General features: G+C 34.2%; 1 long non-coding RNA gene across 1 annotated transcript; it reads right to left on the bottom strand.

Moving 5' to 3' along the window:
- Nucleotides 1–1,373: 1,373 nt before the first annotated feature.
- LOC148947587 (uncharacterized) lies at nt 1,374–24,980 on the bottom strand. Its single transcript, XR_016142298.1, has 4 exons — nt 24,877–24,980; nt 11,366–11,607; nt 5,239–5,324; nt 1,374–1,409 (listed from the first exon to the last, which is right to left on the bottom strand). It is a non-coding gene; the product is annotated as an uncharacterized LOC148947587 (long non-coding RNA).
- Between the last annotated feature and the right edge of the window lie 47,109 nt (nt 24,981–72,089).

Below are 72,089 nucleotides of genomic sequence, written 5' to 3' on the forward strand. Positions count from 1 at the left end.
AAATATATATGAACGATTATTTAAATGAGTAAGTAGATCTGACTATAATAAATTAAGGTTAAAATTTCATGTGTGTGCAAAGAATATAGAAAAGGAAGCTAGAACTTCCAATTTTCAGCCAAAATGACAAACCTCGAACGTTCATGTGACCCCCTCTTCTATAAAAAAAACTTATAAGCCCCGGTGTACAACTTACAACCCCTGTTCCCAATCTCTGGGGGTCGTGTAAACCTTCGAAGTATTTTTGTATGATCTATGTATTATTTTGAAAAAAATTACTATCAAAATTATCATCACATAAATTTGGAGACAATAGGGCTTGAGCAGGGGGGGGGGGGAGCTGCCTTCTGATCACTTTTGCATCCAGAAAAGGCACTATAACTTTCCAGATAGAAAACATATTTTTGAGGAGGACACTCCCCCACAGCCCTCAGGGCAAGGGTTTTAAGTTACGCTTTGGGGAAAAATAAGGTTTTTGAAAGACGGCGTTGTTGCAGAAACTTCAAAAAAAGCTCATTCGATTGGAAATTCAAAGGGCTCATGCCCTTTTTAATTGGCGAAAGTGAATGGACGGCCCCTAGCCCCCCCCCCCCAACCCCATTATTTCCCCAAACACACCGACTGATTGACGGTATTTCAAACAATAGGCTATACGAAAAATGTGGTTCAATACAGCTCTCTAGGGCTATAATGAAAGATAGGTTGAGGTGGTTAGGGCACGTTTTGCGGATGAAGGATGACAGATTGCCGAAGGCCCGGGCTCACCCTGGATCCGCCAGTGGTCCCCACTATTCATTTTTTAGCAGAAAGACTTACTCGCTACTCTCGATCAAATTGATAAATTAATTTTAAAAAGTCAAAAACTGAAGAAAAACAAACAAACAAGGAATAAGGGCAGAAAAAATCTCGGGGACCCAGACCCCCTGGATCCACCAGTGGTCAGTATCCACTACCTACTTTTTAGCGGAAGGATAGACAAGTAGCATCTCGTTACTCATGGGGCAAATCAAATGGTGTATCTATCTTTCAGCTACTGAATTTTTCAACTCTTCTAAAAATTAACCGGAATTCTTTGGGAGGAGGTTAATGTAAAGACTGTTATGTAAAAGAAAATCAGCCTTCTTAATATTAGTGAACGGAATAACAAACCCCACAAGTTCTGCCTGACAGAAAGAGACTTGATGGAAGAAGCGAAAAGCGGTCAGGAGATTCCTAAAGATATAGGTTTCATACGTACTGTTGATTTGAACTTCGGCAATGCTTTGACTTTGACTGATGGTTTGATATTTCGCGGAGATCGACTCCTGGTAGTTCCAGCCCCCACTGCAACAAAACCTGATGAACTTGGCTTTGGATTATTAAAGTCAGAAACAACCACCAGAGATCTTCACCGGCTACAACTTCTTTGGCTAGAAGAGATTAGAAAAAAAAAAAAAATATAACAAATACCAATTTAGGAAACACACAGGCTGATCTTTTCTTTTGTTAATTTTACTCGGACTCAATGGAATAGGAAAAAAAAAAACTTTAAGTAGTAAAAAGAGAGAGCAAAAAGCAAATTTGCACCGAAAAGGGAGATAATCAAGAAAAAAAAATATAACTGTATCAAAGAGAAAGAAATAAAACGAAAAAACATAGAAAATCTCAAACTTAAAAATTGTAACATAACTAGCTAAATTTCAAATTTTAAACCGAAAAACCAACAGGATGTTTTTCACTATATCTCGTAATTTCTGGCTCCCTTATTCCTAAAACTTGATTTAAAAGACAGTATTAGAGGAAAAAAAAAGTTCAACCTTTAATACTAATTCAATAATGACAAACAAGATTTTTCCATGTGAGCTTCATGTGTCATATTGAGAATTAAGGCGAACAGAAATTATTTCGTGTGTGAGTGGGATGCCACCTCCTTATTCTCTTTACAGTAAAACTTAAATAGCACTTAAACGAATATACACTATTCCGTATATAAAGGGGAATGCCCCTATCTCATTTTTATGCGGTATAATCAAATGTTATAGAATCGATAACGCTATATAGGAGCTAAGTATGCTTATGTTATAGAATCAATTCTTATGCTATATAAATTTTTTGGTCACTTAAAAAGGGCACTACAACTTTTAAATTCTGTTCGAGTGAGCCCTCTCTCGATATTCTAGGACCACAGGGTCTATAAAATCACCTCTGGGGAAACTAAACAAACAACAAACAAATAAACACGCAACGGTGATCTTTCTTCCGGTAAAAACTCCGAAATTTTGCAAATAGGAGCTTGAAACCTAGACAATAAGGATTTCTGATACGCTGAATCTGACAAAGTTACTTTCATTGAGATCACTTGACTTTCAGGGGGTTGTTTCCCTCTTTTATCGAAAATGAGGAAAATTTTCTCAGGCTTGTTGCCTTTGATCGGTAACAATAATTTAATAAAGTTTATATATTGAAATCAGCAGAAAATGTCAATCGTTTTGATATATCTATTTGCGTAAAAAATAAATTTATTGAACAAAAGAAGCATACCTTACTTGGAGTATACCTTACTCCAAGTATAATGAAAACAAGAGATTCGATCGTATGAAATGTAAATAGCTTCCTCAAGTGCAATAGATGAGGAAACGATGAAACAGAAATGCTACTTCAAAGTAAAAAAAAAAGAAATTAGTAGGAGTAATATAAGCAAATAATAATTCTTACCGTCTGACGTCTTAAGCCCACACGATACCTCAAAGAATTATCCCCTCTCGTCAATTATAGACGAGAGAGAAAGTGTGGGCAATCTATTTAAAGTTGATTGGGTTATCTTGCCATTCTCTGCGGAGCTTGGACAAGAGATGCAAACAAACAACACAAAACTGCAAGCTGAAACTTCAAAACTGCAAAACTGCAACTCCCCGTAAATCTCAGAAAACCATTCAAATTCCCCCAATTTAATACCAGAGACAGAGATATTTAGTTTCAATGAAACTTACATCGGCAGAAAGATCGAGTTTCCCTTTTTGATTAACTACGTAAAGAGTTGTCTTTTTAAAGTTCAGGAAAGGGCAGTCCCTTAAAACGTTCTAGCATACTAGCATAGATGCTCAAAAACAGCTAAAAGTCCACTCAAAGGACTTATCATTTGAGGGATTTTGCCGCTTCGGGAGTTCCTTTTGGTGTTGTTTTGATTGACCAACTCGCCGACAATAAGAAAATAAATTTCAATGTCTTTTCAGTCAAACTTCATAGCCAAACCCTGAGCTCTCGACAGCTTTTGATGATAGCATTTGTTGATGGACCTTCTATCGTTAAGAGGATTAGCCGATGCCGAAGCGACGCATCGCATCACCTTACAAAAACATCTGAAGAGGCTTAGATCGTATAATAGCTACGGTTTCCTTCAGACAACATTTTGATTCATAGAGTACATGCGGTTTCCTTCATACAAGACACGCCTGAATGCCCATAAAGCTAAGATGTAATCTAATCTAAATTCTGTAATCTAATTTCAAGCAATTTTTTTCTTTGGAGAACATCAGTCTTCAACTTCAGTCAGTTGATGCAAGTCAGCATGATTCGTAGAATTTAATGACGCATCAATAAGATGGCATAACCACATGTTTTTGGTGTGTTGGGTGTCAAAAGATCCTATTTCGATCAATGTAAATTCTAAAGTAGGGCTAAAATGCTGATTAGCAAAATTGTTGACTTATTACTGTAATAACCGATTTTCATTTTGGATTCTGTACATAAGATTATTCTTCCATTCAATCTGTAATGTTTTTCATTAACAAACTAAATTTCATATTGATGGACGTCTGATGTGTAGACTAACTCACTTGACTTGAAACTAGAAGACAAATAACCATTTGACGTATATAAGTTCTAATATTACACTAACTAGACAAGATAGACGAAAAAGAAACAATCATAGAAAAGAAAATTCCAGAGAGTAAAAATTTTTCAGCCATTCAGTAGTTAAAATTTTTTCCTCGTTCGAACCTTCTTTTTCTTTTCTAAGATTTTGCGTTTTTTTTTTGTCAATAATCATTTAATGCATAACTGATGATAAACAATATGTCAAATAGTGTGTTAACTGCCATAATACAGAGATATATTGCAGAAGCAAATTTTCCATATGGAAGAATTCAAACTTTTCAGGAATATGAAAGATTCAATATGTATAAAACAGAAATTTCACAAATAGATACACAGCTAAAAAGGATAAATTAAAGAAAACAAACATTTAAAAACGACTTTTCCCGAATATGAAAAGGAATTTTTTCGATTTAAAGGAAAGTACGAGGGGACCGAACTTCGCTCAGTGAAATGAAAAATATTTTTTAATCTCTCATTTTATTATTTTAAATTTGATTTCATTTTACTTTATTAGATGTAAAAATCAAAACCATTGTCTACCGGTAGTTTTGGCTACCCAATTGACTGGACATATTTCAAACAGTCAGCTGTACAAAAAATTTGGTTTTATACCACTTTCTAGGGGCTATGAAGCGAGAAAGGTTCAAATGGATAGGACATGTCTTACAGATGGAGGATGACAGAGTCTCAAGGATCTTCCTTTTGGGTCATCCATCTAGGGTCAAACAAATGCACGTTGCCCCCAAATTGGACGGAAAAGGTCATAAGAAGGGATTTAAAGTGAACTGGAACTTCTTGGGAGTGTGTAAAGAGAGAAGCTACTAATAGATTGGAATGGAGGAGGAGCATGCGCAGATGTATTGAGCTCATGTGTCTTGGTGCTGCACCAAGTTTTTAGTAGTAGAAGTAGTAGTAGCTTCTACCTACTAAATCCTAAACACCTTTGCAGTATGTATTTACTTGTCAAGAGCCGTATATGCGCAGGATTTTTTTCGTAAGGAAGGCTAATAATAATAATAGTGCAAGGGTTCAACATTCACTCACCATGGTTATCAACTGTCAAATTTGATGTTGACAGCTGTTTTCGGTGGTTGGGTCTCTAATTTTCAGTCAGCAGACGATTTCTGAAAAATATATTAAGGGTGTTTGGGAGGGAGAAACGAATTTTCCAAAAGTCGCGACCTATCTTGATCAATTTTTTCACAATCGAAATTTTTCAAACCTGAAAGTATACAATTTTTCAGGAATAATTATTGTGCCGTTTTCGAAAAACCCATATTTATGTGTATACATACAATTAAGTGTTCGTTTAGCAGTAGGAAGTAAAAAAAAAAAAAATCTAATTCTACTTTTCTTAGCCAAGAAGAAAAATAAATAAAAAACCTTTTGGTTTCACGTCACTATCAGCTGTCTTCTTTGGCGGAAAGCCTTTAGGGACATTTGAGTACGGCTTCTGTACTTCAGACTCTCTGTAAAAGAAGGACAAAAATAGTCAGTATTAATCCCTAGTATTATTAAAGAAGTAATGCATTATAACAATATAATATTTTAATAATTGCCATTATTACTGTTTGGTTATTAGTAAATTTTTGTTATTAATCGTGCAAAGATAAGTCTCTAAATGCTTAAACATTAAATCAGTCCACAAAATAAATTCCCCACTATGTAAAATAATTTTACTATGGGCACAAGAAATGTGACAAAATGGAAGACGCACAAAAAAAAAAAAAAAAAGGTTCTGAGCTGTATAATTTAGTAAAATAGTCATTTAGTTTTTTTTTTCTAAAATAATAAAATGCGAACATATTCAAAAAAACAGGAGAAATTTGTAAAATTATCCGTTATTCATTTAGGAAAAATTGAAAAAAAAAACGAAAAAATTGAAAAAGCAGGAAATTGTAGGAAAGTAGACAATAATCTATTACTATGTTTGAGGTTTCCTCCTCGAAAACTAAGTTTATTTTTCCACATTTTCCACATTCATAAACAAATAAATAAATCAAACAACACTTTCACACTGGATAAAATAAGAATTTTTGCATTTTATTTTTTACCATTGAAATTCCGAATACGGTGAGCAGATGACCAAACCCCAAATTTTACGCGACGGGGGGTGGGGGAGGGGCGAAGGTTTAAATACGACAAAAGTGTTTTTTACTCCCCAACATGAAGGAGTTCCGTATTTAGTGCGTTCTTAACAAAATAGCCCAAATCATGTGCTGAAGGCCAATATTCAGAGGGGATCTTAATCTATATGATTTTACAACAAAAATAAGACATAACAAATAATGATTTTTATATCCATAAAATACCATGCTCATTTGAAATGAGGATTATCCCAGAAAAGAACACAGTTGTCCATTGGAACGGTGCCAACTGTCAACGAGTCTGCGAAGCAAGATTTCGATAGTCTTAAAAGTCAGAGCCTCAGAGGGAGCGCTGCTTTAGATCTAGTGACTAATAAAGTACTTGGCGTAGGTAGGAAAACAAGATTCGACGCATTCATTAAACGATATGATTGTTATGTCTTAAAATTAATTAACAGCACATTTCCTGAAAAATTACCATAAACACATTAGATGCGAACTATATAACTAATTTGGTTTTTTATGCAGGAAAAAAAAATATAAACCTACCAAAATAAAATGTAAATAAAATGCGAACAGAAACTAAATTAAAATTGTCTAAAAAAGTTTTTCAATTAAAATAAAAAACTGTATTTTACGAAAAATGATCAGAAATAAAGTCAAATCATGATTCAAAACTTAAACAAACAAAAATCACTATCAATGAATAAATGAAACGCAAAACGAAATACTGGATACATTATTGCTAATAATTAAAAATAAAATTTTTTGAGAATATTTGCACACAATTTCCGTTACGTTGTTTGCCACATATGTTCTAATGCAGATTATTATTTTTTTTTTTTTTTTTTTTTTTACGGAGAGTTGAAACTGGTCGAAGATTCATAATGTATATTTATAGATACATTTTGATGGATTTTCTAGTGAAATTTTCTAGATCAAAGTGACAAGGAGCACTGAAGGGTAGGAACCCCCAATAATTCGTATCCCTTTTTTCTGACAGATTTCTCTCCTTTTAATTTTATTCAAATGATAGTTTTTCAACAAAAATAGCTAAAAATGAACAGAGACGGGAAAATTAAAACAAAAAACATCTTTTTTGTCGGAATTTAAAAGACACATAAATAATATTACGTAGCAATAGCCCTGGAACTTGCAATTCTTTCGATTTTTCATTAGGTCCTTAGTCAAAACAAGCTTGAAAGTGTATTAAATCTAGGTTAAATAAATCTTTTATTTATCGAAAGTAGGGGGAGATGATATTGTATGACCTTAAAACAGAGTGTAGTTCAGGTGATTATAAGGATTTTTAACTCCATTGATTTTGCACAGCAAATATTAGACTTTATTTGTGGTTTTTTACTTATATGATCTTTGATGTGTTTATTGATTATTACTTATTATTTCCATAAAAATATAAACTATATAGAAATAAAAAAGAACAGCTATGATTGTCTTCAATCACTTTTGACTTGTAAAAAAAAGGTTAAAAACTCTCACTTTGTGATCGAATGAACACCCCCCGAAAATTTTGCGCCTATGAGATAGAGGTGGCGATGAGGAAGGGATAGCCCCGAATCTTCAGAGGAGCCTATTGTTAAGAAACGTATAAAATTCTTCGGTTTAGAAATTACTCAATATATTGCCGAAGTAGCGTTTCTTATTCCCTTTCCAAACGATTATTTTACAACTTATTAAACTAGTTAGCTATCACATTCGTATAAAGTAATCATTCTTTTAACAGAAGCAGCATTCATAAAACGGTGTAATTTTACCGTTTTCGGTACATTTTTTTTTTTGGAAAAATTTTTACAATACAAATTTTCCGATATTTCTTTTTTCTTATTTTTTTCTGACTCAGATATCTGTTCAAGTTTTAGTTTATTGAAAATTATCTTAATTTTACAACAAATTTTTAACCTGCTGTTCAGATGGCACAAAATAATCTCTTGCGGTACAATTATTAGCCGGAGAAATGGTACTGTTTATTTCAAAGAGTTGGCAATGCTAAACAAAAGTATTATTTTACAGTAAATAAATAAAAATATTAAATAATTAACCTAGAACATTCTTAAAACGTTAAGAATATTTATGCACCCATATTATTCATTGGAATAATCTGCCGGTAAAACAATAGTGATCGCGACGAAAAAACAAACAAACTTTAAGCAAAAAGCAAACAGTTCGTGTTTTACTATTGTTATGGCTAATTTTCAACCTGCTGTTCAGATGGTAAAAATTAATCTCTTGTGGTACTATTTTAGTTGGAAAACTGGTTCAGTTTATTCCAAAGCGTTTGACAACGGGGAACAGAAGCATCCTTTGACGGCAAAAAATAAAAAATAATAAGCCTGCTATTCTTACAAAGTTAAAAATATTTTTACGCATACCATTCATTTGAATAATCTGCCGCTAAAACAGTAGCGATTGCAACGAAAAAACAAACAAACTTTAAGACACAAAATAAACAGTTCGTCTTAAAATCATTTATTTTGGAAGCAGCACAAACGTGACCAATATTATGCACAGGGCGCACGATCATTCTTTGGCATTGAAACAACTTCGGCTTGTACTTAATTAACAATGTCTTTTGCGCTTACAGAAGGCACCGAATCGGCATTCAAATTATCAAATTACCATACAAAAACTCGTTACAGTGTATTAGGGCTTATTAAAACAAATCACAGAAACATTGAATAAAAACATTGAATAAACGACAAATTCAACCGGTTTCAAACTGGCACTAATATTTGCAAAAAAAAAAAAATTAAAAAAACTACATTTTCTACCTTAAAAAACTGACATTACTGAATTTTTGCGTCGAACTAGTAAAAGAAAAGACGAATCAAATAAAAATTTACTTGAAAAACAATGAGTTGTATTACTTCACGTATGGATACTGGTCAGGTTAATGTAAGGTCACATAAAATGTAAGATCAAGAATACGGTACTACATTTTATAGTCCGAACCGGCGGTACTGATCTCAGTTTCACAGCCATACAACCAAGCAGGGCAAGGAGGGGGGGGCCCCCAACCGGTGCGGTCGCATACCCGTCCGGTTTACCGTCCCCAGATTTTTACAGCCCCACAATTAGAGCCGGGTTGACTCTGGCTGAGCTTACAAAGTCAAGCCACAGATCCATGTTCCAAACCCCCAGCAACACCAGGATTCGAGTCCCCGTCCTCATGGACAAAGCATTTCAAGCGAAGCACGCTAACCAATTGGCTAGGACAGCTAGGATACTGAAAAGTTGTGCTAGGATAGCTAGGATAATGAAAATGATCCAACATATAAGAACAGCGAATTTAGTTTCTTCAATTCATATCCCTTGTATAATAATGCTAATAAAAAAAAAAAAATGAAACGAAAAAATAAAATAAAAAGGGGTTTATTTCTTATTTTTTTTCGGCCAACCCTCTAGGGCTAAACGGAAAGCAGGTCGTCCCCATGTGGGGTGGGAGGACGTCATAAAGAAAGATTTAAAGGAAAAGGGAACATCGTGGGCGGGTGTAAAAAGGGAGACTTTGAATAGATTGGGGTGGAGGAGGAGCGTGCATATCGGTGTTGGCCTCAGGGGGCTTGATGCTGCGGTGAGTTGGTAGTAGTAATAGTAGTAACTCATCACCTGAAGGCATGGAATTTGGAAGATCATTTACATAAATCAAAAAAATATTGGCCCCAATACAGATCCCTGCAGTACCCATATATGTTCTAACATAAAAATATGAGGCGATTCTTCACAAACTTGGACTTTAAAACTTCTTTCAGATAAACACGATCTCATTAAATCCAGAGCTATTCCACGGATTCCTATATTTTCCAACTTATCAAAAAGAATTGCATGAAAATAGTAATAGGCCTAAAATTTTAGCTACTTTAAGACAAACTGGGAAAAATCCATTTTTTATACAAGAATTAAAAATATATAAAAGCGGCTGAAAAAGTACACCAGCTAATTCTTTAAACAGAGAAGTTGATATACCATTACACCTTGTCAAAAATCCATTTTTCAAACTAGTAACGGCTTTTTGGTACTCCGAGAACAGGATAGGGTATAGAAATATTGTCTTATCTACTTTTTTTGGTAAATATTTTCTATGATTATATGTTCCAGGAGAAATTTGACCCACCAGACCATGTCCAAGTTTTCTAAAATGGTCAGCAAATGCTTCCGCCATCCCTCTCTCATCAGTTATCTTAACTCCTTCATGAATTGTGATGTGGGATGGAATATTTCTTGTGTTAGCGTTATTTACTTTTTCATTTATTATTTTCCATGTTTTCCAAGGTGAATCACATTTACGAAATTCATTTTGATAATATTTTGCTTCTGCTTCTCTGAGAACAAGAGTTAACCGATTTTTATATTTTTTTAAATTGTCAAAATTAATTTCATTTGGCTACTGCAGCTTCACCTTATACAATCTATTTTTTCCATACAATCTAAGTTTTGAAAGTATTCAAACTTCTCTTCTGTTTGTCATTTTGAATTGTCGTAGTAGAAAGACTTTTTAGTTTTTTAAAATCGAACAAGACTGAAAATCGCAATCAGCTAGCCAGTGTCACCCTTTGCACCACAGTTCAGACGAAGTGTGGACTAAAATGAAAAGGCAGCCACAGCCACATAGCTGTTGACAATTCACTTCAGAAGCATTTGAAGTGGGTTAAATCTAACGCGACAGCTTCAAAATGCTAAAGGTGATGACTATTTCCCCTTCAGATTTGAAATGTGAAGCAATGTTTTAAAGTGAATTTAACCTTTACAACCAGAAGCGTTTGAAACGTCTTTTGGTTTGATCGCATTTGGCATAGTTAGCCAATATTATATAATATTAACCCTTTCTATTTTTGTGCCGAACTTACAATTAAAGTAATTTATCTGACAAAAGCCTTATGTGAGCCTCAGAAAGCCTAATTTCTTATCCAAATTCTCTAAACAATTTATGCGTAAACTACTTATTTTCTACTTATATTTGGAACCATCTCTACTTCTAATCTACTTATGTTTTGGGCTGGCCTACTTTTTTTGGACCATGCCGAGTGGAAGCACTTCTTCTATTTTTTTGGAAGCACTCCTTCCAAAACAGCCCCCCCCCCTGCACAGACATATAGCTCTAAAGGCAAGGGCTGGAAGTTAAGGTGGGACGGTGCCTTTTGTTGACATATAGTATTTTCTATTGAGAAGGGTCCGCATGTTTGACCTCCAGTGTCCAAAACGACGAAGGTGATTCATGTTAATCTTTTAGAGAATATTGAGCGGAGTGATCAACTAAATAAAAAAAAACATTTTGCAATATGAATTATCAAAAAGGCGTAACTCAGGATAGCCTGAGTGTATTAATTTAGAACTTTATTTGATTATTTGATTTTGTATATAAACTACTGTTTTAAATTGTTTTAAAACTATTGACTCCTACTTACTCTTCTAAACCATGTAACTTCAGTTAGAGGGGTAGAAGGAACTGAAGACTTGGTGCAATCCCTGGAAGGTTCAGCTAATAGTTCTACGGCGACCGTGGGAGTTGTGGAAGGTTCAGCTGGTATTTCTTCGGCGGGCGTGGGAGTTGTGGAAGGTTCATCTAATATTTCGTCGTCGGGCGTTGGAGTTGGGGGGGCAGATGCAATTTCATTGCCTTCATTGGGAAATTTGAGCTTGAAAAGTTCTGTAAACAAGTAATATTAGCGAAGAAGGATAAATACAACCATATATAGAAATATTCACCCTACAATAAATTTAAATTTAATTTTCAATTATTAAGTTCTGGAATAAAATGATCAGTTTGAGTATATGACTTTTTCTCAGTACTTTTTCAGAACCAAAATGATTAAAAAGTTGCATAGCCCATAACTGATAAATATGGTTCTAGGTATTTACGTTAGGTGTTAGCCTAAGTAAAGAACAATGTTGGCACGATTTATTATTTATTTTTGTGTTGTTTTTTTTAACACTAGGGCACTTCGTATCGAAGGAGTTGTTTTAGAAACTTCGAAAAGGGCTCATTCAATTGAAAATTGGAAGGGCTTGTTCCCTTTTTACCAGCCAAAAGTGATTGGAAGGCAAAACACACCCAATTAAAATTTTGAGATAGCCATTTTGTTCAACATAGTTGAAAGATCTGGAAAAATGTCTTTGAGGAGGACGCTCCACCCAAAGCCCCCAGGACAAGGGTTGTAAGTTGTGCCTTGAAGGAATATAAGATTTGCCTTATATGCCTCCCAATGATAAGGGGGGTCCCCTCAGAGGGACCCCTTCTCACGCCCACCATTTCCCCAAACACATCCAATCAAAATATTGAGATAGCGATTTTTTTTCAACATAGTTGATAGAAAGGGTTTTAATAGAAAGGGTTGTCGTGAAAATTTCAAAAATGGCTCATTCGATTGAAAATTTAAAGGGCTAGTGCCCTTTTTATTAGTAGGAAGTAATTGGAGGGCAACTAACCCCCCTCACACCCACTATTTCCCCAAACACATCCAATCCAAAATTTTGAGATAACCATTTTTTTTTTCAACATAGTTGAAAATTCAGAAAATTAGGTCTTTGTGGATGACAACCCCCACATCCCTCAGGGTAAGAGTGTTAAGTTATACCCTCGGAGCATATAAGGATTTTATATAAAGCGTCGTTATAGAAATTTCAAAAAGGCTCATTCAATTAGAAATTAAAAGTGCTAGTGCCCTTATTAATAGTCGAAAGTGATTGAAGGGCAACTAACACCCTCTCATGCGCACCATTTCCCCAAATACATCTATTCAAAATTTTGAGATAACCATTAAGTTCAACGTAGTTTAAAGGTCTGGAAATTAGGTTTTTGAGGATGACAAGCCCCAAAGAACGGGTTGTAAGTTATGTCCTGGGGGCATGAAGTTTTTTTTTTAAACAAAAAGTTTTGTCGTAGAAGCTTCAAAAAGGGCTCATTCGATTGGAAGTTTAAAGGCCTAGTGCCCTTTTTAATAGTCGAAAGTGATTGGAGGGCAACTAACTCCCCTCGCAAGCCCACCATTTCCCCGACCACAATAACTCAAAATTTTGTCAAAAGCGACTGGATGACAAACCCCCCCCCACAGCCCTCAGGACAAGTGTCAGAAGTTATTCCCTTGGGGCATATGAGATTCATATAGAAAGTTTTGTCATAGAAGCTTCAAGAAGGGCTCATTCGATTGGAAATTGAGAGGACTAGTGTCCTTTTTATTAGTGAAAAGTGATTAGAGGGCAAAAGCCTCCCCCCCGCCCATTATTTCCCCACACACTTCCAATCAAAATTTGAGATAACCATTTTGTTCAACGTATTAGAAAAGTGTGAAAATTATGTTGTTGAGGATAGAAACCCCCCCCCCGTCCTCAGGGCAAGGGTTGTAAGTTATAGTCTAGGGACATATAAGGTTTTTATAGAAAGTGTGGTCATATAAACTTCAGAGAGGACTCATTGGATTGGTAATCAGACACGCCTGTGCCCTTTTTAAGAGTCAAAGTAGACTTCATATCATATAACAAGGCTTTTGGGGTTAAAACAAACCCCTAGATTAGGGGCTAGGGTTGTAAGTTATGCCCAGGGGGTATTTATGGCTTTTATGGAAGGCATAGTTGTTTAACTTTAGAAGAGGCTTAGTCTTTTTTATTTTCACTGAAAAAGACTATGTCAATATAAAACGAACAAAAATTAATTTAAAAAAAATTTCCACGAAATAAGTTTTTTTTAAAAAAATATATGGAAAAAGAACTCAATTAAACCAAAAAGGAACAAAAATAGAATCATATAATCTACCAACAATACACCTACCACAAATTAGTATCAATAAATAAATTAAACCTAAAAAAAACAACAAAAAAAACAGAAATTAATATGAGTAGGGTTCTAAACCCATATGCTTTCTAAAAGCCAGAAAATAATTGGTACTTTACTGAAAAAATTCTTTTTTATGTTTTCATTTTTTTAACTTTAAGAAATCAAAAAATATTTAGGATTTTAAGAAATAAATATTAGCGTATGTATATTAAACTGACAATGGACAATATAACACGACAGTAAAATAAAACAATAATAATTTATAGAGGAATACAATTTAAATTTGAGTAAAGTTGGAACTATCTGCTCTCTGATTTGGCAAACTAGTTTAGAACGTAAGCCAAAGTAGTACTTTCAGATAATCTTTTTCTCTGTCTTTATAATTGTCATTATTCTATTTTCATAACATATTCTTGGAATCACGCTGTTATAGCTATTGGGGCAGATATACCCCTAGGTATACATTTATCTAGCTGTTCACCCAAGAGATGTGCAAGAGATGACTCAGTGCAGCATGTCGCCACTACTGAATAATCTGATTGTTCTGTTTTCTCCATGATTTCAGTATTGATACTGCAAGTCGCCCATGAGATTTTGTATCCTCTTGAATAGAGGATACAAAAAAGAGGATACCACATCCTCAAATACTCCCAAGGCTTCTAATACCCCCTATCTGAGTAGGAAACACATTTTTCAAATGAATTCACCCCACCAAATCCAACTTTAGAGTATAAATACGAATCCAAACTTGATGAATTTGAATCTGTTTATCCAGAGTCTCACTGTTGTTGCGATGCCAGCCACAATAACGGCAGTCTCCAAACTGAAACGGAAAGCTTAGTTTGGTATAGATAATATTAGCGCACCACATGTTATCCATGGAACCCCTTTTCTCATGTCACAAATAGGATTGCTCTTGTAGATATTTTTTCTTTACTTTACATTACCATCGTCATTTTGCAATGGTGATCTCACTCCTATCCCCAAGAAAGGTAAATCTAACGTTCAGAGTTCAACATTTAGGCCTATAACAATCTCAACTACACTCTTTGAACTGCTTTTCGTTGATAGGTTAAAGGAGAAATATAGCATTCCACCATACCAGTTTGGTTTTCAGAATAAAATAGGGTGTGTCGATGCCCTAAGTGTTGCAGCTTAGTGATGTTAGGCGTACATTTGGCTCATTGGTACACGGAGCCACGCTCCTTAATACGGCAAAAAGAAACGTTTACCCCTCTGTTATTCGCACCTTGAGAAACCTATATTCGCGGCTGAAAGTATGCATTAAAACTACAAGTCTATTTAAGTTATCATTTCCCAATTAATCAAATGTAGCACGTGCTCCAAGAAATAGGCTCTCTTGTCCCAGTAGCCTACCCAATGATCTGGATGATTTTGTTTTTGTTTATAAAGGAACACGTCAAGGTCCTATCACATCACCTACTCTTTTTAACAATGGTGCCTTAGACGCTCAATCAAAACACATTGAGGCAGCAACAAACATAACACCTGTCTGTTATTCAGATGATGTAAGATTAATACATCCTATCTAAGGAAACTTCAGCATAATTGCAAGTGAATAGTCTAAATTGGGGTTGGAATTTAACTCGGAAAAATCCGAGGTTCTTCTCTTTAATTGGGGTAATTCAGATCTCACCCTGTCTGTCCATCTAGGACGTTCTTTGTGAAAGCCTGGTAAAAAACGTGTTTATGTTGGTCTAAAAATTGGTCTTTATAAAAATAAAAACATTTATGTTCTTATTTCAAAAAATTAAAAAAAATGTGAAGTTTAATATAAATATTATATCCGAAAAAAAAAACATCACCCAGTTTCAACAAAATAATCCCCACTGAATTATTTAATTCAAAAACAATACCACATTGTCCATACACAGGGCCATCTCGGAAGATCTTCTCACAAACCGATAAACATAAATTCCATCCAGTATATTTCAAATTTACAAAATATTTACTTCATTTACACCCTCCCCTTGGACCCAAAATTCAGCATTAATCCACAAGTATAAAATAGCCGACTCATCAACAGCTCTATCAAAACATATTAGGTTTTCTGATTTTGGCAACGCTATTTGGAAATATACCAAATGCGTAGCTCGTGTGGCAATGCAAATCACTTTGACAAAAATATGAAGTACCAATCAGCTTACTTAAACGATTGAAACATCAAAATCCTTTTCATGCACATGAAACAGAGCTTTCGAAGGAACAGACCTATATATTTGCTCTTGAATGTATGTCCTTGTAAATCTATACTTTCTGTTTCTTCTACCTAGAAATACGAATGTTAATTATTTCTAAGTATATTTAGCATCAGCCCACTTTATTATAATTCTAGCAATACCTGAAACCTAGTAAAGAGCTAAACAAGCATAATAGTGACACACCTTTAATAACTTATACTTTTTCATGAAGTAGTCTCTTAAGGGAGGTTGAGAAGAAAGACGAGTCCATTTTTGAATCGATTTTTTTTTATTAAACTTGAACACCCATTTAATGCTTTAATCTCTCATAGAATTCAGCATCCTTGCTTGTAGGAGTGTTAAAGCTATACTTTAACAGTTAAAGCTTTTACTTTAACTGCAATAGATTAGCAAATCAAGAAAGTTAACAATGTCATTTCCTTGTGTTTAAAAAAAAATCTTAGCAGAAAGCACTCGTATGAAAATTATTGAAGTCAATTATTTAGATTTGGACGCGGATAATTTGCTACATTTGAAAATGATAGCTTTCTTATTCTGTTTGACTTGTTTCTTTGCAAAGAAATCAGGATTAACATTCACAGAGTTACTACCTCCACCAGAAAAAACCTCAGTGTTATACAGTTGCGGATCCAGGATTTTTTTTTGGGGGGGGGGGGGTGACAAATCTGTTTAAACCAAAACAAGTTTGGTGGAGCAATTTAAATTAAACCAAAAGTTCGTTTTTTAATCAAAAAAAACTACTTTAGACTATATTATGGGGGGCACCCCCCTCGGCCCTCCCCTGGATCCACCACTGTTGTTGCATCAGAACATAAGTAATCCTGATTCGTCAGTCAATAATCTAACTGCAAAATTTAAATTAAAAAGTTTAAAAGATAAAACTGGTCAAACTAAAACAAATAAAATAAATATATGGTAAAAAAGAATTAAAAGGGGCACTAAAAAAGAAAAAGGGGGCCAAAACAAGCAAATAAATGCAAAAACCTGGGCAGCACCAATACCCAATAAAAAAAAAGAAGAAACTAGACATGTACACAAGTACCAAAACTCCTTTCCCCAATGGAAATTAAAAAAATAAAACTCAAATAAAATTCTCAAATTTGGAAAGGTTTATTTTCCACAGGGAGGTATTTTCCGGGAGGGGGGGGGGGTTAAATTCCGGCCACCATGGTTCTTAAAAAGGTTTGATGTTTTTGGTTCTCGGCGTGAATGGACTGAGTATTTTGATTATGTGTGATTTATTCTTTTCATTTGTTAATAAACCCATTGAACATTAAGAAACCTCATTTGATTGGAAATTGAAAGTTTTAGTTCACTTTTTACAAGTCAAAAGTGACCAGAGGGCAACTGGCCCCCCCCCTTCGCCAAATGCATCAGATAAAATTTTGAGGGAGACATTTTGTTAAAAATAGTTTAAAGTTCAGATTACAAAAACTCTGGTGTCAACACAACCCCCTAGGACCCGGGGGCAGGCGCGTTGTAAGTTACGCCCTGGGGACGATTATGGTTGTTATGGAAGGGATGCTCGTATAAACTTCAGAGGGTTCATTTGATTTGACATTGAAAGTTGTAATTCACTTTTTAAGAATCAAAAGTGATTGGAGGGTACACAGCCCCCCATACTCCATTTATTTTTTTCTCAGAGGCACTTCATATAGAAAGGGTCGTCATATAAACTTCAAAGGGGGCTTATTTGATTGAAAATGGAGTTTTAGCGCCATTTTAAGAGTCAGAAGTGATTGGAGGGCAACTAGCCCCCCTCCCACACGGCCGGTCCCCCCCATACCACCGATAAAAATTTTTAGGTAGCCATTTTGTTAAAAATAGTTCATAGATCATATATCAAAACTTCGAGGTCGACATAAGCCCCCGGGGTCCAGAGGCAGAAGTTGTAAGTTATGCCCTGGGGGCAAATATTGTTCTTATAGAAGTGATGCTCACAAAAACTTCAGACGGCTCATTTGATAGGAAATTAAAAGTTCTAGTTCACTTTTTTAGATTCAAGAGATTGGAGAGCGATTAGCCCCCTCCCCCCTTTTTCTCCAATTGCATCAGATAAAATTTTGAGATAGACAATTTGTTAAAAATAATTCAAATGTTAGATAAAAAAAAAATTATGTCAACACATACACCAGGGCCCTAGGGGCACATTAAGTTCTTAGGTAAGGGGTGCTTGTATAAACTTCATAGAGGGCTCAATTGATTGAATTTTGAAAGTTGTAAGTCACTTTTTAAGAGACAAAAGTAAAGGCCATATGGCTCCAATATTTTTTTTTCAAAGGCATTTCATATGGAAGGGGTCGTTGCATTAACTTTGGAGGGGGCTTATTTGATTGCAAATCAGGAGTTCTAATGCCCTTTTTAAGAATCAAAAGTGATCAGAGAGCACCAAGCCCCCCACCCCCCCTCCCCAAATGCAAACAATAAAAATTTGAGATAGCCCTCTTGTTAAAATAGTTCTATGATCACATAACAAAAACTCCAGTGTTCACAACCCCCAAAGCCCCGGGGCAGGTGTTGCAAGTTATGCCCTAGGGGTATATATGATTCTTATGGAAGTAATGCTTGTAGAAACTACAGAGGGTTTTATTGATTGAAAATTGAGTTTTAGTTCATTTTTTAAGTCAAAAGATATTGGAGGGTAACTAATCCCCCTCCCCATGCCCTTTTTTCCATAATGCTTTTGATAAAAAAAATTGAGATAGCCATTTTGTTGAAAATAGTTCAAAGTTCATATAACAAAAATTACAGTTTCAACACAACCCCCCAGGGCCCGGGGCAGGAATTTTAAGTTAAGCCCTGGGGGCAAATATGGCTGTTATAGTAGGAAAAATTTATAAACTTCAGAGAGGGCTCATTTGATTGGACATTAAAAGTTCCAGTTCACTTTTTAATAGTTAAAAGAGATCAGAAGGCAGCTACCCCCTCACTTCAATGCCCTGTTTTCCCCAAAATGCATAAGATAAAAGTTTAGAGATACAAATTTTGTTAAAATAGTTCTAAGTTCAGATAACAAAACTTTGGTGTCAACACAGCCCCAAGATCCAGGGGCAGGCATTGCAAGTTATACCCTGGGGGCACTTATGGTTTTTCTCGGGATGATTTTATAAAATTCCAAACGGGCTATGTTTTTTGTACATTTAAAGTGTTAATTAAATTTTTATTTTTAAAACGGAATATAGCCCCCCCCCAACTTGTTTCAACTATGCATAAGCTAGAGTGTTTGAGAGTGCGATTGTGCTAAAATTAGTTTAAAATTAAGATGACAAAACTGTGGTGTCAACACAGTGTCCCAGGTTCTGGGGACAGGCATTGTAAATTATGCCCTGGGGGCAATTATGGCTGTTCTGGAACGGATGCTCATATACACTTCAGAGAGCTCATTTGATTGAAACATGAAAGTTGTAATTCACTATTTAAGAGTCAAAAGTGATTGGAGGATAGCTCGCCCCCCCCCCCAATCCATTTTTTTCAGTGACACTTCATATACAAGGGGTCGATGTATAAACTTCAAAAAGGGCTCATTCAACTGGAAATTGAGTTCTAGTGCCCTTTCTAAAAGTCAAAAGTTATTTTATTTCTATAGGGATTTCAAAAAAGTCAAATTTTTCTGCAAAAAGTGAAGGGCTATGTAAACAAAAGTCAAGCAGAAAGAGACTCAAGCAATAATTCAAAATCAAAACAAACAGATATCATTATCAAAGAAAAATTCAAACTCAAAATGACCAAAAATTATGATAAATAATCAATTAAGGCTAAAAAAAACATATATTACCAAAAACAGGCCAAGGGCTAACACCCCCTAAGTCTGCTAAATTATTGTTTAATTTAAAGCATTTTTTTTTAATTTGTCATATATAAAAAAAAAAGAAAAAAAGAAAATAAAAATATTAAACAATATCACTAAATAATTAATTAAATAACAGATAATGTTTAAAATATAAAAATTGTTTTTTGAAGTTTTTGAACATTTTGATTTAAAAATTTTGTTAGGCCTATAATTGTTTGTGGTAATCTCTGTTAATTTTAAGTTTAATTTAACTCTGTTGATTTTAAACTATTTATTGCAATTTCTGGTCATTTCAGGTCTTTTATTCATTGATAAAGATTTCTAGTATGTTTCATTATTTGTTGTAATCTATGCTTGCATTGTGTTTCCTTTAATACATTGATATATATTAATGTGTGTTTTATGCAGGAAATGTTATTTTGCTTTGTAGCAGATTGTCTCTGTTGTAACTTGGCTCTTTATTTTACTTGGAAAATTTCTTTAAAAAAAGCTTTCTAAAATTCTTTTTTTTTTATTTAAAGTGACAATAAGTTTAAATTTCTTAGTCACTGAAGGAACCAAGCAGCCAAGGCCAATCACAACCCTGAATTGATCAAAAATTTTCTGACAAAACACCAACCAAAAGTTATAAACAAGCTTTACGCAGCCCTATTTTGTCCCCATCTTCAATTTGGCATGATGGTTGCCAACCTGCATCTTAAGTGTGACATGGAGAAACTTCAGAAGATCCAGTGTAGAGCAAAAAAGCTCCCTTTGGTCAAACAATAAATCTCTAATGAGTTTTGACTAGTAAAGCTTGACCTGCCTACCCTGTGGAAAGAGAGATGTCATCCTTGCATTTAAGATGATGGCCAGTGACACCATTAAACCCATTTTTGATTGTGGTGAATACACCAAAACATGAAGAAACACCATAAAATTGCATCAAAAATTTAGAAGAAAGCATGAAAAATTCAACTTCTTCACTGATTGTGTTGTTCCTCAGTGGAACTCACTTGGCAAATCTACCACGTCAGCCAGATCAGTTGACAGATTCAAGATTGGTGTTAACCATGATTGGAGCAGCAAGTCATGGAATACACTGTGGGATGAACCAGTATCATTCAGCAGGGTCTCTTAGGTGTGAACACTAAGTTATGGCAAACAATTGCAAACTGCTACTTGTCACCCTCTACCACCTGGCACACTCATCCTAAGTTGCAGTTGTGCCATGGCCTCAACTTTAAACTGTCCAGGTAATAGCTAGTGAAGACTAGTCATACATCTGGGTGCCACTACTGAATGCGTTTAAATTGCAGAGCTTACACTGTCAGAGCCACCCACCCATTTTAGCCCTCAAACACACCTGGCTGGCAACACATCTTGTGACACCCAAAAATGAAACCAAATTGTCCTGTATGTACTTAATAGATTAAGAAAGATTAAAAAATTAAATAAGATTTAAAATGTAAAGATTATTACAAAATTAAAAGATTTAGAAACAAAAAGATTAAAAAAAGAAAACGAGTAGAATGTATAAATAAATAAATAAAAAATTATACAAGGAAGAAGTATTTAAGAGATGATGTCAACAATCTGGGAGAGGGACAATATTGGGATTATTTTTTTTGTAAGACTACAAATTGTATGGAAAATTATTAAAATAAGCTTTGTACAATAGGCTAAATAGCAACACAAGAGGAAAATAAAGAGTTAGGAATAGAAGCAGAACAAGCAAGGCAGGTTAAGGGGGGAAAACTAATAGCAAAAAGAAAAGTTTGATATTTGTCCAGAGTAAACAACAAAAGCACATGTGATCATATATCCCCTGAAAGGTAATATGGTATGTAATGTAGATCAAGAATGTTGACAAAACAGGGGGTAAATTTTTGTTAATCTTTCTTTGTTGATGATTAAATCATCTGCTTTGTTCTTGTAGTGATCTAATACTTACAAATGTATGCTTTTTCATGTTTGCAAGGTCCCTGGATCCAGAAGGTCCCATTTCCTATCTGAAATTCTACAAAACTTACTGATTATTGAATAATTCTAGATGGACTTTTTATCATCAAATTCAAAACCATAATTTACCTTTTAAGTAGGCCTATTTCTGCAGATTTTGAAAGTCTTAGAAATTTTGCCCAAGTTAGGCTGATGTTTATTTGAATTGATTTAATAGCAAACAAAGAAGCAATATTAACTGCAACAGATTGCAGGAGAATTGATTGACTATAATCTATATAATTTGTGCTCTATATTTGCACATCATGAGGGGGTAAAGTAAAATAATTTACTTCTAAGAACAAAATAAGCAAGTAGGTTATTTATATAAGCAGTTAGGTTAGGAAAATGAAACCTTCAGGAATGGGTCTACAGACTCAAGTATGTCCCAGAAGGGTATTTTGATGTACCTACCTCAATCCCTACTCTCTTTAGAGAGCAGGGACCTTTGACAACATTTAAAAATCTTTGTGTTATGAAAGTGAAACCTTGCAAAGCAGGTCTTCTGCTTAACTGAAGAACAAGAAAACTATTTTTAGCTTTACTACAACTTCACTCAATCCAAATTTATAAGGCTTCAAAGACCTGCAAATTGACCAGCTAGAAATACAATTGAAACTTTTAACAGAGCTAATTTGATTAGAAATTAAAAGTTATAGTGCTCTTTTTAAAAGTCAAAAGACATTAGAGTGCAAGTAGCCCTCCTCCCAAGCCTATTCAATGTTGAAACATCTACTCTAAATTTTGAGACAGCTGTTTTATTCATAAATGTAGAATGCTCTAGTTACTATATAGGGATATTGAGTAGCATGTCAACATCCCAGAACTGCACATATGGCTCACTGTGCTTTAAAACTAGGCTAAATTAAAATGGGTGTATATGTATGACCATTCCATTACGCAAGGAGGCATGTTAAGAAAAAAAAATCATATTTCTTAAAATAATTCTAGTTGACATATTTTGTAGGGGGAGAATTTTTATCGTTACTTCTTTCAGTGTTGTACAATTTCTTTAACAAAATTTTGAAAAATAAACAGATTTGACAGCATTTATCTGTTTTCAAATAATCTATACATATTGACAAATCCTAGGTTAAGGTTAGATTAGCTAGACAGCCCTTAGGTGTTTGTTTAATAAACAATTTTCAAGAAACAAGGGAAATAGTGAGGTTAAAGGTCCCTCCCCTGGAAAGTAAGTTAACTAGGATTAATTTGCATTTTATGAAAGAAGAATTGTTTTCTTAGCATGTCTCTTTATGTAATGGAATGGTCATACATGTAAACCTAAAAAGGGACTGTATGTATTTCCATTTTGCCCTTCTGGTTGATTAAAGGTTATTATTCAGAAGTTGATCTCCATGAATGTGTCTGATATTTTGAAAAATTTGATATATTTTAACAAAAATTTGCACACAGCTTTGATAGAGGCCCAGAGTATCACAGGCAAATTTGAAATTCATTATTTCCAACTTCAAAACATTTTTAGAATAATTTTGAAATCACTTAAAAGTCAATTTAAATACAGTTGATATCAATTTAAAAACAACAAAAAAAGGATAGAAACTTACAATTTGTTAGTAACGTAGAGAACTTACTAGTAAATAAGAGATCATAAGTAGGTTAAAACTGTCGACTCGCTAGACACTACTTTCAGGGTGGGTTGGGCCTTGGAGTTTCGTTTGAAATTCAAATGCTCCTAAAATAACCACTTTCAAAGATATGAGTAGTTTGGTAAACAATAGCTTATCTAGACTTTGTCTTAGGCCAATCTGTCTTTATCTTGGTCCCGGGGGGGGATAGGGTGGACTGTATGGAGAACAACCAAGATGACTGGAAACAAACATCCACCAGATGTCTAAGATACGAGTCAAGTCCATTTGTGATTACCATTTTTTTTAGTTTTAGATTGAGGATGAAAGTCTAGTTTTATATTTGCATATACGGGGGTGGGGGTATATATTCTATGAATAAGCCCATTTTTTAGCACTAAGATCTTACATCTTTCTGCAAAGATTTTTGTTTTATAACTCATCTTTGTTCTAAGATCTAACAGCTGACTGATGTTAATGATTTTGCCATATAGAACAATGATGAGAGAACTTTGATGATCTACTCATCATTGTTCTCAGACCACTGATCAGAGCAGAATTATGAAAAATGTTTAAATAAGATTACAATATATGTAAGATCTAAGTTCAGGATTTCACTTTTAAGTGTTTTCTGTCACAAGATGTAAAATTTTAGAACATAGATTAGTGAAAAAACATCCCCAATACGCAACCCCTTAGAAATTCAAATTTTTCTGACGCCCCTAGGTCCTATTCCTCAGACCATGGGGGGGGGGGGGTAGGGTGCACTGTCTGGGAAACAACCATGATGATTGGAAACAGACAAAAACCATAGGCTATGGCTAATATGGAAGTAAAGTTCATTAGTGACGCAAATGAATGTATAGGCCTATTTGGTTTGGGGATGCCATTCGAGGTAGGCCTATATATTTGCCCATTAGGGGGTGAGGGTATATATTCTATGAATATACACATCCTAAGAAATTCATGGATTTCTTAGAAAAAATGAGAATAGTGAATATAAAGGCTCTCCCCCTGTATAATGCGTTAACTAGGATTATTCTGCATATTATGGAGTAAAAAATGTTTTCTTATGTCCAGCTGGACAACTAGGCTTAATAGGCTATAGGCCTACTGGTTCGTCAATTAAAATATTTGTATTTAGGCTACATACACTGTCAATTTAGCCACCTAGTGGTATCCCATGGAGGCAATTACAAATAGTCCCAATGAATCTAAAAGAAAACTACTCCATCACAGGAGAGGACAAATCATTTAACTAATTGGCCAATATAAAATAATCGACCAAGTTCAATAGACAGGGAATTATCAGGTCCCTGATAATACCTTGCACCAACTCCTTGTCACTAATCTTGTCGTCCATCTTAAGTAGTGACAAGGAGTTGGCGCAAGGTATTTTCTATTAAAGGCATCAAATGGTGTATTCACTTTTTTTTTAACTCAATAATAGGCTAGGATTTGGCAAATAGCCTAGGCTATTTACCAAAAATGAATCTAAAAGAAGACTACTCCATCACAGGGGGGGCAAATCATTTAACTAATTAGCCTATATAAAATACTCTACCAAGTTCAACAGATTGGGAATTTTAAGGTCCCTATTCAGGGACCTTAAAATACCTTGCTCCAACTGCCTCCAACTCCTTGTCACTGCTTAAGATGGCCGGCAGGATAACAATTGGTTGATGATGAAGACAATACACAAGACAGGGTTTCAAACTTTCTGTTCCGTGAATATGTCCACTGAGCACCAGAATATATATCATTTTCAGCCAAATGTTGTCCATATTTTGTACTCTTTGAATAGTTGTAGAAAGCTACTAAATGGATCTTCCATCCTGACTGCTGAAATAAAAGCTATAATTGAGGCTCTTAAGGAAATTCAAGCAAAACCTCTACTATAAAAAAATATGTCGTCTTCTCTGACTCAAAGTCAGTTATATACATTATTTATAAATTTTTATCATCATTAAATAATTAATTTCTAGAACTTTAAAAAACTTTTAAAAAAATGTCTGTCTCTAAACTTTTATTGACTGTGTCCGGATAAATTTTGGGCGTGAAAGACATGTTAATTAGTCTCAAGTGACGTTGTACAATTAAATAAGTCAATTTCAATATACAATCATATGAGCCCCTTTTGAAATTTCTGCAACAACTTTCTATATAAATCTTATATGCCCCCAGGGTATAACTTACACCCTTGAACTGAGGGCTCTGATGGTTTTATTGTCCTACAATACATCATTTCCAGAACTTTGTATTACATTGAAAAAAATGGATGTCTCAAAATTTTGATTGGATGTGTGTGGAAATATCTTTGGTGTGAGAGGGGGGTTAAATAACCTTCAATAACTTTTTAATAATAAAAAGGAACTAGCACTGTAAAATTCAAGTAGAATTATACCGTGTTGATGTTTTTACAACATCACTTTCTAGAAAAACCTTACATGCTCCCAGGGCCTAACTTACAGCCCTTGCCCTGAGGGTTGTGGAGGGGGATGGGTTGTCATCCTTAAAGACCTAATTTCCAAAACTTTCAACTACGATGAATAAAATGGCTATCTAAAAATTTGAATTGGATGTGTTTGGGAACTGGTTGGGCGTGAGAGGGGGGTCAGTTGTCCTCAAATCACTTTAAATATTAAATAAGGCACTAGCCCCTTTAATTTCCGATCGAATGAGCTCTTTTTCAAGTTTCTACGATAAAGATTTCAATAAAAAAATTAAATGCCCCCCAGCATAACTTATAATCTTTCCCTGTAGACTGTGGGGGAGTATCCTGCACAAAGGTATAATTTTAAGAACTTTAAACTGCGTGGAACAAAATGGCTATCTAAAATTTTGATTGGATGTGTTTTGGGAAGGGTAAGCGTAAAAAGGGTGTTAGTTGCCTTTCAATCACTGTCGACTATTAAAAAAGGCACTAGGAAATTCAACTTCCATTCGAATTAGCTTTTTTTAAGTTTCTACGACGACGCGTTCTATAAAAAACCTTTTATCTCCCTAGGACATAACTTACAGCCCTTGACCTAAGGGCTACCGGAGAGTGTCCTCCACAAAAACATAATTTCTATCTGTAAATCTACAGCACTGAACACAATGACTATCTAAAAGCTTTTATTCCTTGTGGTTGGGGAAAAGGAAGAGCGAGAGGGGGGGGATAGCTGCCCTCAACACACTGTTGGCTATTGAAAAGGGCCCGAGACTCTTGAATTTCCAATTGAATGAGCCCTTTTTAAAGTTACAAAAACAAAGATTAAAATAACAACCAATATGCCCCCGGGGCATAACTTATAACCCTTGCCCTGAAGACTGTGGGAGGAGCGTCCTGCTAAAAGGTATAATTTACTGAAATTTAACTTCGTGCAACCAAATTGCTATTTCAAAATTTTGATTGGATGTGTTTGTGGAAATGGTGAACGTGGAAAGGGTGTTAGTTACCTTCGAATCGCTTTTGACCATTGAAATGGGCACTAGCCATTGTAATTTCTAATCGAATGAGCTGTTTTTGAAGTTTCTACGGATGCACTTTATATAAAAACTTTGTTTCAAAGTTAATTTTTGAATTTTTTTATTTGAAATGTATGACATTGAATATTTTTTTAGTCTTATGTCATAGTTTGTCCAGCCGGTGTAACATTCTGTTGATGTTTGATAGTTAATTTTCGAATATTGTCATTGGAAAATATGATATTGAATATTTTTGTTGTTTTGTGTCGTGGTTTATATTGTCAGTGCTAGAGTCTGTTGATGTTTCACTGTTTATTTTATACGTTTTTAGTTTAAGCGTATGACATGGAATATTTTGTAGTGTTGTTTCGCGGTTTACACTTAAAATGCAGGTTGGCAGCCATCATGCCAAACTCAAGATCAGAACAGAATTGGGCTGTGTAAAGCTTCTTGATAACTTTCGGTTGGTGATTTGTCAGAAAATTCTTGATCAAACCAAGGATGTTGTTGGCCTTAGCTGCTTGGTTCATCAGGTACTAATATATTTAAACTTATTATCTATTTGAATATAAAAAAAAGAATTTTAGAAAGCTTTTTTTTAAATAAACTTTACAATGAAAAGTAAAGATCCAAGTTAAAATAGAGACAATTTGATACAAATAAAAATAACATTTAGTGAATAACACAAAAATTAATTTACATAAATCTATTGAAGGAACCACAACACAATAATTTATTTCAGCAAATAATGAAACATACTAGAAATATCTATTAATTAATAAAAGACATGAAATGACCATACCTTGCAATAAATAAATTAAAAATAATAGATTTAAATTAAACTTAAAACTAACAGAGACTACCACAAACAATTATAGGCCTACCGCCACCAAGCTTTCTAAAGGCCAGAGTGTCCTTTGCCCTCCACTTAAAAACAAAATATATTTAAAATGTTTTCTACTTTTAACATATTTGATTTCTAAGTCTCCAAAACTTTAAAAAACGAAAATTATCATATTAGACACAGTCTATATACCTTAATTAATTCTATACTTATATTGTTTAATAGTGTGATTTTCTTTTTTTTTCTTTTTTTATATTGCACATGAAAACGCAATGCTTGAAAGGACAATATACATAAGCGTACAAAGGGGGTGTTAGCCCTTGGCCCGTTTATGGTAATTGTTGTTCCTTTTAGCCTTAATTGAAGTCGTGTATTTAGGAGTTAAGTGTTTTTAGAATGATAATTATGCACAGGATGTTAAGTATAGAGTACAAAAAGGGAAATTGGCGTATGAATTTAATTTTAAAAAATGAGGTTTGAAAGAATAAGGACTGAGCAAAGCACAAATATTGATTCAAGACTAAAACCCTACTGGTTATTCGTTACAGGTGTGAGCCGTGAAGTCATAGAAACAGTGAGGAGCTGGAGGGACTTCAAAGAGATTATTTTAAGAGAGTTGCTAGGGCCCATAAATCTACTCACAATATTGAACAGAAAGGTTATTAAGGACTAAATAGGTTAAGAAGAATTGTAAAGTTTATGATAAAAAATTTAAGAAGTAAAAATAGGATATTGTAAGACGCACATTTTATTGTGTTTTAGGATCAGATCGAGGTCGGGTGGCCACAAGAAATTATGAAAATTATAGATGAAGTAGGGGATTCGTATTTTTGGAACGAAGGTCAGGGATTGAATTTGGATACAGCGGTTGATAAGGTAAAAGAAAGCTTAAATGAGCAAGGTATACAGCAGTGACAGGCTCGGAAGGAGACCTCAGGATCTTTGAGTCATAGTACAGTGAAGGACACGTGAGGGGAGAAATTAATTTTTAGTTGGGGTTGAGAGGGGAAGAAATAATATGGATTTTGAATTTAAGGGGAGGGTCGATTGATATTGGGGAAAAAAAGAGGAAATTTAAGGGCCCTTCCCTTGTCCGATGTGTTGAGAAAATGATGAGAATATTTTTCATTTTTGGGGGAATTGAAAGGAATTGGTGGATCTGAAAAATGAATTTTTTTAGCTAGTGTTGGTAGATAGAAGGTGAGAGAAAGGGATTGTAGGATCACGAGCTAGAATGATATTAAGGAATCTGGCTAAGTATGTTGATGAAGGGCTGATACATCTTGAAAGATGTATCTCTTTATTAATATTTTCGTGGAGATTCATATATAAGTACGTTTTATCTGTTTAATTTGCTTGTGTTTTTTTTTCTAATTTATTAGTGTTTTTTTGTTGGTTTTGTTATTTTTATGTTGTGTTTTGTTTTTTTTCCTATTGCCTCATGTTTTTTTTGAAATACATAAATACATATATTTATAGATTTGCATGTCACTGTTAAAAAAATATAACAATAAAAACAAAATGCAGCTGAGGGGTTATTCTTTGAAAATTGTGTACTACACAACTTGTTTAGTCAAGTCAGTGCCTGCATAAATGGAACTGTGGTGAGCACAAGCAACAATCTTTCAAGCTATACGAATTATATACAATTAATGTTGATGACTTCAGTGTCTTATATGAAGTTGAGAGGTTTGGCTATTGGATATGAATATAATATGGCCACTGAAACCACCAATATAATTGGAATACAATTGAAGATTTGCATTTGGGGGCTAAAGTTTGACTGTTTATCCGAATTTCTTCATAGTTGCTACTGAAACATGGGGTCGTTTTATTAGAATAAGAAGCGTTTTTAAAATTAATAGCCGTTTTAGTGTAAGGAGAAAGATATTGAGGAGGGGGCAACCCTTCACATACAGAATAAATCTACCGTAATTAATATACAAATTTCATTTTTATTTTTCATTTACGGTGAGCAAAATTCAAATTTACATTAGGTGGAAAACGCTCAAACATTAAATTTAAAAAAGTTTTTCTTTTGACTGGAAGTAAGAAGCGACTTTAAAACTGAAAACGAACAACAATTATTATGTATATGAAAGAGACTTTCCCCTCCTCAAAACCGAACTCTTTACGCTAAAGTTTGATTCTTAGTCACAATTCTACTTTAAAAAAAAATAAAAACTTTAGCATAAAGTGCAAAACGCTGAGGAGATGACAGCCCATTCATATACAGACTGACTTCTGTTGCTTTAAGTGTCAATGTCGCTCCTTACTTTCAGTTAAAAAAACTTATTTTTTTTATTTAATTAGGTGCCAGACTTGAATAAAGAATAAAAACAGAGAAAAGAAATAGACAAATATAAATATAGTATCCACACTCAAGCTAATAGAACACATTTATTTTGTTCATATCCAACTGTATTTTGATTTTCATAAAGTAATCCACCTTAAAACCCTCTTATCTTCTTTCTATTCATAGATACGCCTTTCTCTGGAAAAAGTAATTTAAAATAGCAGTCACTCATTCTCAGTGATTCCAAAACTAGAAAGTAAAGCCTAATTTTTCTACATTATTCTGCAGACAATTCAATTAAAAAAAATTCTTTCTTTTTTTTTAACTTACCAACCTTAAGTTCTTATGAACAGAATTGATAACCCAGAAATTTATAACAATAAATAGGCGATGCTTTAGTTTGTAAGCCAACCCTCTATATAATTTTTTTTTGTTATAGGCATGTTTATTCGTGTTTCTGAGAAAAAGAATGGACTAAATTTGCTGCCTAGATGGAATAAATGAAAAAGAATCCAAAAGCCTAGAAGTCCTATTGGAGAAGCAGAGTTCATATGATTTTCAAAGAATTAGAGAGGCTCTTGAATACCAGTTATCATATCATATTTTAGGCTCGACTGCTCTTGAATTGATATTATTTTTCAATGACGAATCTGGTGCCAAAATCATTGCTTGTTGCTATAACCAAATCCAAGTGAAAGAAGAGCCAATTTCAAATTGGATCTTAGAAGTTTCAGCTAGGTTTTGGATTCAATCCTAAAGATTTAACCTTTTTCAAAATTTTAGTTACTTTCAGAGTATATAGTTGAACATTGTAAATACATACATGTATATATGAATATTGGCATGGGTGTAGGCAGCATCTTGTGTAGAGGGGGCAATCCTTTTTCCTATCTGAAATTCTACAAAACTTACTGATTATTGAATAATTTTAGATGGACTTTTTATCATCAAACTCAAAACCCTAATTTACCTTTTAAGTAGGCCTATCCCTGCAGAACTTGAAAGTCTAAGAAATTTTGCCCAAAGTTAGGCTGATGTTTGTTTGAATGATTTAGTTGCAAACAAAGAAGCAATATTAACAGCAACAGATTACAGGAGAATTGATTGACTATAATCTATATAATTTGGGCTATATATTTGCACATCATGAGGGGGTAAAGTAAAATAATTTACTTCTAGGAACAATATAAGCAAGTAGGTTATTATATAAGCAGTTAGGTTAGGAAAATGAAACCTTCAGGAATGGGTCTACAGACTCAAGTATGTCCCAGGAGGGTATTTTGATGTACCTACCTCAATCCCTACTCTCTTTAGAGAGCAGTGACCTTTGACAACATTTAAAAATCTTTGTGGTATGAAAGTGAAACCTTGGAAAGCAGGTCTTCTGCTTAACTGAAGAACAAGAAAACTATTTTAGCTTTACTACAACTTTGCTCAATCCAAATTTATGAGGCTTCAAAGACCTGCAAATAGACCAGCTAGAAATATAATTGAAACTTTTAAGAGAGCTAATTTGATTAGAAATTAAAAGTTATAGTGCTCTTTTTTAGAGTCAAAAGACATTAGGGTGCAAGTAGCCCTCCTCCCAAGCCTATTCAATATTAAAACATCTACTCTAAATTTTGAGACAGCTGTTTTATTCATAAATGTAGAATGTTCTAGTTACTGTGTAGTGATATTGAATAGCATGTCAACATCCCAGAACTGTACATATGGCTCACTGTGCTTTAAAACTAGGCTAAATTAAAATGGGTGTATATGTATGACCATTCCATTACACAAGGAGGCATGTTAAGAAAAAAATTTCATATTTCATAATATGCAAAATAATTCTAGTTGACATATTTTGCAGGGGGAAAATCTTTATCATCACTTCTTTCACTGTTGTACAATTTTTTTAAACAAAATTGTGAAAAATAAACAGATTTGAAAGCATTTATCTGTTCTCAAATAATCTATACATAAAAGTTAAACAATCACTGTCATCTACCAAAATGAAATAAATTGGCAAATATTGACAAATCCTAGGTTAAGGTTAGATTAGCTAGATGGCTCTTAGGTGTTTGTTTAATAAACAATTTTTAAATTGTGTACTACACAATTTGTTTAGTCAAATCGGTGCCTACATAAATGGAACTGTGGTGAGCACAAGCAACAATCTTTCAAACTATACGAATTATATATAATTAATGTTGATGACTTCAGTGTCTTATACGAAATTGAGAGGTTTGGCTATTGGATATGAATATAATATGGCCACTGACACCACCAATATAATTGGAATTCAATTGAAGATTTACATTTGGTTTTTTTGTTGGTTTTGTTATTTTTATGTTCTGTTTTTTGTTTTTTTTTCTATCGCACTTATGCTTTTTTTGAAATAAACACATAAATACATTTATATATTTGAGTGACATTGCTAAAAAAAACTAACAATAAAAACCAAATGCAGATGAGGGGTTATTCTATGAAAATGGTGTACTACTCAATTCGTTTAGTCAAATTGGTGCCTGCATAAATGTAACTGTGGTGAGCACAAGCAAAAACCTTTCAAACTATGATAATTATATACAATTAATGTGGATGACTTCAGTGTCTTTTATGAGATTGAGAGGTTTGGCTATTGGATATGAATATAATATGGCCACTGAAACCACCAATATAATTGGAATACAATTGAAGATTTGCATTTGGGGGCTAAAGTTTGACTGTTTGTCCAAATTTCTTAATAGTTGCTTCTGAAACATTGAGTCGGTTCTTTATAATAATAAGTTTTTTTAAAAGTAATAGAAGTGTTATTGTAAGGAGCAAGATATTTAGGAGGGGGCAACCCTTCCAATAAAGAATAGATCTACCGTAATTAACATTCAAATTTAATTTTAATTTTTCATGTACGGTGAGCCAAATTCAAATTTGCATTAGGTGGAAAACGCTCAAACATTAAATTTAAAAAAAAGTTTTTCTTTTGACTGGAAGTAAGAAGCGACTTTAAAACTGAAAACGAACAACAATTATTATGTATATCAAAGAGACTTTCCCCTCCTCAAAACCATACTCTTTACGCTAAAGTTTTAAAGAGAAATTCAAATTTGCATTAGGTAGAAAACGCTCAAAAATTAAATGTAAAAAAAGTTTTTTTTTTCTGACTGGAAGTAAGAAGTGACATTAAAACTGAAAACCAATAACACTTATTATGCATATGAAAGAGGCTTTCCCCTCCTCAAAAACTCGCTCTTTACGGTAAATTTTCATTCTTAGTCACAATTCTACTTTTTAAAAGGATAAAATTTTTAGCATAAAATGCAAAACACTGAGGAGGTGACAGCCCGTTCATATACAGACTAACTTCTGTTGCTTTAAGTGTCAATGTCGCTCCTTACTTTCAGTTAAAAAAAACTTTTTTTTTTTATTTAATTAGGTGCCAGACTTGAATAAAGAATAAAAACAGAGAAAAGAAATAGACAAATATAAATATAGTATCCACACTCAAGCTAATAGAACACATTTATTTTGTTCATATCCAACTGTATTTTGATTTTCATAAAGTAATCCACCTTAAAACCCTCTTCCCTTCTTTCTATTCATAGATACGCCTTTCTCTGGAAAAAGTAACTTAAAATAGCAGTTAATCATTCTCAGTAATTCCAAAACTAGAATTTCAAGCCTAATTTTTCTATATTATTCTGCAGACATTTGAATTAAAAAATTTCTTTTCTTTTTTTACTTAACAACCCTTAAGTTCTTATGAAAAGAATTGATAACCAGAAATTTTTTAACTATAAATAGGCAATGCTTTAGTTTGTAAGCTATCCCTTTATATTATTTTTTTTGTTATAGGCATGTTTATTCGTGTTTTTGAGAAAAAACAATCGACAAAATGTGCTGGCTAGATGGAATAAATGAAAAACAATCGAAAAGCCTAGAAGTCCTATTGGAGAAGCACAGTTCATATGATTTTCAAAGAATTAGAGAGGCTCTTGAATACCAGTTATCATATCATATTTTAGGCTCGACTGCTCTTGAATTGATATTATTTTTCAATGACGAATCTGGTGCCAAAATCATTGCTTGTTGCTATAACCAAATCCAAGTGAAAGAAGAGCCAATTTCAAATTGAACCTTAGAAGTTCCAGCTAGTTTTTGGATTGAATCCTAAAGATTTAACCTTAAAGCTTTCAAAATTTTAGTTACTTTCAGAGTATATAGTTGAACATTGTAAATACATGCATATATGAATATTGGCATGGGCGCAGGCAGCATCTTGTGCAGAGTGGGGCAGCCACTTCCGTAAGGGAGGGGGGAGGGGTCTTACTAATACTTCCTGAGGCTCTTGGAATATAGGTCTTTAGAAACTAGTCATTCTATATTTCGCTAAAGCTCGGCCTTTAAAATGTTCCATGTTCTATTTTTCCTGCAGCAGTATAATATAAGAGACCCACTATCCAACTTCCAATTTCCATAAAACATAATCACCACAAAAGTGATTTGACACAAATCACATTATGGCTAGATAACAGCTTCTTCTAAGAATTCAATTCAAAAGTTTACAGTTGGGCAAAATTAAATATCAAAATTTGTATAGGGGAGACTGGCCCACGCTTAGCCAAAGCAAACAGTTTTAATATAAAAACCTATGGGGCTTCTGGTGGATTATGAAAATTCTGACAGATGGCAGTGTATGTTTTTAAAATGTCTGACCTTAATTAATACTTTTACCAAAAATATCAGATTGGATCAGGTTTTAAGGTGATTAACTCTGGAATTTTGTTCAATTTTGTCTGAAGGCCTACGTCTAATTACGAATACTAGAAAACTCACGGTGTAAACTCACATTGTATTCTCTTTCTTTTATTATTTGCCTATTTTTGGCAGCTTCAGAGACGTGCTATCTTCACCAGTTTGCTGTTAGTATTTTTTCATCCTGCGGGATAGCGAGCTCTCATGTTCGTCCACAATACCTGGGGTAAATTCTGCCTGCCGTACCAAGGTGTTCAAAAGTGGGCTATGCTTGTAAAGGCTGTGTAAACAGCATATTTAAAGGTTGAAGTCAAGCTCAAAACCCAAGACTGTGTAAATTCTGGCGTTGTTTAATCTGTCAGAACAGTAGGTGAACTGAAGTTCCGTTTTTTCCTGTTAAATATCATTCAAGATAAAATACTTAAAAGTAAAACAGAAGAGAAAAGAAAGAAAGGTGGCTGTGATCCAGAAGAAAATAAAACAGTAATTTTTTCTGTCTCGTTCTATAAGAAGTCAGTTGGATTTTCTAGAAGTGCCAGGGCTGTCCCTAAAGGAACGCTGCAAGAATACATAAAAAAAGTTTAGAAGCTGAATATCCCTCGAAAAAGTCTGGACCTAAGTTTCCTTACACCCTGTTACAACACATGATAAATACTTACAGAGTAACAAGAAAAAGGACTAAAACTTACTTGAAAACGATAGCTGATATGCTTTCAACTGTATTCCCATAGAATCTTAAAACTCTATCCGTAAAAACGCCAGAAAGTACAAGCCCATGACAGACAACTGCTTTCAACTGTCACAGTGTAGGAGCTTTCTTTAACCACCTGAAGCGAGGTCTATATAAACACATGTTCAGACCACAAGGCACATGAAACAAGACATTTGAAAAAGTAGCAACTGAATAACTTAATGTCCACTTTTGGAAAGAGATTGGAGCAAGAGACTTTGCGCTAACTGACGAGACGGATATTGTCTTAAAGACAGAAGTTGAAATAAAACTGCCACCACTGACAGGAAGAACACCAAGATTAGCGGAGTGGCTTAATTTTGGTGTTGATCAGTCAATATATAATTGGAAATTAATACTCTTTAGTTTTTTTTAAACCTCAATGAAATTCATTTTGTAGTTTTTTTATGCTGACCATATTCTTTCTTAATTTTATAGCCGAAAAACAAGCTTTAATGTTCCCCTGGTCACTTTTCGTTTTCTTTTGTCCGGAGGCCAAACGTAAGCCAGAGATGACCGAGCCAGTGTCGGGGTGGCCCCGGTTTGGCACTCTTGACCACTCGGATAGAAAGGCATCCAGGTGGAAAAATGGTGGAGTATTTCTAATTGTCTTCTTCAAGGATGGTATTGAATGCGTTAAATTTGCTTTGGCATGCTCAGCAACTTCTTATCGCTTGAATCAACTCATGTATAATTAAACAAGTCAAAATCAGCCAATCGTGGGCCAGTCTCCTATCTATATATCGGACTGAAAATTAATATTGAAGATCGAAACGTAAATGTTGATATCCCAAACGATGTTTGGAAATTTCTGTTTATTTCCAGATTTTTTAACCATCTACCAGTTAACATTCAACAAAAAATTCCAACATAAGAAAAGTTCTCGCTAATATCTATCGTAAATTTGAAATTCTAGGGGGGGGGGCCGGTGCCCTCCCCCCCCCTTCCCTACGCCCATGGTTGAAAATACTTTTTTGTTGAGGAGAAATTTGTTCCATGTCATCAGTCTTACAAAAACATATGGTTATAACCCTAACGGGTTGGTTTTGATTATAATTGAAAAACACAGCTTTTCCTTCGTTGTTTACTGGTATGCTTGTACATATATTATGGGCTATAGTTCTTTCCTTACTATAACACAGATGTCCCCATTTATATCCCTTTACGTAACCATAGGCTAGTTATCGTTCTTCACTATAATTAAATAAAAAAAAATCAACTGAAAGTAAGGAGCAACATTAAAACTAAAAACGAACAGAAATTATTGCGTATATGAAGGGATTGCCCCCTCCTCAACGCCTCGCTCTTTACCCTAAAGCTTTTTAGTACTTTAAAAAAAGCTTTGTATGGTTATAATTAAACGACCATTGTGTTTCTGGAGTCGTACTTTAAGAATTGGGACAAAATTCAAACTTTAGCGTAAAGAGCGAGGTATTGAGGTAGGGGCAATCCCCTTCATATACATAATAATTTCTGTTCGTTTTAAGTTTTAATGTCGCTCCTTACATTCAGTTGAAAAAGCTGTTTTTTAATTTAATTTCTGATCGTTTTTGAAATAGTGCCAAGAAATCTGGCCCTACCTCCTAAAAGAAATCCCCCTCTCCAGAGAAATATTCTCTAGACAATTCAATCCGGGTGAAAACTTATCCGGGCCAATTACCCTGAATAACTCCACGCGTAAAGTTGAGACGGAAAAAAGAAAGCCAGACATATAAAAAGAATTTTGTATAGGAATTCTGGCAAATTCCCCCATTATTATAATTTCCCCTGGCAAGTTCACCCCCTGGAAACTTCCCTCCCCAATGAAAAATTTCCCTGTAAAAAATTCCTGCAGAACATTTGCCCCCCCTAGCCAAAAATGTATACATACTTCCCAATAACAAATACTATGCATAAACAATGGGGAAGTTTTATAACTTAAAGACCTTACCCCTGGGGCTGTGGGGGGGGGGTAATTTTATATCCAAAGGCATAATTATTGGGCCTTTCAAGTATGATGAACAAAATGGCTATCTCAAAATTATGATCGGACGATTTTGAGAAAAAATGGGCGGGGAGGGGGCCTAGTTGCTCTTCAATCTTTTTGGTCACTTAAAAAGAGCATTAGAAATTTTAATTTCCGTTTGAATGAGCCCTCTCACGATATTCTAGGACAGCTGGGTCGATACGATCCCCCCTGGGAAAAACAAAAGCAAAAAAAAAAAACATGCTTCCGTGGTCTTTCTTCTGGCAAAAATAAAATACAAATTCTATATATTTGCAGATAGGAGCTTGAAACCTCTACAGTAGGGTTTTCGGATACGTTAAATATGATAGTTTGCTTTTCATTAAGATTCTATGACTTTTAAGGGGGGTTTCCCCCTTTTTTCAAAAATCGGACAAATTTTCTCTGGCTCGTAGCCTTTAATGGGTAAGACTAAACTTAATAAAACTTAAATATTTAAAATAAGCATAATAAATCGATTCTTTTGATATATTAATGAAAAAAAAACTTCCACAAAATCAGTTTTTCAAAGAAAAGTAAAGAACTCCATTAAACCAAAAATGAGCAAAAATAAAATCAAATAATCTACCAAGCGTGAAACTCCACAAATCAGCATCGAGAAATTGATTGGATGTGTTTGGGGAAATGGTGGGTGTGAGAGCGGCGTTAGTTGCTCTCTTATCACTTTCAACTATCAAAAAAGGCAGTAGCCCTTTCAATTTCCAATCGAAGGAGCCCTTTTGAAGTTTCTACGACAACGTTTTCAATAGAAGCCTTATATGCCCCCAGGGCATAACTTACAACCCTTGCCCTGAGGGATGGGGGGGGGGGGATGTCTTCCTCAAAGACCTAATTTCCAGAACTTTCAATCACGTTGAAGAAAATTTCTATCTCAAAATTTTGATTGGATGTGTTTGGGGAAATGGTGGGCGTGAGAGGGGGCTTAGTTGTCCTCCAATCACTTTTGAATATTCAAAAGAACACTAGCCGTTTTAAATTTCTAGACGAAATAGTCACTTGTTAATCTTGTAACAAGAAGACTTTAGTTTAAACCTTATCTGCCCCAGGGCATGCTTTGAAAACCTTGCCCTTAGAACTCTGAGCGGGTTTTCTTTCTCTACCAAAGGAATTCCTAAATTTTGAATAACGTTCAACAAAATGGTTGTCTCAAAATTTCGATTGAATGTGTTTGGGAAAATGGTGGGTGTAAGAGGGGAGTTACATGTCCTCCAATCACTTTCGCCGTCTCAATTCCCAATCGAATGATTCCTTTATGAATTTTCTACGACAACACTTTCTACAAAAAACCTTATATGCCCCCGGGGCATAACTTACTAACCTTGCCCTAAGGGATTTTTGGGGGAGGGGGTGTCATCCTCAAAGATCTAATTCCCAGGACTTTCAACTGCGGTGAGCAAAATGGCTATCTCAAAATTTTGATTGGATGCATTTTGGGAAATGGTGGGCGTGGGAGGGGGGTTAGTTACACTCCAATCACTTTCGACTATTAAAAAGGACACTAGTCCTTTCAGTTTCCAATCGAATGAGCCTTTTTTGAAGTTTCTAAGGCAACGCTTCCTATTAAAACCTTATATGCCCCCAGGGCACAACTTAAAACCCTTGCCTTGAGGGCTTAGGGGGAGTGTGCTCCTCAAAAACATAATTTCTATCTGGACATCAAATACGCTGAACAAAATGGCTATCTCAAAATTTTCATTGGATGTGTTTGGGGAAATGGTGGGCGTAAAAGGGATGTTAGTTGCCTTTCAATTCCTTTCGGATATTTTAAAGGGCACAGGCCACTCCAATTTCCAATCGAATGAGCCCTTTTCGAAGTTTCTACGACAAATCCTTTGATACGAAGTGCCCTGGTCTAAAGCAAAAAAACAGTAAATTGTGCCAACATCATTCTTTACTTAGGCAGTGCTATTGCGCTGCCTATGATATATTTGTGTCAAACGCCCGTTTTGCACAGTTTCGGTTACTTTTGAGTCGGGTCGCTCCTTACTTACAGTTCGTTATCACGAACTGTCTGGCTAGCTACTGCTGAAACCCTGATACCAAAACTAATGAAATAAACCGATCTTTTATAGAGGATTTAGGCAAGGCGCTTCCAATGGTGTACTTTTTAGTTCGATCTGACACTATTTTTAGAAGTTATGGGCTGTTTTATTTCTTATTAGGGGTCATGTTCGTCTCTTACTAGACTACCACTACCACTGCAACCCAGATAAATAACATTTAACTACACGTCACGAGTATTGTAAGTCTATTACATTGACAAGTCACTGATACATCTATATCGATCCTTTATGTATCTTTATATAATACTAATGAAACATTCATAATCTCCATTTATAATATATCCTTTATGTAATGATCCTTTATGTAACTCGTTTCTTACTATTACTAGAAATGCTTATAATGAATTAGCTTGCCCCTATATCCACTACTCTTTTCTTACTTATTGGTTTAATATCACGAAGAAGGTTTAACGGCGATTCCCTAAGGCACTCTTGAGGATCAATGAGCTCTATCAAGGCCAGGAGCTCTTAAGTATCAATGAACTCTATCAAGGCCAGGTGCTCTTGAGAATAGATGAACTGTATCAAGGCCAGGTGCTCTTGACAATCAATGAACTCTATCAAGACCACGTGCTCTTGAAAGTCACTATACTCTCTAGTCTTGAGAGTTAGGGGTGTATAAATTTTTTATTTGGATTGGAGTAAAATGTTAGTATAATCATACTAAAGATGACTTCAATAAATATAATTTTGAATACACTGTTCAGAGGCCAATTTGACCAGGTCCAATGAAACAATCAACCGAAAAGATTAAAAATAAATTTTAAGAATCTACTGGGTTTTTCGAAGACGTTAGTATGACAATAGTAGACTTCAATAAATCTGATTTTCTATACACTGCTCAGAAGCCATTTTGTCCAAGTCCAATGAAAGAATCAACCGAAAAGACTAAAAAGAAATTTGGAGAATCTACTGGGTTTTTTGGAAAACTTCCAAATTAACTTAGGTAACGAACTTCTATACTCATATATTTGTAATACGTATATTATGGGGTTCACCCCCTAGTTAATACCTCGCTCTTGACGCTAAAGTTCGAATTTTAATCTAATTCTTTAAAAATAACCCCTTAATCACAAAGGCCATTAATTAGAATAAATAGCTCTTATGACAGTACTAAGAAAACTTTAGCTTAAAGAGCGAGGTATTGACTAGGGGGCGAACCCAATCATATACGTAATAATTTCTGCTCGTTTTAAGTTTTGATGTTGCTCCTTTCTTTAAGTTGAAATACTTGTTATTTTTAAAATTTAATTTCTAATTGTTTTTTTTTTAAATGATGATGGGAAATCCGGCGCCCCCTTCATAGCAATGTCCCTTCCTCCATGAAAAGTTCCTCCATGGAAAGATCCTTTGACTTATCCTGCATTGACTTCAATAAATCTGATTTTGCATACGCTGTTCAGAGTATGCACTGTTCGGTTGATTCTTTCATTGCACTTGGTCTGGTGTACCTCTGAACTCTGTTTATAAAATAAGACTTGTTGAAGTTAACTTTGTTGCGATCATATTAACATCTTCGATAATCCAGCAGTAGATTCTTTGAATTTCTTTTTAATCTTTTCTGTTGATTGTTTCGATGGTCTTAGTAAGTTAGACCTCTAAATAGTGTATGTAAAATCAGATTTATTGAAGTCAACTTTACTATGATCATACTAACATTTTTCAAAAAACCAGTATATTCTCCAAGTTTCTTGTTAGTCTTTTTGGTTGATTGTTTCATTGGACTTGGTCGAATGGGCCTCTGAACAGCGCATACAATACTAAAGCTATTGATGTCATCTTTACTATAATATTGCCATCATCTTTCGGTACCCAAGTAGATTGTCATTATTCCTTTTTAATACTGTAGGCTGATTGTTTTAGTGGACCTGGTGGAATGGGGCTCTGAACAGTGTATGAAAACTCAGATTTATTGACGTCAACTTTACTATGATCATACTAACATTTTCTGAAAACCAAGTAGATTCTCCAAATTTCTTTTTAATCATTTTGGTTGACTGTTTCATTGGACTCGGTCAAAATGTGCTCTGAACAGTGTATGCAAAATCAGAATTATTAAAGTCAACTTTACTGTGTTCATACTAACATTTTCCAAAAACCCAGTAGATCATACTTACATTTTCCGAAAACCCAGTAGATTCTCCAATTTTTTTTAATATTGTCGATTGATTGTTTCATTGGACTTGGTCAAATGGGCCTCTGAATAGTGTATATAAAATCAGGGTTATTGAATTTTACTTTAATATAATCTTGCCAACATTTTCTAAAACCCCAGCTGAGTCAAAGAATTTGTTTTTAATACTTTCGGTTGATTTTTTCGTTAGATTTGGTAGGATGTATCACTGAACAGTGTATGCAAAATCAGATTTTTTGAAATCAATATTAATATGATCATACTAGCATTTCCCGAAAACCCAGAGTCCAAAAATTCAAAGTAAAAAAGAGGGGGAGGGATATTGGGGCCCTTGGGGGTTGGGGCACGGCTGATTAAGGGCTGTTGTATCATTGCATAAAATATATATGACTTTATTGGCTCGTCTAATCCATAACCCCATCACTAGTTGATTTCTCAGGATTGTTCTGGATTTCTAAGGTTTGTTTTGAATTTCTGCATTAAAATTCTATTCTCAGCCCCTTTTAATATAATGCATTTAAAATCCCACTTTATTATTGCTTAATGTAGGATTCCTATAAATATGTTCATCCAACCCAAATAAAAAATCACTTAATGTAGGATTACTATTAAAATGTTCATCCAACCCAAATAAAAATTTTTACAGTACTAACTCGAGGCTAGAGAATACAGTGACTTTCTAGAGCGCGTGGCCTTGATACGGGTCATTGATTCTCAACAGTGCCTGTCCTTGATAGAGTTCATTGATCCTCAAGAATGCCTTCGGGAATCGCCGTTAAACCTTCTTCATGGTATTAAACCAATAAGGAAGAAAAGAGTAGTGGCTATAGGGGCAAGCTAATTCATTATAAGCATTCTACTACTATTACCAGTATGGCACTATACCCCAGACAGTTAACTTTTCAAAAGATATTTGTATTATCTTAAGTTTTAGTTACTATTTGCCGTGGTTTGTCTTCTACTAGCTCGTTTATAATGAGCTATATTGATCCTTCATGTAAAATTAAATGAAAAAAAATTAAATAATTAAATTAAATAAATAGAATTAAATAAAAACTTAAAACGAACAGAAATTATTAGATATATGAGGAGGGTTGCCTCCTCTTCAACAAGTCGCTTTTCACGCTTAAGTTTTTGACACTTTTAAAAAGGTTACTTATTGTGCTAATTAAATGACCCTTGTGTTTCAGGAGTTGTTTTTAAAGAATTGGAACAAAATTTAAACTTTAGCGTAAAGAGCGAGGTGTTGAGGAGGAGGCAAACCCCCATATACCTAATAATTTCTGTTAGGTTTAAGTTTTAATATTGCTCCTTGCTTTCAGTTCAAAAAAACTTGTTTTTCTTATATTTAATTTCTAACTGTTTTTTAAGTAACGCTAGGAAATTTGGCCCCACCTCCACGAAAAAATCCCCCTCCCCAAGGAAATATCCCCTGGAAAATTCAATCCTGGTGAAAAATTACCCCGGAAAATTACATTTAACACCTCCACGCGTAAAATTGAGTTGGTAAGGAGAAAGCAAGACATATAATGAAATTTCGTATAGGAATTCTGGCAAATTCCCCCAGTACACAATTTCCCCTGAAATGTTCACCCCTAGAAACTTCTCTCTCCTTGGAAGGCTCTCCCCATGCAAAGTCCCCCCAGAAGAAAATTTGTCCTCCCCTCCTCACCCGAAAAGGTATGCACACTTCCCAATAACAAATACTATACGTGAACAATAGGCAAATTTTATAACTTAAAAACCTTTCCCCATGAACTGTGGGATTATTTTATCTCTAAAAACATGGCTATTTGGCCTTTCCCCTATCCTGAAAAAGATAGCAATCTCAGAATTTTCATTGGACAATTTTGGAAAAAAACGGCGTGGGAGGAGGCCTCTTTGTCTTCCAATTTATTGGGTCACTTAAAAAGAGCACTAGAAATTTTAATTTCCCTTAGATTGAGACCTCTCCCGGTGTTCTAAACCCACTGGATCTATACGATCACCCCTGGAAAAAACAAACAAAAAAAACCCAAATAAACTCCCATCAGTGATCTTCCTTTTGGCATAAAATACAAAATTCCCTATTTTTGCAGATATGAGCTTCAAACCTCTACAGTAGGATTCTCTGATACGGTTACTCTGATGGTGTAATTTTCATAAGATTCTATGATTTTTAGGGGGTGTTTCCCCCTTTTTTCAAAAATCAGGCACATTTTCTCAGGCTCTTTATCTTTGACAGGTACGATTAAACTTAATGAAACTTACATATTTAAAATGAGCATAAAAATCTAATTCTTTTGATATATTCATTGGTATCTTGTTTTTTAAGCCAATAGACTATCCCCGTTATTCAAGCCAAGGGACGAAAAATTTCTTATATAGAGGTTTCGGTCAAGGCGGTTCTAAGAGTATTCTTCTTGTTTTGATCTGACACTATTTTTAGGAGTTATGGGCTATTACATTTCTTAGTATTGGGCATTATCGTCTCTTGCTAGGTTGCTAACTACCGCTGCAACCCGAATTGGTATTGTTGCTAGATAAAATGCAATTTTCTAAGAAGTATGCCTCCGTATTAAACAGTGCTGTCTAATATTTTGCATCTCATCTGTAAACTGTTTAACTATCGCCAGTACAAAACTTCAAATCTTTTCATTACACGTATAACATTTCCTTTAGATGTTACTATAAAATTTTGCCAAATCTTTTTTAGCCAACTTTTCAACAACATCAGCTCTTTCGAAGAGAATTTTAATTTGTTATTTTGAATATTTTCTATAATCCCGATAATACATTCGTAAAATGATTCTCAATTTACGATGATCAGCTTGCTTTTTTGCCATCTTTTTGTCTTCTGGATGTACTTTTTAACTCTATCTTCATGTTTTTTTTTTCATACAGCCTCACAGATGTCTGAACTTTTTTCTTACAATTTCGTCACCCAGCAAGATAGCAAGATCAGTGTTTTGGAGACTCAGTAATTATTTTTTACTGGATCCCTGAACTGCTTTGGAGCAATAACGAAAATATAAGCTAGAGAAGAAAAAATCTTTCGAAAATTTCAAAGAGCCGTTTGGAGAGCTTCAGAACAGCTTAAAGTCTTAAAAAACCTATGGATTTCAGGTACTATGGAAAAATAACTTTTAAAGTTATTCTGGGGATACTGTTAAAGATGAAAAGGGGCGTGTAGTGTACAAAGACGTTGCTAATAAAGATTTTCTGAACACGGGTGCAAAAAATGCTTGATGAGCCATGTTGCATTTCTTACAAAGGGCATTTTTGGGTTGTGATGCTGGAATACCTACTACGGAAACGTGAGTAGAATGCCTCGTCTGGATTCTAGGAGACATATAGCAATTTCTATGTTATTCTGGACCTTGTATATGCCTTTTCAAAGAGATTCAAAGCTCCCTCACATGGCATTCTGGATTCTAGGAGACATATAGCAATTTCTATGTTATTCTGGACCTTGTATATGCCTTTTCAAAAGAGATTCAAAGCTCTGGTTAGGTGGGTATAATCTGGTTTGGTTCAAGTTTTTCTGACACAATTTACTGGATTATAGGCATGCAAATAGCAGTTAGTTTCAAAACGTGTTTAATCACTTTTCTTGAATTAATTATCTGTATTGTATGTTCAAGAGGTGAAATCAATAAAGAGCTTGGACTAGATTTTCATGGATGGTATGGAAAAATGGCAAATGTTAAATATTCGGGTAAACATACGACTATGGAACGTTACACTATAAATAAGGCTATCGTGTTTTTCCGAACTTTCTAGGGCGGGGGTAACTATTTAGTTTAAATAATTCTAGGAGGAATTGAGTTTTATGGATGGTATGGAAAAATGGTACTTGTTAAATATTCAAGTAAACATACGCCTAAGAAACGCTTCACTATAAATAAGGCCATCGTGTTTTACCGAATTTACTAGGGCAGGGGTAAGTATTTAGATTAAATTATTCTAGGAGGAATTGAGTTTTATTGATGGTATGGAAAATAATTCTAGGAGGAATAGAGTTCTGCGGCTTGTGGTGAAAAAATAGTACTTGTTAAATATTCGGGTAAACATACGACTAAGAAACGCTTCACTATAAATAAGGCTATCGTGTTTTTCCGAACTTTCTACGGCGGGGGTAACTATTTGGTTTAAATAATTCTAGGAGGAATTGAGTTTTATGGATGGTGTGGAAAAATGGTACTTGTTAAATATTCGGGTAAACATACGACTAAGAAACGCTTCACTATAAATAAGGCTATCTTGTTTTACCGAACTTTCTAGGGCGGGGGTAACTATTTAGTTTAAATAATTCTTGGAGGAATTGAGTGTTATGGATGGTAGGGAAAAATGGTACTTATTAAATATTCGGGTAAACATATGACTAAAAAACGCTTCACTATAAGTAAGGCTATCGTGTTTTTCCAATTTTTATAGGCGGTGGTAACTATTTAGTTTAAATAATTACAAGAGGACTTGAGTTTTGTGGATGTTATGGAAAAATGATACTTGTTAAATATTCGGGTAAACATACGACTAAGAAACGCTTCACTATAAATAAGGCTATCGTGTTTTTCCGAGCTTACTAGGGCGGGGCTAACTATTTAGTTTAAATAATTCTAGGAGGAATTGAGTTTTATGGATGTTATGGAAAATTGGTACTTGTTAAATATTCGGGTAAACATACGACTAAGAAATGCTTCGCTATAGATAAGGTTATCGTGTTTTACCGAACTTTCTAGGGCGGGGGTAAGTGTTTAGATTAAATAATTCTAGGAGGAATTGATTTTTGTGGGTGATACGGAAAAATGGTACATGTTAAACATTCGGGTAAACATTCGACTATAAATAAGGCTATTGCGTCTTTCTGAACTTTCTGTTGGAGGCGGGGGTAAGTATTTAGTTTAAATGATTCTAGGAGGAATTGAGTTTTTTGGATGGTGTTGAAAAATGGTACGTGTGGAATATTTGGGTAAACATACGACTAAAAAACGCTTCACTATAAATGAGGCTAATGTGTTTTTCTGAACTTTCTAGGGCGGGGGTAACTATTTAGTTTAAATAATTCTAGGAGGAATTGAGTTTTATGGATGGTATGGAAAAATGGTACTTGTTAAATATTCGGGTAAACATACGACTAAGAAACGCTTCACTATAAATAAGGCAATCGTGTTTTTCCGAGCTTTATAGGGCGGGGGTAACTATTTAGTTTAAATAATTCTAGGAGGACTTGAGTTTTATGGATGGTATAGAAAAATGGTGCTTATTAAATATTCGGGTAAACATACGACTAAGAAATACTTCACTATAAATAAGGCTATCGTGTTTTTCCGAACTTTCTAGGGCGGGGGTATGGTACTTGTTAAATATTCGGGTAAACATACGACTAAGAAACGCTTCACCATAAATTAGGCTATTGTGTTTTTCTTAACTTTCTAGGGCGGGGGTAACTATTTAGTTTAAATAATTCTAGGAGGAATTGAGTTTTTTGTATGGTATGTAGATATGCTACGCGATTAAGATTAAGCTAGACAGACGACTAAAAAACGCTGCACTCTAAATAAGTCAACTGTAATTTTCCGAAATTTATATGGCGGATTTAACTATTCATTTTAAATAATTCTAGTAGGACGTTAGTTTTATGGATGGTATAGAAAAATTGTACTTGTTAAATATTCGGGTAAACATACGACTAAGAAATGCTTCAATATAAATAAGGCTATTGTGGTTTTCCGAACTTTCTAGGGCGAGGGTAAGTATTTAGTTAAAATAATTCTAGGAGGAATTGATTTTTGTGGGTGGTACGGAAAAATGGTACGTGTGAGGCGGGGGTAAGTATTTAGTTGAAATAATTCTAGGAAGAATTGAGTTTTGTGGCTGGTGTGGAAAAATGGTACGTGTTGAATATTTGAGTAAACATACGACTAAGAAACGCTTCACTATAAATAAGGCTATTGTGTTTTTCTTGACCTGCCTACTTAGGTAATAATGGAACATTTAGTATTTTTTCTAATGTATGTGTTTTTCTTTAGAAATTCCCACTGGAGGTTTTATGACTCCTCCCCGCAATGAATTCAGATGGTTTTAGGACTCATCTCACTAGCCATAACTCCATTCAACCTTGAGCGAAGGTATAAAAGTTTGATGAAGTATTTCTCTACTTAACAAGTATATTAATACCCTCCAAGATGATAGGACTGTATGACACCGAATTTATCGGATTAAAAAAATCATCTTCTGGTGTTATATTTGAATGTGCTTTTTTATTATTGTCTATGGATCTCGAAGAAATTGACAGTTATCATTGGATAGTGAACTATAATCTGTTTGAGTATGATAAAAGCTTGTGGAGTACTACATTACGTTATATAAACAGACTGGGATTCTATGATAGAGTGATTACACCACTTAATAATGCTGGTCAGGAACTGAGAAATGTTCAGGAGGAAGTCAGTGAAATTTGCAGCTTTTTTGGGGTTGAAGCACTCTACGTAAAGGGCAATGTGCCTACAGATAAAGTTTTAATTCAAAAGTGTGATCCTAGGATTCCACTTTTCAATCTAGAAGAGTTTAAGTGTCCTAAATTTGAAAGGGGTTATCACCGTCCTGAAGACGAGGTTAGGTTCTTCGCACAGTGGATATCTAAGAACATACCTGATTGTGATAAATCCATAACATATGGTTAAAAAAAACTATTCTATATCATGGGATCATCATTTCTGGATGTTTAAGGGTGAACTCTAAGTACTATTTTTATGTAAGTATGTCGTATCGTTTTTTTTTCTCAAAAAAATATGTTTATAAGCGTAGGCAATAAATATCTCTAAGCTTAACCCGTCTTTAATCTGTAGAATAGTTTTATTCATTTCATTAAATTATGAAGAAATTGTAAGTAAGTAACAAGAGCTTTCTTGAATTCACTTCCTGGACACAATACAGATATTTAATTCAAGAGATCATAATAAAATCGCAAGTAAGTAATAAAGTCTTTATTTTTTTCACCTATTGGATACACAATACTGAAATTTCATTCAAGAAATTATGAAGGAATTGTAAATAGGTAACACACTCATTCTTGAAGTCACCTCTTGTATACACAATGCAGAGATTTCATTTAAGAAATTATCAAAAATTGTAAGTAAGTAGCAAATTCTTTCTTGAATTCGCCTCCTGGGTAAATATAAAAAGACATTTCATTCAAGAAATTATGACGAAATTCTAAGTAAGCAACAAACTCTTTCTTGAAGTTACCTCATGGATACACAAGGCAAAAATTTCATTTAAGAAATTATCAAAAATTGTAAGTATGTGGCAACTTATTTCAAAGATATGTTAATACGTTTAAGCAATAAAAATCTTTAAGCTTAACCCATGTAAGTAGCAAGAGCTTTCTTGAATTCACTTCCTGCAAACAATACAGATATTTAATTCAAGCAATCATAATGAAATCACAAGTAAGTAATAAAATCTTTATTGTTTTCACGTATTGGACACACAATACTGATATTTCATTCAAGAAATTATTAAGGAATTGTAAATAGGTAACACACTCATTCTTGAAGTCACCTCTTGTATACACAATACAGAAATTTCATTTAAGAAATTATCAAAAATTGTAAGTAAGTAGCAAATTCTTTCTTGGATTCGCCTCCTATGAAAAAAATTGTAAGTAAGTAACAAATTCTTTATTGAAGTCACCTCTTGGATACACAATACAGAAGTTTCATTGATGAAATTATGAAAAAATTGTAAGTAAGTAGCAAATTTTTTCATGAATTCACCTACTGGAATAAACAAAAGAGACATTTCGTTCAAGAAATTATGACAAAATTCTAAGTAAGTAACAAACTTCTTATTGTTTTTATGACTTAGATATAGGATGTAGAGATTTAATTCAAGAAATTATGAAAATATTTGTAAGTAAGTAACAAACTCTTTATTGATTTCACCTCTTGGATATAAAGTATAAATACTTCAATCAAGAAATTATCACTTGTTTAATTATGTGTGATTTTTTATTTACATGGTTTTCGTTCAAAAAGTAAGTATTTATGTTAAATAAATAATTCTTATATTTTTTACATTCAATTTAAAACGAGAATTTCTCTTAAATAAATAATTTTTATACCTTTTCAAATAGCTTTACGGGTTTTGAGGGGCTCTGTCGTTTTATTACGTGTGATTTTTTATTTCCATGGTGTTAGTTCCAAAGTCGAGGATAATAAATAAATGTTATAACATTTAAAATATCTTTTCGTGGTTTTAGGGGCTCTGTCATTTTATTCCGTGTGATTTTTGCTTTACATGGTGTTCGTTCAAAAAGCGAGGATTTCTGTTAAATAAATAATTCTTATATTTTTTTCCGTTCAATTGAAAGCGAGGATTTCTGTTAAATAAATAATTGTTATACTTTGATTTTGTCAATGCTTTCCCAAGTATCTGTCAATAGATGTCGATAGAGAATTTATTCATTCTTATACCTAGATTTTCTCTATGTTAACCTATCTATCCAATATATGATGTATGTAAATCCTTTTCTTACATCTCCGATGTTTTAATAGACATTCTAAACGTTCGATATGCTAGCTTACACCTTTCCAAACGAGCGGGGATTCCCCACTGGTTCCTACACATTGCTAAAAGTGAGCAGTACGAAAACTCCACGTTTTAAAACAGACTAGTTTTTTAGGGACCAATCAGGAGAGACATGCAAAGTCGACATAGCTTTATTTCATTTTTAAGGTTAATTTAGACGAGGTTACGTGCGCGCACGTAACCTAGTCTAAATTAACCTTAAAAAATGAAATAAAGCTATGTCGACTTTGCATGTCTCTCCTGATTGGTCCCTAAAAAACCAGTTTGGTTGAAAACGTGGAGTTTTCGTACTGCTCACTTTTTGCAATGTATAGGAACCAGTGGGGAATCCCCACTCGTTTGGAAAGGTGTCAAGTTTTCGTACTGCTCACTTTTTGCAATGTGTAGGAACCAGTGGGGGATCCCCGCTCGTTTGGAAAGGTGCCAAGGAAAGGCATGCAAATAGCATGTAGTTTCAAAACGTGTTTATTACTTACTTACCAATATTTTCATAATTTCTTGAATGAATTGTACTCTATGCTTGTCCCAGAGGCACAATATGGCTTCCCCACTATTGCTCTCAGAGTAGTTATCGACACTGCTTACTTTATTATATGTATTAAGTTAGTATTTTTTAAACAGTGGAACGGTAGGCACATAACTAGTATCTCTAAAAAAGACATGATTTAGGATTTTAAGAACTTGTATTTACATGATCATGTTATTTTAGAATTGATTAACGACAAGGAGAAGTATTTAATCTATGAAATACGTACAAGTGGTAGCACTATCGGAAACGTATGCGTTCATTGTCATGACAGTAAGAAATTAAATCTCTTTGGAGCACCAAAAAAATTCAACTCTTATGATGGTGGATATGCGAGATTGAGATCTCTTGAGATGATTGCACTCACAGAGAATGCCAACATAAAAATAATAGTTGATAAAGAGGGGCATCTTCTTTCTAGTGATTGTGGTAACATGTTACCCAGTGGTAAACCATATCGTCAGCTTTCGGCTATTAGCATTCAAACAAAAGCAAAGAGGAACAGAAAGGCCTACTCTTCTACTAATATCATAAACCATATCCTTTCTACGTGCCGGAACTGTTACCTGTGTAAAAATAGTGTGATAATAGACAGTGAAATTGCTAGAAAAATAAAAAGGGCATTGGCAGAAAATATCACTAAGGAATATAATGATGAATCGATGAAAAACAAAGTACCAGCAAACGTTACTGCCATTGATCAAACAGTCAATGAATCAAATAATACCAAAGACGAAAAGCATATTGACCCTGTCGATGACACACCAATAAAAATTGTGTATGAGTCAAAATGCAATAATTATTATTCTTATGATTACGAGCTAAGAGAAGACAATAGATATACTATCAAGAGTGTTCATGGTGTAGCATTTTATTGAAAAGATTCAAAATGTACAAAGTTGTTCAATTCTACATGACATTATTTCATTAAAAATATATTATACCTTACATTGTTATGTGTTCATTATTTTTAGAGTACGCTAGCATATCGAACGTTTAGAATGTCTTAAAACATCGAAGATGTAAGAAAAGGATTTACATACATCATATATTGGATAGATAGGTTAACATAGAGAAAATCTAGGTATAATAATGAATAAATTCTCTATCGACATCTATTGACAGATACTTGGGATAGCATTGACAAAATCAAAGTATAACAATTATTTATTTAACAGAAATCCTCGCTTTCAATTGAACGGAAAAAAATATAAGAATTATTTATTTAACAGAAATCCTCGCTTTTTGAACGAACACCATGTAAAGAAAAAATCATACTTAATAAAACAAGAGAGCCCCTAAAACCCCTTAAGGATTTTTTAAAAGTTATAAAAATTATTTATTATCCTCGCTTTTTGAACTAACACCATGTAAAGAAAAAATCACACGGATTAAAACGACAGAGCCCCTCAAAACCCGTAAAGCTATTTGAAAAGGTATAACAATTATTTATTTAACAGAAAGCCTCATTTACAATTGAACGGAAAAAATATAAGAATTATTTATTTAACAGAAATCCTCGCTTTTTGAACGAACACCATGTAAAGATAAAATCACTCGGAAAAAAACGACTGATAATTTCTTGAATGAAGTATCTGTACTGTATATTCAAGAGGTGAAATCAATAAAGAGTTTGTTACTTACTTACAAATATTTTCATAATTTCTTGAATTAAATTTCTACATTCCTATATCTAAGTCATGAAAACAATTAAGAGTTTGTTACTTACTTAGAATTTTGTCATAATTTCTTGAACGAAATATCTTTTTTGTTTATCCAGTAGGTGAATTCAAGAAAGAATTTGCTACTTACTTACAATTTTTTCATAATTTCTTTAATGAAATTTCTGTATTGTGTATCCAAGAAGTGACTTCAAGAAAGAATTTGTTACTTACTTACAATTTTTTTCATAGGAGGTGAATTCAAGAAAGAATTTGCTACTTACTTACAATTTTTGATAATTTCTTAAATGAAATTTTTGCATTGTGTATACAAGAGGTGACTTCAAGAATGAGTGTGTTACCTATTTACAATTCCTTCATAATTTCTTGAATGAGATTACAGTATTGTGTATCCAATAGTCGAAAACAATAAAAACTTTATTACTTACTTGTGATTTTATTATGTTTTCTTGAAGTAAATATCTGTATTGTTTGCAGGAAGTGAATTCAAGAAAGCTATTGCTACTTACATGGGTTAAGCTTAAAGATTTTTATTGCTTAAACGTATTAACATATCTTTGAAATAATTTGCCGCATACTTACAATTTTTGATAATTTCTTAAATGGAATTTTTGCAGTGTGTATCCATGGGGTAACTTTAAGAAAGAGTTTGTTGCTTACTTAGAATTTCGTCATAATTTTTTGAATGAAATGTCTTTTTTTATTTAACCAGGAGGTAAATTCAAGAAAGAATTTGCTACTTACTTACAATTTTTGATAATTTCTTAAATGAAATTTCTGTATTATGTATACAAGAGGTGACTTCAAGAATGAGTGTGCTACCTATTTACAATTCCTTTATAATTTCTTGAATGAAATTTCAGTATTGTGTATCCAATAGATGAAAACAATAAAGACCTTATTACTTACTTGCGATTTTATTAGGATCTCTTGAATTAAATATCTGTATTGTGTGCAGGAAGAGAATCCAAGAACGTTATTGTTACTTACTTACAACTTCTTCATAATTCAATGAAATGAATAAAACTATTCTATAGAATAAAGACGGGTTAAGCTTAAAGATATTTATTGCCTAAACGTATTAACATATTTTTTTGAGAAAAAACAAATACAACACCACATATTTACATAAAAATAGTACTTAGAGTTCACACTTAAACATCCAGAAACGATGATCCCATGATATAGAATAGTTTTTTTTTAACCATGTCTTGTGGATTTATCACGATCAGGTATGTTCTTAGGTATCCACTGTGCGAAGAACCTAACCTCGTCTTCAGGACGGTGATAACCCCGTTAAATTTAGGACACTTAAACTCTTCTAGATTGAAAAGTGGAATCCTAGGATCACACTTTTGAATTAAAATTTATCTGTAGTTACATTGCCCTTTACGTAGAGTGCTTCAACCCCGAAAAAGCTGCAAATTTCACTGACTTCCTCCTGAACATTTCTCAGTTCCTGTCCAGCATTATTAAGTGGTGTAATCACTCTATCATAGAATCCCAATCTGTTTATATAACGTAATGTATTACTCCACAAGCTTTTATCATACTCAAACAGATTATAGTTCACTATCCAATGATAACTGTCAATTTCTTCGAGATCCATAGACAATAATAAAAAAGCACATTCAAATATAACACCACAAGATGATTTTTTTAATCCGATAAATTCGGTGTCATACAGTCCTATCATCTTGGAGGGTATTAATATAGTTGTTAAGTAGAGAAATACTTCATCAAACTTTTATACCTTCGCTCAAGGTTGAATGGAGTTATGGCTAGTGAGATGAGTCCTAAAATCATCTGAATTCATTGTGGGGAGGAGTCATAAAACCTCCAGTGGGAATTTCTAAAGAAAAACACATACATTAGAAAAAATACTAAATGTTCCATTATTACCTAAGTAGGCATGTCAAGAAAAACACAATAGCCTTATTTATAGTGAAGCGTTTCTTAGTCGTATGTTTACTCAAATATTCAACACGTACCATTTTTCCACACCAGCCACAAAACTCAATTCCTCCTAGAATTATTTGAACTAAATACTTACCCCCGCCTCTTCCGTACAATTTTTTCCGTACCACCCACAAAAATCAATTCCTCCTAGAATTATTTAAACTAAATACTTACCCCCGCCCTAGAAAGTTCGGAAAAACACGATATCCTTATTTATAGTGCAGCATTTCTTAGTCGTATGTTTACCCGAATATTTAACAAGTACCATTTTTCTATACCATCCATAAAACTCGAGTCCTCCTAGAATTATTTAAACTAAATAGTTACCCCCGCCCTAGAAAGTTCGGAAAAACACGGTTGCCTTATTTATAGTGAAGCGTTTCTTAGTCGTATGTTTACCCGAATATTTAACAAGTACCATTTTTCCATACCATCCATAAAACTCAGTTCCTCCTAGAATTATTTAAACTAAATAGTTACCCCCGCCCTAGAAAGTTAAGAAAAACACAATAGCCTTATTTATGGTGAAGCGTTTCTTAGTCGTATGTTTACCCGAATATTTAACAAGTACCATACCCCCGCCCTAGAAAGTTCGGAAAAACACGATAACCTTATTTATAGTGAAGCATTTCTTAGTCGTATGTTTACCCGAATATTTAACAAGTACCATTTTTCTATACCATCCATAAAACTCAATTCCTCCTAGAATTATTTAAACTAAATAGTTACCCCCGCCCTAGAAAGTTCGGAAAAACACGATTGCCTTATTTATAGTGAAGCGTTTCTTAGTCGTATGTTTAGCCGAATATTTAAAAAGTACCATATCTCCAGACCATCCAAAAAAATCAAATCCTCGTAGAATTATTTAAACTAAATAGTTTCTCCCGCCCTAGAAAGTTCAGAAAAACACAATAACCTTATTTATAGCGAAGCGTTTCTTGGTCGTATGTTTACCCGAATATTTAACAAGTACCATTTTTCCAAATCAGCCACATAAATCAATTCCTCCTAGAATTATTTAAACTAAATACTTATCCCCACCCTAGAAAGTTCAGAAAAACACAATACCCCTATTTATAGTGAAGCGTTTCTTAGTCGTATGTTTACCCAAATATTCGACACGTACCATTCTTCATCACCATCCACAAAACTCAATTCCTCCTAGAATTATTTAAACTAAATACTTACACCCGCCTCTAACAGAAAGTTCAGAAAGACGCAATAGCCTTTTTTATAGTCGAATGTTTACCCGAATGTTTAATATGTACCATTTTTCCGTATCACCCACAAAAATCAATTCCTCCTAGAATTATTTAATCTAAATACTTACCCCCGCCCTAGAAAGTTCGGTAAAACACGATAGCCTTATCTATAGTGAAGCGTTTCTTAGTCGTATGTTTACCCGAATATTTAACAAGTACCATTTTTCCATACCATCCATAAAACTCAATTCCTCCTAGAATTATTTAAACTAAATAGTTAGCCCCGCCCCAGAAAGTTCGGAAAAACACGATAGCCTTATTTATAGTGAAGCGTTTCTTAGTCGTATGTTTACCCGAATATTTAACAAGTACATTTTTCCAGACCAGCCATAAAACTCAATTCCTACTAGAATTATTTAAACTAAATAGTTACCCCCGCCTAGAAGAATCGAAAAAACACGATAGCCTCATTTATAGTGAAACGTTTCTTAGTCGTATCTTTACCTAAATATTTAACAAGTACCATTTTTCCATACCATCCATAAAACTCAATTCCTCCAAGAATTATTTAAACTAAGTAGTTACCCCCGCCCTAGAAAGTTCGATAAAACACGATAGCCTTTTTTATAGTGAAGGGTTTCTTAGTCGTATGTTTACCCGAATATTTAACAAGTATCATTTTTCCATACCATCCATAAAACTCAATTCCTCCTTGAATTATTTAAACTAATTAGTTAACCCCGCCCTAGAAAGTTCAGAAAAACACGATAGCCTTATTTATAGTGAAGCGTTTATTAGTCGTATGTTTACCCGAATATTTAACAAGTACCATCCATACCATCCATAAAACTCAATTCCTCCTAGAATTATTTAAACTAAATAGCTACCCCCGCCCTAGAAAGTTATGAAAAACACGATAGCCTTATTTATAGTGAATCGTTTCTTATTCGTATGTTTACCCGAATATTTAAAAAGTACTATTTTTTCCACACCAGACACAGCACTCAATTCCTCCTAGAATTATTTTCCATACCATCCATAAAACTCAATTCCACCTAGAATTATTTAAACTAAATAGTTACCCCCGCCCTAGAAAGTTTGGTAAAACACGATAGCCTTATTTATAGTGAAGCGTTTCTTAGTCGTATGTTTACCCGATTATTTAACAAGTACCATTTTTCCTTACCATACATAAAAATAAATTCCTCCTATAATTATTTAAACTAAATAGTTACCCCCGCCCTAGAAAGTTCAGAAAAACACGATAGCCTTATTTATAGTGAAGCGTTTCTTAGTCGTATGTTTACCCGAATATTTAACAAGTTCCATTTTTTCCACACCAGCCACAATACTCAATTCCTCCTAGAATTTTTTAAACTAAATAGTCACCCCTGCCTCGCACAGAAAGTTCAGAAAGACACAATAGCCTTATTTATAGTCGTATGTTTACCCGAATATTTAACAAGTACCATTTTTCAACACCATCCACGAAACTCTATTCCAAGCTCTTTATTGATTTCACCTCTTGAATATACAGTACAGATACTTCATTCAAGAAACGTGATTAAACACGTTTTGAAACTACATGCTATTTGCATGCCTATAATCCAGTAAATTGTGTCAGAAAAACTTGAACCAAACCAGATTATACCCACCTAACCAGAGCTTTGAATCTCTTTTGAAAAGGCAAATTGCTATATGTCTCCTAGAATCCAGAAGGCCATGTGAGGGAGCTTTGAATCTCTTTGAAAAGGCATATACAATGTCCAGAATAACATAGAAATTGCTATATGTCTCCTAGAATCCAGACTGCCATGTGAGGGAGCTTTGAATCTCTTTGAAAAGGCATATACAAGGTCCAGAATAACATAGAATTTGCTATATGTCTCCTAGAATCCAGACGAGGCATTCTACTAACGTGTGCTCTTCAGTATTTTATGGAGCACATTTTCGATATATATCGTTACCACAGAGTGCGTTGAACTCGAATCCTTCAGAGCCGAAGGAGAGTCCTCTCTCCGCTGTACTGTGGCAACTTGTAATATGTATATACCATTCAGTTAATGGCATCTATGACATGATAATATCTGTAAAAAATTAACCTGTACAACTGTGGAGCAATTAATCATGGTTGCAGGGGTAGCTGCAACCTAGTAAGAGGCAAACACGGGTAACAAAATAATAAACCCATAGTAACAAAACAATAGCCCAAAACTCATAAATATGGTGTTAGATCGAAACACAGAGTACACCATTAGAACCGCCTTGTCCACAAACTCTATAAAGGAAGGTTGCAGTCCCTTTGCTTGAACAAAAAAAGAAAATACATAGGCTTGAAAAACAAGGAAAGTGGCTGCCACCATGATATTCAGCATCGAAAACATATTTTTTTCCCCTTTTTTCTCCCCACAGCTAGCAGGGCACTGGAACATCATAGAAAGCCGTTCAATGGCTCATTTTAAATGAAATTGCTACATCTACCTGCAGTCTAGTAAAAGACGAACACGGACAGTTTTAACCCAACAAATAGCCCAGAACATGTAAAAATGGTGTCAGTTCAAAACACAAAGCACTTAATGGAACATGCAACAATATTTTTTCTGTTTCAACAACAATTCTACCTTTTCAATTGAAACTAAAAAAAAATATCCGAAAATATTAAAACTTATTTTATTTAGTTCTTAGTTCAAACTCTATAAAATTATTGCATAATGATAATAAAAATTACAGAAAAGACTGGCATAGCTCATTATATATGAAGGTTATATAAGTATAATCGGTATCATGGTTGTAGAGATAACTGAAAATTAGTAAAGAATATACCACGGCATATAGCAACTAAAATTATAGTAAAGAAGGAACTCAAGCCCGTAATAACTGAAAAATTAAAATAGAATACAATTTTCGATAGCATTGTTATCACAAGGAGAGGTTGGCCTTGATTAAAAAGCCAAAGGCAGGAAACGATCAAAGGTCCTTCATGTGGGAATACTGAGCAAAGAAAGATGTGTGTTCTGTGTATTTAATTCTCTTTCTCGGCAATTTCACATAAAATGGGTGGTTCTTACAAATTTAGGAAACGGCTCATTCGATACAATGCTTTAGTGCCCTTTTTAAGAGTGAAATATTGGATTAAATTAAGATCATGGTTTCATCTGCAGTTGCAACCTATTAAAAGACACAGCCTATTAAAGAACCACAGCCCATAGTCCCCAAAAGTTAAGAAAAACGTTTTGAAAATGCTGTCAAAAGAGTAAAAACTGCCATCTGACAGTGATTCAGAAATGGTAACTATTTTTTCTGCTCACCTTAAAAATAAAAGTTAAAAAAACTATGCTAAGTTTGAGAAAAAACTTAATATCCCTTGAACTTTGCGTCTGATCGAAACAAAAACTGCCCCATTGAAATCAGCATGGTCAAGAACATTATACAGAAGAATTACAGTCCCCCACCTTGAAAAACAAGGAAAATCACTTTTTGGTATTTGTAGCACTGATGTGTCTCCCTTTTCTTCTTTTTTTTCATCGGGTTACAGTAAATAACGAGCTCTAGGCCATAGTAACTGAAATATAAATCTTGGTCGCGTTGGTAGTGACAAACTAGTAATTTCAAGGTTGTACGGTAGCGGCAACCTAGTAGGAGACGATCATGTCACATACTAAAAGAAAGAAATAGCCCATAACTTCTAAAAGTAGGGTCAGATCGAAGTACAAAGTACACCATTAGAACTGGCTTATATGAAACCCCACCACAAAGTAAACTTATAGCCTCTTGGCTTGAACATCAAAGAAAACCCGTTGACTAGGAAATTGCTCATTATCATGATATTTTGTATCAGCCGTATCTTTTTTCCCTTTTTCCGCCTTCCCTTTCTCCCAAGATAGTTGGGCACTGGAACGCCATAGAGAACTTTTTAACAGTTTATTTAAAGGAAATTGCCACATTTAGAACCTTTTTTAATTAAATTTTGTTTTTTTAACAAAATTAATATTAAAAAAAACTGCATTTTCATATACAAGATGATTAATGTCGTCATAATCTTTGGTTGTACCCATATATGACATAAAATGTATACCTTATATTATGATGTTAGTATACTAACAGTGTTTTACTAAAATGCAGTTTCTCGTACAAAATTGATTCTATTTTGAAAACTATTTTTTTTTAATTTCAAAAAGCACTAGATGTTGCAATTTCCTTTCAAATGAGCCATTAAAAGGCTCTTTCTGAATTTCCAGTGCCTCGCTAGCTGCACTGAAAAAAAGGAAAACGAAAGATGCCGTTGATGCAGAATATCGCGCTTGGAGCCACTTTTCTTGTTTTTCAAGCCAATGGATTTTCCTCGTTATTCAAGCCAAGGGACAGTTAGATTCCTATAGAAGGTTATTGGACAAGGTGGTTCTAATATTGTATTTCTTTCTTTGATCTGACTGTAGTTTTAGGAGTTATGAGTTATTTTATTTCTTGGTATGAGACGTGATCGTCTCTTACTAGGTTGCAAGCTCCAACTGCATTCCGGATGACACTATGCCATTAGGTAACAAATAGATATTAAGTTTCATTGCATTATCTTGTAATTGACCTAAGAGATTGAGCAATCCAAGTCGTATTCGTGTTATTGACGAATTGTTTTTGTGTCTAAAACCATTTACTTCTTTTCTTAAGAACTTATTATCCTCTACATTACGACTCTCAAGTTACTGTAAAATCTAAAACGACAAAAGCAACGTAAAAATATTACCAACCGTTGATTTTATTGTTTTTAAGTTCTTTGAGATTTCTGCATTGAATATAAATTCCTTTCTAATGAAAATATTTCCCCTTACTGTGATTAAAATCTTTGTAAACCGAAGCAGCTTACAGCTTCTACAATCACATCTCTTGTGAGGAGAAAAACAAATTGTTTAGGAGCTAATAAAACAAATTTATTTGTACGCATTTTCATGTAGAGGCATGGTGTATCTTATTTACATAATGAATATTCTTTGTTGGAACGCTAATGGTGCAACATGTTTATACTGCTTCAAATATACACAAGAATCAGTTGGGGAAAAATCAAGTGCACAAGGTCTGCACGCAGCAGACTCTATTTTACTTTTAAATTTTTAGACTGGTTACTTTTTCTGAATGGAATCGAAGTTAGGTATCCTGTCAAAATCTGAGGATTTTCATAACTGATATTTAAGCTGCTACTTTATAAATCTGCACCATCCACTTCCAAAATCAATTCCCGTATGCATTCCAACCAGTTTTTATTACCATCTTGGCAAATAATATTGGTGCTTTTACCAGAATCAAAAATTTTAGCAAGGTCAAATGATCTTGCAAAGATTCCTGGTTGAACATTGTTATCACGGATTATAATCAAGGAGCAAGCCGTAACTGTGGTTTGATATTGGGCAATTAGGTGTATCCCACATAATGTATAAGAATTTAAATTTGTTTCTGCTTGGTGAACCAATCATCGATTATTTCATATACTCCATAACATATGCTACTTAACGTAAATAGCAACGTGAATCCACTATAATAATTGCAGACTTGCTTTTGGATATGAGTAGATACTAAAACAGTTTAAAAAATTATTTTGTGTTTTTATTTATACTAATAGGGTTTTTTCTTTGAGCTCTTTAGCACATTTCCGCCCACTTTCCCACTGTTTTGCTCGACCAGTTCTTCTTTTATTCATTCTTTCCAAACATTGATAATGCCATCATCGCCTCCTGTTATAATACAGCGACAGTAAAAAAAAGAACAAGTGTTGTCATCTTACATAGAGGACGATCAAGACGTACAGAGCTATTCCATGGCCATATTTTTATAACGCACCTTCATAAATCAATCACATTCCTCCCTATTTCTAGGGAGAAAGCTAGCCTGTATTGCATGGGTAAAACCCTGTAGGTATGTGAACTTGGCAAAATTTTCAGCAAATTATGGTTCGAGGCTTACATCAGTTTACGGTTTTGCTAGTTAGGTTTACAAAAATATCTGCCCTTCTAATTACTATAAACTGATTTGATGTTCAACATAAGCAGGAGCTCCATAATGTTCTTGTTTTTTCAGTGCTTCTGTCATTACACTTTTGTCACTATGTGCTTTTATCATTACTCATGCTTCATGCTGATATGTTGTTTGTGTACAAAAATTTGGTTCATGATTTATTCATTACGAAAATAAATCTATCCCTTACCAAAAGTAACCTCCCCCCCCCAAAAAAAAATCATTTATTTTTCCAAGTTTCTTGGCACTTCTTATGCAAACTATGAAAGAAGAATTTTTGATTGTTTGATCGAAAAAGGTATTTGGCATACCGGTTGATGCTCCTTCGAATTTCAACTTGGGAAAATGACCTTACTAGTTTAGGGATCCCGATCTGAAGTCGAAGTATCAGCTGATATATTGATTTCCTACTTCACTGACTTGTTCCTAAATCAAGAATTCTAAATCTTCTGAAGGATCTCAGCTTCTCAAAAATCCTTGCTTTCAGCATTAATTTTGTAAAGCGTAAGCCCTTGGCAATAAGAGAGGTAGTAACTTTGATCATGGAGGGAACAATGAAATGGTCCCTCCCTGGATCAACAATGAAATAGACCTCTGGCTAATTGTGTGAGATTGATCTTAAAAGTGTAGAACCTAGATAGATGTATAATAGAAAACAATAGTTTGTAAAGACATATTTTTTAGCTTTGAGGCGCTTTAAAAAAATATCAAATCCTACAGAAAAACCACGAAGCGACTGCTGCAAACAATAGACTAAGTTTAAAAAAAGATAGCGAATTTCTTGGATATCCTTATCCCAGGATTGCCCAGCTGAACACACCACTGATCCTAACCCTTACGCTATCCTGACACCTTCGCTTCAAATTTGTCTACACAATACTAGTAGTATGTGGTCTATTCTTTTAAGCAAACATTTCCCCCGGGGTCTCTCACGCCATTTAAGAACACAGTACCCCCAGGATTCCTTTGCATACAAGCGCACAGTATCCCATCATTCCCACGATACACATGGGGTCATCTCAACTTCCGGAGATAAGAATAATGCCAGAAAACGCTTGCCAGCTGTTGTTTCTCGATGAAACAATGCCATGAATACAAGTGCACAGTACTCCCATCATTCTTACGACACACATGGTTTTATCTCAATGTCCGGAAATAAGGAAATTCTTGGAACTGCTTATCAATTGTTATTTCTCGGTGACATGGGCCTTTGGATACAAGCGACAAGACGCAGGGTACCCATCGGGCGAGTGATCATTGATATAAAAGTTTGATGGTGATTTACTTAGTATCACAGTTCCAAATAGACATTTGATTAGTTTACATTTGATTAGTTTCCAAATAGACATTGTAATATAGACATAGTAATATAGACATTAGACATTGTAATATAGACATGTAATATAGTTTCCAAATAGACATAGTAATCAAATAGACATTTGATTAGTTTCCAAATAGACATTTGATTAGTTTGATTAGTTACAAAAATGAAAAACGTTCTAATATTTTAAAAATGAGTACTTTTGCACTATTGCAACTTGATGGAGTTGACAGTGATGACATGACGACATGAGCCCCCCATGTAGTAGTTGAAATTGGAAATGACTGTCGCATTTGAGTGGGATGAGATATGTGGTAGATAATTTATATCTTTGAGTAAATTTAAGTTGGAAGAACAGTTATGTTTCATAGAAAAAGTGAATATAATGCATATAACCAGACTTCAATATGGATTTAATGCAATCATGAAGCACATTCAGGAAAATGGATTAACTCACCTCATGAAAAAAGAGTGAAAATGTATATTATTCTATTATTACATTTCTGACAATGAAAATGTTTTGTAGTTATTTTTGTTTTTGTTAGATATTTTACTTGATCGTTTGCACCTCTCTCTCTAGAGAACCAATAGGTGTTGAGAGTGTGACAAAGTAGAAACTTGGCTTTGCTAATTTAGTCTATAATCGGTAGTGGGAGCATCAAGAACAAAAAAATGGATGAATTTGAGAAACAGAAAATCATGCAGGATCCTGCAACATTAGAAAAATGTTTGAATCTAAATTATCAATTTCAAAAGTTATCACTGCAAAGGAATTTATTCACTGAAAGAATGCTTGAAAAAATCATGGAAAATGATCCACCAACATTTGAATTATTGTATGAGGCTTTTACTTTTTGTGTCAAATGCATTTACTTAATTTATTAACATGCTAATTGAAACAGAAAAAAATGATATTGTGGATTTGCTTATGAACACTACCTAACAACATTCAATTTTCCATGCTGATTTTTTTCAGTCTCTGTTTTTCATGAGAACAGTAGACAATTTAAAAAATCCTGTCCAAAACAGGTAAAATTGATTTTAACGTCACTAGATTACTCCCCTCCTTCCCTCTCAAAAAGTAAGAAAAAACATTCCTATTGTTCGCAGTTCAGTTTCTATTTGGTGGTGTGTGAGTCGACAGTGAAAAATGTTCTAGACACGTCCACTCTGTTTATATACATTGGGCAGCTGGTTGTCATGTGTGAGCTAAACTAGTGTTGTTGACTGTAACAAAAAGTTTATATTATGCAATCAATTTAAATTGCACAGAGGATACACTGAACAAGGACTGTAATTTATGTCTTAAAGAGGCTTGTGACTCTCGCCCTAAAGGATACCTGTATTCCAAATGTCACTATGATAAGTGCGATCAATAAGAAAATACTTACCCTGGCATGATTGCAAAATCATAAACGTGATTTCAGTTTATTTCTAAGGGATTGGTATCGTCGTGGATTTAAATTGTTTTGGGAAGAACAGTTTGGACTTTCAACTGTATAAACATCAAGAGAGTATGATTTCTACGTCATCGTTGTGAGGACAATGGTAGTTATGATTATAAACCTACTGGCTTTTATTTGGCTTTTACAGAAATTGATTCTTCATATGAGAATACCGTGTGTGACTTTACTTCAAATAAGCAAATTGAAACATGTTAATTGTACAATATAGATCATAATGGTATCATGGACTTCACAAAGAGATATAATAAAAAATGAAGTTACATTATATTGTATAAAATGAGACCCTGACTTTGCACACCAAGATCAGTACAAGTTGAATCCCAATGATCTGTCACCACTGATTGTTGTCAATGACCATATAAATGACGAAAAAGAAGAAAAAATCTAAATAATGAAAGACAAAGACTTTTTATTGTACATATATGTTTAATTAATAAACAAATTTACATACATTATTAAAACATGTTTATTCTTAGGGCACTGAAATCAATATTATACACATAGGACAGAGTATTTTCTACTATGAAGTTATTCACTTGAGGATTGTCTACTTAAATGTTGAGATATTTATTGTATTTACAGTCGCGAAATCGAAAAATAAAATATAGTAATGGATAAAACCACAGCTTTTGGTTGATAAATCTTGTGCTCGCTTCCGGTTTTAAACAGTAGAATTGCCACGTCTTTCAAGGAAGTTTTTGGTGTGAGGTGTGTAGAAGGCATATGATAGAGGAAGAGGATCAAAAAATTCTTTATTCTTCACTGTTTTACAGATGCATAGCCAATGCCCTGTCTGCACAGTTGAAGGACTACTATTAACAATGATATTGGTATTGCTAGCACTATGAATATGTTCAAGGAAATCCGAGGGTTTGCAATAGGATTTGTATTTGGACATGTGTGGATCCAAGTTAAATGCATAAATTATTTGATTCGGGTTCATGGTGCCAAGTAACAGAACGCTACCGTCGGGGGTAATTTCCGAATAGTTTTCAAATACATTTAGGGAAATTAATGCTACACTCTCCGTCAATGGTTTGGCAAAGGTACACTCTAAACGTACAGTGCCCGTTTAGACAATACTCATATCTTGAGTACCAAACAAGTCCATTACAGTGATACCGTGACTTTTTGAGAACATTGTATTGGTAACACCTTTTTCAAATAGTTATAAACCTCGTTCCAGGGATTGCATTGTCAATTCATATAGGGTTCTATAGGATTTATCTAATGATAAATCGTAGGGAGGAATAAAATTTACTTTACACACAAGAGAGGAAAGTCCAAACTTTTCAAATTTGTGTGGAGAACTTGTCCATGGTCCTATGGCACTGGCACTTTTTACAAATGCCAAAGCAAGTTTTAAAGGACGTTCACCATTGATAAATGAAGAGTCCATGTAGGTACTTGAACCTGTGGCAATATGTCGTTGATTGGTGATTGTGTGAGGAACGAGCAGTTTGATGTTATTTCCAGTAGCTATTAATTTTTCAATTGCCAAAGCAACAGAATTCATAACCTGTTGTTTTCGTACATGAAATATTGCCGATGTGAGATTGACATTTGCATCGGGTGCTGCATCAAGAGTTTTTTTCAAAATGAAATTGCACATAGCGAGTTTTAGCTTTATGTCATTCTTAACATTAGTAGGCTTTCATTGAGGTATATTAAATAATTCATGATCTAATATACCAACTAATTGATAATCCTTACTCACTGCCAAAGTAAGTTCACTGTCAGTATCAAAATTCGATCTTTAATCATAGCCCATCGCCAGACATCTCTATTTCTTATAGGACTTTGGATTCATTGACATAAATTGCATGTAGCTTGCATAGTTTGATAAATTGTTGCTAGTGCTCACCAATGTTTCATTTAAGTAGCCACATATTTGTCTAAACAAATTGTGTAGGATACAGTTTTCATAGGATAATCCATCTGTAGCGGTGGGAGTTTTATTGTCAGACTTTTTCGTCGCCAAAACTTTTAAATCAATAAACGCGGGTTATAAATCTTTTAAGTAGTCGTCATTGGAATAAATTTGAAAGTTTACTTTTCTTAGAGTGGTTGTTGTGGGTAAAATTGTTGAAAGTAGCCATGTTTTACAGTGACATCTACACTTTCTGCATTGAAAAGATCTAGAAATGAGGCTACTTACTATGGGATGGGATTCCTTGTGGGGTAGATACGTCATTTCTGTCTAGGAAAAGAAATCCTTTTTCGATCAAACAATTTTTTCTCGGTTTCTTTTTCTTCTTTGACAAGAGCGGTGTCTTTCGTTTCTGACCTGATTAGAGACTGATGAGCGACAAGATGTTTCTCGACCTTTTGGCTTTCGCTAAAATGTTCGGAAGTGTGCGTGATACACTTTCTTTAAAATCTTTACCACCCCCCCCCCCCCCCAAGCGTGTAATGTAGAGGATGCAAATCTGAGACAATCGGAACAATATATTTCATAGCCAGGTGCAGTGCAGAGTGAAATAGGTTAGCAAACCAACTGCCAAGACTATATCCTGACATTGGCGAACGACCTTTATAATACTCCATCCCATAGTCCAATTGTCGTGGTCTGAGAGTAGTAAAATAGCAATGAAAATCAGGACAAACAAATTTATTTTTTCTATTAGGCGTCTTGTTGTTGAATAGGTCGAAAATGACATGTAATCACAGCCGAACCTTTGTTATTGCTGAAGGATCACCTAATTCATTTATTAATGTTAACTGGCAGAGTTCCAAATACGAAGTGTTTACAGGAACATATTTAATATGCTTTAGATTGTATTGATAAACATGATCGTGAGTTGTTTTTCTTTCAAGAACACGTAGGAGGGAGACATTTGAATTACCAATTCTCAATGTCTCAAGAAAGGATGCATAAAGAAATACACAACTGTCCAAGGAGAAACCAGATTTATAGTCTGCAAAAATAACAGGGTCCATACCACTGACAGCGGCAGAATTTTTATCATTGATTATATTATGTTTAAAGCGAAGAAAATCTCTTAGATTATCATTGAGATGAATTATTTCATTGTCAATGGGTGAGCTAATGTAAATCTTACCATGATCCATTGAATAATTAAATTGGAATGCACCATTCTTATGAACAGAGATTTTCTTTTGATTGTACTACATAAATAAGTCATACAACCATATTCTATGTATTTTAGTTTGACAAAAGGGTGTTCACTTGATTTAAGTGCTTCTATCCATTCATAGTTGACAAGGAGTGACCAATCGTATGTTCAAATTTTTAGCTCATGTGTACAATCTTTTCTTAGGATATCATATGTATTTTTGAGAATACAATCGACAAGAGCAACTTAATACTCCCCCAGGTTGAATTTGATTGTGGGAATGAGTTTTGTTCAAATCATTTTAGAGGGGATCAGAAACACTGGACATAAATGTTACATAGAAATCATTGAGCATTGTGTAGCAGATATACAGGAACCAAAATCAGAGTTGCATCCTAGCCAACGAACAAGCCGGTATCTCTTGCCCCTAAGAGTACGACTCTTTAATATCTTTTCAATCTGATACATTCTAGTGTTTTTAACTTTTTGCAGTTCATAATCATAAGAACTGCCAAGGATCGCATCAACTTTCATGTCACGTAGACAATACGTTGTGGGTGTAGTGTCTATGATTTTTGACACTTTAAAAAGTTCAGTGGGCCATAAGTATCTCCTCTTTTCTAAGACATTAGTAGTTCCATTGATTCATCAACAACTCCTCCTCCCTTCATTGGAATATTTTTTAGGAAAAGTGTCAATTGTATTGCCATCTCTTCAATGAACTTCCAGGATTAGAGTTGGACAGGGGTCTATGAGGAAGTTGATTATAAATCAGCATTATTTTATCGAAATCATGAATTTAAGGAGTAGTATTTTTCAATGTACAATAACTTGAAATTAAAAGTCGAATAGTTCTTATATATCGTTCAGTTAATGCTGCCTTTATTGGACTGTGACTATTATAGAGTATGGTATTATATTTCAGTAAAACTTTCTTTACATGTGCAATAGAATGGACTGTGCATAATGACTTAAAACCCCGATTGCAAGTAGAATGTACTTGTGTGGCTCATTGTGACGCCGTTGAATCTCATATATAGCAAAAGATCGCCTTGTAATATTTGCAATGGGAAATAGGCTTTAGTTTTTCGATAGTGACTACCACGGACTCGATTACGATGTAGTGTGTAACTTGATTAGTTCTGTAAATACTCTACCACCAGCTTGTTTTCAAGTCCAGTGACTTGAGGAAGTGTGGTGGGTGAGCTTTAACTTCCCACTTCACCAATATTCTTATTAACATGTTTATAAACTTCAGCCATTTTGAACACAAACACGTAACATAAAGAAAGAAAAACGAGCAAAAATGGGGTTTTTATAGGCCAAATGAAGATACTGAAAAAACGAAGCGAATATTTCGAGAGGACAAACGCCTCTCTTCTTCAGCGCGAAACGCGAAGTTGTTCGCTAGTATCCGTCGATGGCAGATCATATTTTTTGGATTTTGTGCAAATCGCGGATATTGGCGAATAACTCGCTTTTCTGGTTGTTAGGTATTTGGTTTTAATTCTTTTAATTTTTGGCTTTTATTGATACATCGTTTCTTCCCATAAGAATGACGAATATAATTTCTTAAACCACATTGGCCTGACATCACATAAAGAAAGAAAAACAAGCAAAAATGGGGTTTTTATAGGCCAAATGAAGATACTGAAAAAACAAAGCGAATATTTCGAGAGGACAAACGCCTCTCTTCTTCAGCGCGAAACGAAACGATGTATCAATAAAAGCCAAAAATTAAAAGATTTAAAACCAAATACCTAACAACCATAAAAGCGAGTTATTCGCCAATATCCGCGATTTGCACAAAATCCAAAAAATATGATCTGCCATCGACGGATACTAGCGAACAACTGAACAAAAGAAAGGAATCAATTCATTCACTCGAAAAAACAAAACGAACCAACAATTAAATAAGTTGGAAAACTATGTCATTTGATTTCGGATTTTAATTAAGGCATTTCTTGCAGACACCCTTTGAGACCTAAGGGGTTGTTCACGTGTTTGATTAGATGACTGAGAAAGTGGTTCAAGGTTTATTTCAGGGATCACTAAAGTATCGGCTTCTCTTTTGAGAAAACCGAAATATGACTCATTTATTATTAAATCACCGGAATCTCTGTTTAAAGCTAGACCTAAATGTTGGTATTTATAAATTTCAACAGCTTCTCTGTAGTGCTGGACAATACCCTTATCATTCGAAACAAGACTAGCTTGATTAAACAAAATAGTATGGTCTGGTTTTTCAAAAATGTGCTCTGCAAGGGCATAGTCAAAATTTTCCGGTTTTTTCCGCTTTTTAAGTGTATTATTAATTGAGCTAGAATGCTGAGTTAATCTATCTGTTAGTCGCTGATTAGTTCTTCCAATATACCAAAGACCACACGAACAAGGAATTCTGTAGACACCGGAGTTTTCACCTATCGGGATAGGGTCTTTTCCTTGATAAATTTGGGACTTGATAGTTTTTCTGGGTCTATAATAAGTGTAAATGTTATTTTTCCTTAGATTTTTTGAAATGTGGTCTGAAATCCCTTTAATGTATGGGAGACCAAGATAAACTGAATTTTCCCTTTGATTTGTGTTTTCTGTGGAACTATCTGATAATCTTTTAATGCGTTTTGCAATTACAGAATTTATTAAACTAATTGGATAACCATTCCCAAATAAAATATCTCTAAGGTGGTTGAGTTCTAAATCCAAGAAACGTGTTGAACAGACTTTCAAAGCTCTATCAACTAGATAAGTGACAACTCCTCTTTTCACAGCAGGAGAATGATTGGAGGAATAACTTAAGTAACGGTCATTATGTGTGGGTTTTCATTATACACTAAACTCGAAACATGAATCATTTCGGTGCACCAAAACATCTAAGAAAGGAAGACGCCTCTCTATCTCTGATTCCTGAGTAAATTTCAGTTTTGGATCCAAGGAGTTGAGCAAGTTAAGAAAAGAACCCAGAGACTCGTCACCATGCTCCCATAAATAAAAAATGTCATCTTTAAAACGAACTCAAAACTCAGGCTTACAAGAACCTTGCAAAATAGCCCTTTCTTCAAGGTCTTCCATGAAAATATCAGCCTGTATTGGAGAAAGGGGGGCACCCATGGAGAGCCCATATTTCTGTCTATAAAAAATGCCTCTATAATGAAAGTAAAAAGAAGTTCTATTACAAAGGGCTGTAAGCGAAAGAAGTGTCTGATTCGAAAGAGCGGAATTTTCTGATATAGATGGGTTAGAATTAAGTTTTTGCTCCAAAATCAGTTCGGCCTTTTGAGGATCACAATTGGTATACATTGAATCTGCATCAAAACTGCCAATTCTTGTGTTTGGTTTAACCGAAACTTGCTTTACCTTGGAAACAAAATCAGTGGAATTTTCAATATAGTATTTTTGAGCCTGAATTAGTGGTCAAAATATAACTGATAAGAATTTTCATATTTTTGCTGTAGGAGAATTAAAAGAATAAACAATGGGTCGAAGTGGATTACCGGGCTTATGAACTTTAGGAAGACCATAAAAGCGAGGGGACGTACAACCGCGTGGGTAAAACCTTTTGTACAACTGATCTGTAATTTCACCTTTTCCTTTTAGATAAGACAACTCTTTTCGGACTTCCTGTACAAATTTTTCTGTGGGATCGGTAGCTAATTGTTCATATGTGTTAGAATCATTTAAAATTTCTCTGATTTTTTTTGTCGTAATCATCTGAATCTAATACAACAACAGTATTGCCTTCATCGGCTTTCGTAATAATCCTGGAATGATCTTTATGTAGTGCGTGTAAGACCAAGTGTTCATTTTTACTAAAATTTTTTAAATTTCGATTATTAATAGATGTTGGTACTTATTTCGAATGATAAGGGTATTGTCCAGCACTACAGAGAAGCTGTTGAAATTTATAAATACCAACATTTAGGTCTAGCTTTAAACAGAGATTCCGGTGATTTAAGAATAAATGAGTCATATTTCGGTTTTCTCAAAAGAGAAGCCGATACTTTAGTGATCCCTGAAATAAACCTTGAACCACTTTCTCAGTCATCTAATCAAACACGTGAACAACCCCTTAGGTCTCAAAGGGTGTCTGCAAGAAATGCCTTAATTAAAATCCGAAATCAAATGACATAGTTTTCCAACTTATTTAATTGCTGGTTCGTTTTGTTTTTCGAGTGAATGAATTGATTCCTTTCTTTTGTTCAGTTGTTCGCTAGTATCCGTCGATGGCAGATCATATTTTTTGGATTTTGTGCAAATCGCGGATATTGGCGAATAACTCGCTTTTATGGTTGTTAGGTAGTTGGTTTTAATTCTTTTAATTTTTGGCTTTTATTGATACATCGTTTCGTTTCGCACTGAAGAAGAGAGGCGTTTGTCCTCTCGAAATATTCGCTTCGTTTTTTCAGTATCTTCATTTGGCCTATAAAAACCCCATTTTTGCTCGTTTTTCTTTCTTTATGTGATACATCGTTTCGTTTCGCGCTGAAGAAGAGAGGCGTTTGTCCTCTCGAAATATTCGCTTCGTTTTTTCAGTATTTTCATTGGCCTATAAAAACCCCATTTTTGCTCGTTTTTCTTTCTTTATGTGATGTCAGGCCAATGTGGTTTAAGAAATTATCTACAAACACGTAATTAAGTGTCCACCACCCTTTTACGTACTAACAGGAGAGGGTCATGCAGTGATATTAAGATTCCTTCTCTTGAGTTATCC

The sequence above is a fragment of the Artemia sp. Qi Xiang Cuo genome, chromosome 10 (genome assembly GCF_049724085.1).
Source record: "Artemia sp. Qi Xiang Cuo chromosome 10, ASM4972408v1, whole genome shotgun sequence".
Classification (NCBI taxonomy): Eukaryota; Metazoa; Arthropoda; class Branchiopoda; order Anostraca; family Artemiidae; genus Artemia; species Artemia sp. Qi Xiang Cuo.